Source organism: Mesoplodon mirus (assembly GCF_964341445.2).
Source record: "Mesoplodon mirus genome assembly, chromosome: 5".
Lineage (NCBI taxonomy): Eukaryota > Metazoa > Chordata > Mammalia > Artiodactyla > Ziphiidae > Mesoplodon > Mesoplodon mirus.
Window position 1 is genome coordinate 183,848,314 of NC_138980.1, and position 69,998 is coordinate 183,918,311.

General features: G+C 56.5%; 2 protein-coding genes across 4 annotated transcripts in view; both read left to right on the plus strand.

The window, feature by feature from the left end:
- Positions 1-8,548: 8,548 nt before the first annotated feature.
- Positions 8,549-42,796, plus strand: SLC6A3 (solute carrier family 6 member 3; the record flags this gene model as incomplete). Its single annotated transcript, XM_082622887.1, has 14 exons — positions 8,549-8,911; positions 10,161-10,292; positions 13,731-13,956; positions 18,210-18,348; positions 19,547-19,681; positions 23,545-23,648; positions 25,110-25,234; positions 29,280-29,392; positions 30,473-30,601; positions 31,242-31,341; positions 33,771-33,871; positions 35,029-35,196; positions 37,048-37,119; positions 42,773-42,796. The coding sequence occupies exons 1-14, from the start codon at positions 8,626-8,628 to the stop codon at positions 42,794-42,796; spliced, it is 1,854 nt and encodes a 617-aa protein (XP_082479013.1). The 5' UTR covers positions 8,549-8,625.
- A 24,759-nt stretch (positions 42,797-67,555) lies between these two features.
- Positions 67,556-69,998, plus strand: part of CLPTM1L (CLPTM1 like) — a 12,952-nt gene continuing 10,509 nt past the window's right edge. Inside the window, exons 1-3 of one of the 3 annotated variants that reach the window (XM_082620332.1) lie at positions 67,556-67,903; positions 68,291-68,391; positions 69,385-69,574. In XM_082620332.1, the coding sequence (XP_082476458.1) occupies positions 67,742-67,903; positions 68,291-68,391; positions 69,385-69,574 (453 nt within the window). In that variant the 5' untranslated portion in view covers positions 67,556-67,741. The remainder of the gene's footprint in view (positions 67,904-68,290; positions 68,392-69,384; positions 69,575-69,998) is intronic. The other 2 variants (XM_082620330.1, XM_082620331.1) reach the window with 2 other exon arrangements.

Below are 69,998 nucleotides of genomic sequence, written 5' to 3' on the forward strand. Positions count from 1 at the left end.
GACCGGCCATTCTAAGTGTTGACAAGGACGTGGAGCAACGGAAACTCTTGCACTGTTCACGGAAATGTCAAACAGTATCACCACTTTGCAAAACAACTTGACAGTTTTTAAAAACAGTTAAACACACATCAAGCAAATGACCCAGCCATTCCACAACTAAGCACTTAACTCAAGAGAGATGAAAGCCCATGTCCACACAGAGACTTGTGCACAAGTGTACACAGGGGTTTGTTTTATTTGTAAGAGTCAAACGTCCATCAACAGGTGAATGGATGAATAGATTATGCTCTATCTATATGATGGAACACTACTCAGCAATGAAAAGGAATTCACTGATTCGTGTAACAACACAGATTCAGCTCAAACATGCGGAGTGGGAGGAAGAGACCAAAAAACAGTCCTTACTGCAGGTTCCATTTATATAAAATCCTAGGAAGAAAAAAGGAATCTATAGCTGGGGGACGAGCAGTTGCCTGGGTGGGGTGGATAAAGATGGATACACAGGAGCGCGACGATTGTCTTGAGTGGGATGAACATTTTATTCTCATGGTGCTCGCGTCCTGTGGCCACATAAACGGCCTCCCAAATTGTGCACTTGAGACCCGTGCAGTTTATGGTATGTCGATTAAACCCCAATAAAGCTGTCTGTAGAGCGAGGACACAAATGGAAAAATAATCACAGAAAATACAGTTAAGTTTTGTGCAGATGGTGGGATTACAAAGTTTCCTTTGTCCTCCAATCTCGTTCTTTTTTGGCATTGTTTTGGCTACTCTGGGTCCATATGCATTTTAGAACCAACTGGTTGAGCTGTTCAAAAGAGCCAGTTAGAATTTTGGTTGGAACTGGGTCGAATCTATAGTCAGTTTGAGAAGAAATTAACATCTTAATGATACTGAGCCTTTAGATCATGGACATGGTCTTACCACTCCACTTCCTTCAGCCCTTTTAGTTCTTCAGCAGTGTTGTCTAGATGTCAACATTCATGTCTTGCACGCACGCATTTTATGCCTAAGCATTTTGTTTTGGATACTGTTGTAAATGAAATTATTTTAAATTTTATTTTATAGTTGTTTCCTGCTGGTATATAGAAATACAATTGATTTCTGTGTATCCTATGACCTTCTAAATTCACTTGTTAATTCTAGCTTTTGTTTTGTAGATTCTTTAAGATTGTCTCCATAGGTGATTATGTCATCTGCAGATAAAGGCCTTGTCATCAATTTCCCAATTTTCTTTGAATCTCTTATCACACAACCAAACACTAGCCAATGTGTAAGAATCACTGAGACCCGTACCTCTGACCGTCCTCTTCTTGGCTAAGGAACAACCCTGTCCACTGCTCAGGTACCTGCCCACCGGGAAGATTTCCCTGTGTCTTCCGAGCGTGGCTGCAATGCTGCAGCCTTCCACTCCCCGGTGGGATTGGTACACTGTGGGATCCATGTTTCTGCAGTCAGATGGTCATAAGAAACGCCCGTGAAGCCCAGGTACAGGTTAAGGGGGTGATACCAATGCAACAAGCGGGGCACCTGTTCCTGCAGCTTAGTTGTGTCTGCAGCACCCGCCCGAGCCTGAAAGCGTGTATATTGCCTCCACTTGATGATAGCAAATTGCTGTCTGTACCAAACTTTACGGGTTGGCTGGTTCATTTATGACGGGCAGCTCAGCTTATATGCGAACTGAACTTCCATGAGTTTCTACTATGGCTCAGCGGTATACTAATTCAAACGGAGCATAAGGATTTTCAGAAGACTGTTTGGTTATTCTCCAAAACTCCAAGTGTTTGCACTGAGTCCCTGCAGGGGCTGCCAGGGGCTCCACGCTGCATCTCTATCTTCCAGAACCTTCCACTCCCCATGGGTCCGGCCAGGTCAGTGTTTCTCAGAGTGTGGCCCCAGAGCCAGCAGCAGTGGCACCCCCCGAGAAGTGGTTAGGAATGCAGGTCCCCAGGCCCCCCCTCAGACCTGCTGACTCAGAGTCTCTGAGGGTGAGACCCAGAATCCTTGCTTTGGGTGCGGGCAAGGGTTTACGCGGGCGACTTGGGAACTGCGCTGGGTCGCAGCCCCCTCTTGCCAGTGCCGCTTGCTCTGGGCTCCCCTCGAAATGAACCCTATGAATAACCTGGGAAGCAGGCCCGCCCACTGGCCTCCTGCTCGGTCTCTGCAGCTGCCTCTGCGGGCGTGGCCGGGCTTCCCACCGCAGACTCTGAGCTGGCCTGACGGAGGCCCTTTGGGAAGCGCAGTCCTGGGCTCCAGGCTCGGCACGTGGGGAGCTTGGGGTGCAGGGTCCAAGCATCTATCCGCACAGATGGCCACAGCAGCATGGAGTGCCCGGGGGCGCTGCCAGGCTGCTGGCGGCTTTTCTTTCTGTCTGCTCACTGCCCTTTGTCCCTCGGTGAGGAGCAGCCAGGCCAGGGTGGCCAGGGCCTTCTGAGGGCAGGAGGCTGCTGAGCACAGAGCCCGGCACTGCCCTGAGGGTCACTGCCGGAAGCGATTGTTATTTCGGTCCCTTTCACACTGTGTGAGGGTGGTCAGCAAGCAGAGGGGAGAACGGAGGCTGGGACACCGCATGAACGTCGTGTGACCTGTGAAATTGGGGTGAGGCCTTGTCCGGCCACCTGGAGCCCTGGCATCCTGGTCTGGTGTCGATGCCTGCAGCAGCATAGGGTCAGAAAGGGCGAGGGAGCTGTAGCAGAGACGCTCCCATGGGCTCCAAGCCCAGCGCCCAGTGAGGGTCCAAGCACCACGGTTCTGCTTGTCCCCTTACGTCTAAAGCAAAGCCAGAGGGAGCGAGGCCTGAACTGAGCCCCAGGTGCCCTGCCAGTGCCCTGAGCAGGGCATCCTCTCCCACCCTCTGCTGGCACCGCCCCGAGAGTCCCTTCTTCCCTGAAAGCAGCAGGACGCCTGAAGCCAGCTCTCCTGCACCCCGCTCTTCCCACTCCAAGACTTTGCACGTCCAGATTAAACTAGCCTGAGCTGCTGGGACCACGGGTCGGGAGGCTCTGACATGTTCTAAGCTGCTCCCCTCGAGAACAGGCCTGTTAAGGTTCTTCTTTCTTGTGGGTTGAACTGCGCCCCCAAATTCAGATGTTGCAATTCTAAGCCCCAGGACCTCAGAATGTGGCCTTAACTGGAGCTGAGGTCTTTGCGGAGGTAATCAAGCTAAAATGGAGCATTAGGTCCGGCCCCGATCCAACATGACACAGACACAGACACAGACACACACACACACACACACACACACACACACACAGAGAACACCATGTGAGCGTGAAGGCAGAGATGGGGTGATGCTTCTACAAGCCAACGACGCCAAGGATGCCAGCACACCCCCAGAAGCTGGAGGGGGGCCTAGGACAGACTCCCCCTCAATCCTCGAAAGGAAGCAGCCCTGCCGACGCCTTGATCTCAGACTTCTGGCTCCAGAACAGAGAGAGGATGCTATCCTGTTGTTTAAGCCACCCCATCAGTTATGGCAATCACTCTTTTTTTTTTTTTTTTTTGTGATACACGGGCCTCTCACTGTTGTGGCCTCTCCGGTTGCGGAGCACAGGCTCTGGACGTGCAGGCTCAGCGGCCATGGCTCACGGGCCCAGCCGCTCCGCGGCATGTGGGATCCTCCCGGACCGGGGCATGAACCCACATCCCCTGCATCGGCAGGCGGACCCTCAACCACTGCGCCACCAGGGAAGCCCGGCAATCACTCTTAAAATCTAGCCGGGGACCGACCTCATCACCAGTGTGGTGACACCTGAGCTCTCCAGCTCTTCCTAACAGAGCTTTGGGGTGGCGTCCCTCCAGCCAGGCACCTCCTGGCAGATGTGGATCTGGGGATGAAAAAGCACCTCCCCTGCTGTTGAACTGCTGTGCTCACCGGGCACCACTACCCCGCCCTCACCTGCAGGTGGCTTTCTGAAGCTCGGATAGGATTCTGCATTTATCCACCATGGCTCCAGCCTCTCGGGAATGTCGAAGGCCTTGACATCAGCGCATGGCCTGTGTCCTCCCGTGGATGGGGCACCTGTCGGGGGAGCACCCACGCTGCCTTCCAAGTCAGGGTGAAGCAGGCTGCTCGAGACAGGACACAGGGCAACGTCCAGCAGCGACCTCCTCGGTTGGCGGCACCCAGATGGGGGTCACCAGCGGGGCAGAGCCGCTCGGGGGCAGCAGCCAGAGCCACAGGCTCTCCCCTGGGCCCGCCCACGGGGTCTGCGGCTGCAACGGGTGCACAGCAGACAGCGAGCGACTGCCCTGAGGGTCGGCAGGATGGTACTGAGATACTCCGTCCACCCAGGGCTCTGAGCAGCCACGCCGATAATAAGCTTCGGGCAAAGTTCCAAGCATGCGAAGGCCGGCTGTGTAATCAGCTCTAACCCCACAGGTTCCACCCGCACAGGTGCCGACAGGGAGGACCCTGCCGGGGACGATGGAGGTGCACAGGAGCCGGGCAGCTGCCTGCTCTGCCTTCTGCGGCCAGGCTGCGGGCCCAGCTCCCACGTCATTGTGCTCCGGAGCACCCGGGCTCTTCATCCTGAGTCACTGGTAGAAGAGAGGGTCGGGTGGGGCGGGGGGTGCGGTGCTCCTGGACGCACGCAGGACTCTCCTCCTCGGTGCAGGTGCGCTGTTGGGCGTGGGCCACAGCTGCTCCCACCTCCCCGGCCCCGGCAGGGTTTGCTCCGCTTCCCAGGGGTTTCCATCTAGTATGTGTGCTTTTAACATACACATCTGAGCTCACTGGCTCTGCTCTGTGTTCCTGTGACCCTGTCCATTAGGCCCAAACCTAGGAGCACTCCTCTTTCTTGAAACTCACACTGTGGAGCATCTGTGCGGAGAGCCGGCCTGCTGTGATGGCCGCTGGTCACAGATTCAAGGTGGCACATCGCCATCTTCTGAAATCCCTGCCCCCTCCCCAGGTGTACGGAATGAATTGCGTTCCCAAAATTCATGTTGAAACCCTAACCCCCGTGCGATGGTCCTAGGAGTTGGGCCTCTGGGAGGCGGTCAGGTCATAGGGGCTGAGCCCTCATGAGTGGCACCCGTGCTCTTATAAAGGTGGCTCCAGAGCACTTCTGGGTGCTTCTGCCGTGTGAGGACTTGACTTCCAGCCAATATTTCCATGTCCGTAAGCTGCCCCGCCTGTGGCGTTTCTGTTAGCATAGCCAGCGGAGGCCGGGACCCTGAGTCGTGGCTTCTTCCATGGATCCCAGTCCTGCCTGGAAGAGCAGCCCCTGCCGGTTCTTCCCCGGTACCAGGTACCAGCCCTGTCCTGGGCACCAGCCCCTGGTGGGGAGGCTGCCGGAGGGGCGTGAGGCGTGGTCCCCGGGATGAGCCAGGGTGCTCTGCGGGCCCCTGGTACAGGGACACTGCTTCTGTGGCCCTGCCGAGGAGGGACATACGGCCCAGACAGAGTGGAGAGCGGCTGGCGTGGGCGCCCCCCTGCAGCCACCGCAGGGCAGGAAAACCAAAGCTTACACGGAGGGGGGAGGGGAAAGTTACGGCCCAGGCTTGGGTCACCAGGGCCTCCACCATGTGCAGAGCCAGGGTGCCACCTACCTTGATGCTGTCCTGCACCTGTGGGTCCTGGGCCTGCTTGGTGGTCTGGGGACTCCATTCCTCCGCATCATGAATGTGCAGTCTTGCTGGAGGTCATCTCAGCAATGATTCCGAGTCAGTCCGTTCTGAGCCAGTATCGACAGCTGCGGCTTTCCGGGCTGTCCCTGGAAATCGTGTCCCGATGCGAGTGTGATTCGAGCCCCTTGGTTCCAGTCGATTCGCGCTCCATGTGGGCAAAGCGCGGCGACGCTTCGCTCCTTGCTTGACGCGCGCGGACACTGGGTCCTGCGAGGGGTCGGCTCTCGGGCCACAGAAGGACCCGCGTCTCCGCAGCCCGGATCCGGGCGAGGATCGGGTACCTCGCGGCCGGGGCGCAAGGCCGGATGAGAGAAGGCAGAGACCCCGGCAAGGTCTGAGCCTGCCCGTCAGGGCAGGAGCAAGGGTCTCCGCGGCCCGGCTAGGGACGCCCACAGGACCCCAAACGCCAGGCGCAGGATCCCTGCCCCCAGGCCGGCCCAACTCGAGTGGGACTGGCTGGTGGAGGAGATGCCCCCAGGGCGCCAGACCTCGGGGGAGGGGGGGCGGCCGCGGCAGGAGGAGCGGACAGAACCGACGTCTGGGGAGAGGGGTCGGTGCAGCATCAGGAAGGCGGCCCCTGCGGCAGCGGCGGGAAGAGGGAGAGTGGGCAGGAGAAGGGAGGGAGGCAAGACCCGGCTCGGCCCCGCGCGCCCGCCGCCCAGCTTCCTCCCCGGGCGGAGCGGCGGGTGGGCCAGGGGAGCCCCGCCCCAGGCAGATGCGCGGGGCAGCCCCGGGGCGCGCAAGCTCGAGTGGGAAGGAGACGGAAAACCGCCCGTCTCGGTCCTGCGAGGCCTGGGACCCCGAGGTGACCCTGTTGCCCCTCGCCCCAGGTTCCGGGCGCGCGAGGCCTTGGGCAGAGCGCGCTGCTGGCAGCTGACTGGCGCCGGCGGTCGGGTCCCGGGGGGCGGGGCTCGGGGGCGCGTCCGCGCTCGTCCTCCGCCCACCCGGGGCGGCACGGAGGCGGAGCCAGGGCGGGTGAGCGCCCCCGGTGGCCGGCGGGGCGGGTCCCGGCGACAAGATAAGAGCCCGGAGCGCAGCGGGACCCGAGCGGGAGCTTCCTTGGACGCTCGGTGTCAGGACCCCAGCAGAGACGAGGCTGGGGCGCGCAGGTGAGGCCGGGCCGCCCCGTGGCCCGCTCCCCGCACAGGTGCCCCTGCGCATCCTCCGGGCGCTCCGCTCCCGCCTCTGACCCCGAAGGCTGCGGCCGAGGGGCGCCCGGCCGGGGCGAGCACCGTCGGGGGGCGCCGTCTCCCGCAGGCTGCGGCGTCTCCAAAAGTCGCCAACAGTTGGGGTGCACAGCGCCGCGACAGTGCCATTGGCGATCTTAAGGTGAGGTGGCCGAGAGGTGCGAGCCCCGGAGCGGGCGCGGGGCTGATGTGCGCCCCCGTGGCCCCTGGCCCCATCCCGCCCCAGGCTCGGAGAGACGGGGTAGGGGCCGGCGGTCCCCGGCTTCCCTGAGGCGCTGAACCCTGGGCACCGCGGCTCTTTGTGGCTGACCCCTCCCTGCTGAACCAGACCTGCCCGGGGTTGGGGGCACCTGGGCAAGCGGCCCCCAGAGCTAATAGGGGTGATTTTCTCAGCCATCGCTTCTTCTCACAGGGCTTAGTCTTTGACTTTTAAGATGGGGCAGGGGTGCAGGGTTGTGGGGTGCTGAGCGTCCAGGCTGTAGGGTCGGACTGCAGCTCTGTTTCTGCTCTGGGTGCAGAATCACACTTTCTAAGCACCACATTCGCTTCCTGTACCCAAACCTGGCCTCTGAGGCCGGGGCTTCATGGGTGGTGTGAGCTCACCCCAAATGCAGAGCCGGGGTCTCCCTGGCAGGTGGTCCCCGATGCGCCTGCGAGGGCCGCTGTCAGAGCGAACCGGCTGGGATCTGGCGCCTGCACAAGCCCAGCCCTCTGCACTGGACCCCACTGCCGGCCGGTCCCTCCCGCCTCTCCCCGCCCCCAAGTCCCTCCTGTCCCTTGTCATTCATCTCAGGAATGTGCTGTTGTGTTTGTCTCAGAGACGTGGTGCACACAGTGACATGTTGTGGGATTCTGTTCAAACTTGGATGCAGAGGAAAATGACCCCCTTACCGCTGCCGTCCTGCTACCTTCTGCTTCAGAGTGTGTGTGTGCGCGCGTGTGTGTGTGTGTACACATGCAAGCGTCTGCAGTTGAAACATCCAAACGTCAGAAGAAGTCGTCTTTGAAGCTGCTCTCGGCCGTGTAATTTCTGTGTTACACACTGTGTGTAATTTCTTCTGTTCTCCTTGATTATATTACCCAGAGTTTCATGAAGGTAACCTGGAGATGATTTCCCTGGTAAAGCTGCTACGTGCAGGAGCTAGTCCTGTAAACCCCCAGGTAAATCCTGACTGGAAGGATTTACCTGCCCGGAAGCCCTTGTCCCTGCCCAGCCCTTCCAGGTGTGGCCACAGGTGGACGCAGAATGTGCAGCCATTCCTTGAAGGAAACTCTTAAAATCGTTACTTTGAAACTTTGAATTCCTGTGGCTGACTCTGGCTTTAGAATTTTGCTTTTGACTTTGGTCTCTGAGTATAAAGAATGTATGTGCACTGTTGTGAAGACTTACTATTGAAAACTATTTGAAGGTTGTCAAATTACTCCCTGGCAATGTGGGGAGTGCGGAGGTAGCATCTTGCATTATTACTAAGTTGGAGAGGACACAGCCTTGCACTCTGATGGGAATGGAGAGGTCTGTCCTGAGGTCTGTCCTGAGGTCCTCAGTCTGCCCTGAGGTCTCCACGGCCTGTCTCCCGGCCCCACGAGGAGGGTAGCTCATCTCCTACTGTCCTCAACCCTGGCTGTGTCCTCTTGGGTGCTTGGAGTGCATTTGTTCTGCCCCAAAGAAATGGCTGGAAATGCCTCAGATCTGTGCTCACGCCGCCGGGTGCATCGTGATCTGGCTACTAAATCAGTGCATTCCTGTGCGTTTCTCTTTCATGCTGGCTGTAGACCAAGAGGGAGGAAGCGCTGAGTCCAGGAGGCCATGAGTAAGAGCAGGTGCTCTGTGGCACTGATGTCTTCCGTGGTGGCCACAACTAAGGAGGCCAATGCCACGGGCCCGAAGGCGGTGGAACTCGTCCTGGTCAAGGAACAAAATGGGGTGCAGCTCACGAACTCCACCCTCCTCAACCCCCCGCAGAGCCCCGCACAGGCCCAGGACCGGGAGACCTGGAGCAAGAAGGCCGACTTCCTCCTCTCGGTGATCGGCTTCGCTGTGGACCTGGCCAACGTCTGGCGGTTCCCTTACCTGTGCTACAAAAATGGTGGCGGTGAGTGCGTCCCCCCCTCCCTGTGCCCTCCTGCCAGCCAGGGCCACAAGGCTGGCATCTGGAGGAATGTGGCCTAAGTGGGATGCAGTTTCCCCAGATGAACGTCCTGGAACTGTAGACGTAGAGCTCAGAGTGGTCTCCTTCCCTGACTGTTCTCTCCAGCCGAGGACACTGAGGCCAGGAAAGCAGGATCCCCGAGGGAGTGGTCAGAGGCACCATGGCTCTGCTTTCTGTTTCCAAAGGTGACATTCACTTTGGAAAAGAAAATTCTCCAAGGCCCAGAGAATGGTATCTTTGGCTGATTTAACCAGTGTTTACAAAACATGTAGAGGCCCTGGGCAGTTGCCGGCACCAAAGATGCCCTGGGAGTGTGCCCGTCTCCCTCCCCCTGCACAGCCAGTCCCAGAACTTCCATGTGTGGGCTTGAGGCAGAAAACTAAGAAATGGGCCAGGGTCACCCCAAAAATTCAAGCTGAGAAGCAGTTAGGTTGTGCCTGTTTCCTGTGAGTCCCCCGACTCTGCCAACCCCTGTCGGGGGTCACTCCATGCCACACACTTGGGTGGGGCTTCGGGAGACTTCCTTGGGGAGGGCCTTCCAGGGTGCCTGTGAGTGGGTCGGCATTTTGGCACCCCACTTGAGGTCTAACAGGTACAGAAGTTGCCCCAAGACAGGCATCGCTCTGGGGTCTCCCTGTCTCCCCCGCCCCTCCCCGGAAGAGAGCCGAGACAAAGCCCCCTTATCTGAGGTGCAGCGAGGGGGCTTCAGGAGGCTGAGCCTGCGGGGGCCTGAACTCTGTGCCCTGAGCGAGGCTGCGGCCCTGATGGAGGCAGGCTCCAAATGCCAGGGGCCAGGCAGGGTCACATCCCGAGGATTCACAGCTCAAGGCGGCAGACATCTCCACAGCGTGGGGGAGGGGGGCACGGGGCAGGCCCCGCCGCGCAGGCGGGGAAGCCACAGCACCCAGGAGCAAAGCCACGACGCGGGCTGACCCACAACTGCGGGGGGGAGCTGACCGGAGTCCTGCAGGGATGCGCTGGGGCACGGATGACAGCGGGGGCCAGGCATGGAGGCGGGACGCTCACCACCCCTGCCTGCAGGGAGCTTCAGGGAGAAACAGGGACAGGAGACGGATGACAACAGTCGTGCCCAAGACACATGTGGTCGGCTGGGGCGGCTGAGCCCTCGCTCCAATGACAACAGGCCAGCCCATCCTCGGCCCCAGGCTGAACATGCTGTCGTGTCCCCCAGGTGCCTTCCTGGTCCCCTACCTGTTCTTCATGGTCATTGCCGGGATGCCGCTTTTCTACATGGAGCTGGCCCTCGGGCAGTTCAACAGGGAGGGGGCTGCCGGCGTCTGGAAGATCTGCCCTATCCTGAAAGGTAACGGCGGGGATGCCCCCTTGCACCTGGCGTGGTGTGGACCAGGGCAAGGCTGGAGCAATTTTGAAGCAAGTCAACCCCAGCTGTGTGCATTCAGTCCTGCTTTGCTAGGTGTCTAGGCACGTGGACACATCCTTTTAATTTTGGTCCTACTTTAAAGATCTGTAATGACTAAGGATTTGAGTGTGTCTCCTTGTTCCCAGGTGAGGCCAGCCTGCAATTGATGAGTAGTGTTTTGTCAAAGTGCTAAAATAGTAGAAGAGATAAAAAATACTCCTATCTCTGGATCTGTCATCTGTCATCTATAATCTGTCATTCATCTATCTATCCCCCTCCCTCCCTCCCTCTCCTTCCTCTGTCTCCTCTCCCCCTCCCTCTCCCTCTCATTCCCTCCCTGCCCCTCCCCTCCCCCTGCCCCCTCTCTCTCATACACACACACACACACACACACACGTGCACATACATACGCACACACACACCAAGTAGATACGAAAGGCACTCAGACCGCCAACAGCAGAGGAATTCTCTCCTGTTTTCTTCAAAGACCTGCCAATGAGTCTTGCAAGAAATGGGAGGCTGCTCCATCAAGGCGTGTCCTCCAGCTGGGGTCCTGGAATTACTATTTGTCCCCGACACCCTCTTCCTGCTGAAGCCAGCTCTGGGGAACGCTCTGGAGTGACCTGGCTTTAGTGGTGGAGAAGGGGGCTGTTGTCCCTCTTGAGGCCCGAGGATGCTCCGTTTCAGGTTGTCTGGTTAATTGCCTAAGATAACCCCCACTGTGTGTACGGCATGGAAAACACCTATTTTATCGACTATAAAATAATTTATTATATTTTGTGGTCAGTAATATTTTAGTGTGGTTTACCAAACTCTGCCTCTTTCTAAAAAGGAACTTTAAGTGGCTTAAAATTAAAAATGCATGCAGAGTTAATATTAAAAATACTGAACAAACTGAAATTTAAGAAACTTGACCTTAAGAGCTGTGAGTGAAGTTCACACTTGGTCTTGAGCTTCCTGGTAGCCGGACAAAAGAGGGACACGTCGAGTTTTCGTTCATATTTTCACTGGAAGTGTTAGAGGGGACCGAGCCTGCCACCGCCTTGGGAGGGACGTTTCCCGTGGCACAGAATAATAGAAGAAACGTATCAGGTGGAGCTGTAGAGTATATGATGATGTATGAACACTGATCATTCACTGAACAAGAGCATTCTCAGAGCAAACAGGGCAGTGGATTTCGTGTGGCTGGGTCTTAAGTGACACAAAGGAAGAACCTGACGGCAGGGTCGGTGAGGGGCTGCCCTCGGGCGGCCCAGGGCCAGGGCTTCCTGGGGCTCTGTGGTCCTGGAGGACAGAGCTCAGAGGGACCGAAAGAATGGCTGGTGCTCACAGCCACATTCCTAGGAAATCGTTCCTTCATGCAGGCCTCTGCGGCAGCTGGACAGCAGCGCCCTTGGATGGGGGACCCTCCGGGGCTGGTGTGCTGTGGCTGATGGGGCAAAGCTCACGTGCCCTGGGAGCCACATCAGCCCGGGGCACCCTTGTCCCTCTGCTGGGACAGCGAGAAACCTGGCCTGCCCAGCGGAGGGCTATCCACACGGCGGTGGGTTCAGAAGGCAGAAGCCGCTCTCTCTCTGACCCTGGATTGGATCTGCTTTAGTGTTTGATCAAAGGCTCCGTTGAGTTCCCCGAACTTCAAGTGGAGGATTTGGTGTGCAGCGTTGTCACCTTCCAAAGATTTCCGGGCAGGCACCCACAGCCAGCTCACCACCACGGAACACCTTCCGTGACACACGGGAAGCAGCGTGGCTTCCCGCCGACGTGGCTGCCGGGGCGAGTTCACGGGGAGCCAGCCTCTCCTATGGAGCTCAGGAAGCAGAAGTGCAGTAAAGTTATTCCACGTTGATGAGTCCACGTCGGAGAAGGCCTTCTGAAGGCACAGTCTGGGTTTTGTCATCGCTGCTACTGAGCATGTTTTCCAAGAGGGACCACGTACCAGGGACTGTTTGCTTTTAAATAAATCACTCCTGATACTGGATCTGTTTAATATCTACACGTAAATAAATTGTAGTCCCTCTCTTTTGGCTTTCAAAAGAGGAAAGAGAATTTTAATGAAGTGTCCTGAGCAGGAAAATAGCTTCTCCTAAGGGCTAGACCCATAAAAAACAAGCCAAGCCACTCCCCGAAAAAGTCGGCTTGAAGGCAAGCCCCTCCCCGGCCACAGGCAGGCAAGACGGGACAGGGCGCCCACCAGGTTCTAAGGCAGTGAAGTTATAGTTATAGCCCAAACTAGTCCTGGCAACAAAGCCGGGAAAGAATGCGGAAACGAGAACTCTGCATGAAGCCTGATACAGTCACCCGCAGTGATGGGACCCGACAGTGCTTGTCCAGCACTGAATAGGGAGGAGGTCTCACTGCCAGACCATCCGTCCACCTCAGCCAGGATGTCGCGTCTCCAAAGACTGCTCACCACTCTGTTCTGCTCCAGGAGCCAGGAGCCCCTCAGGGACTGTCACAAATCCCAGGGCTTGTGATCCTGGAAAGGGACTCTGACAAGCCCTGGGGGCCCCTGTGTGGTCATAGGTGACCCTTGGAGACCCTGAATGGTCATGCGTGGTCCTGGGTGATGTTGGGTAGACCCAGCTGACTCTGTTTGCCCTGAGTGGCCTAGAGGGGCATGGTTAGCTATGGGTGGCCATGAATGGCCCTGGACAGCTCTAGGTAGCCCAGGTAGGCATGGATTGTCTTGGAGGCCCTGGATGGTCCTGGATGAGCCTGGGTGGCTGTGGAAGAGCGTGAAACACCCTAGTAATCCTTTAGTGACTATTGGTGGCCCTGCGTGGCTCTGGGAGTCACTGGGCATCCCTGGGTGACCCTGGATGGCCTTCATGGCCCTATTGGCATGGGTGGCCCTGGGTGGCCTTAGGTGACCCTGAGTGGTTTGGAGTGGCCTTTGTCGACTTGGTGTTTTGTATCCTTGGGTCTTCCTAGATGGCCCTGGGTGGTCCTGGGTGCCTGCGGATGATTCTGATGGTTTTGTTTGGCCGGTGGCCCTGGATAACCCTGGGTTGAGTTGCCCTGGGTGACCCAGAGTGGCCCTAGATGACCTTAAGTGAGCCTGGATGACCCGGACTGGCTGTGAGTGATGGTGGACAGCCATGGATGGCCCTTAGTTACCCTGTATGTCTGAGGGTGACTTGGCTGTACCAGGGCGTCCCTGGATAGCCCTGCATGTCTGGATAGACGTCAAGGGCCATGGATGGTTTTGGAAGTGGGCAGCCCCTTCTCTGACTGTGACGCGAAGTCTGGGACCCACCCTTTCCTTCATCTTCTGGCGTGTCTGAAGGCGCTGCCTGGTTTTGGGACAGCCCAGGTGGAGCTGCGACCCGTGAGGGGAGGGGCAAGGGTGAGCTGCTGATGGGGCCATGCTCTCCCCACCAGGCGTGGGCTACACGGTCATCCTCATCTCACTCTACATCGGCTTCTTCTACAACGTCATCATCGCCTGGGCGCTGCACTACCTCTTCTCCTCCTTCACCACGGAGCTGCCCTGGACCCACTGCAACCACACCTGGAACAGCCCCCGCTGCTCCGATGCCCGCGCCCCCAGCTCCAGCCCTGACCCCAATGACACCTTCAGGACCACCCCTGCCGCCGAGTACTTTGAGTAAGTGGGGGCCTCGGGGTCTGAGGACACCCCCGGGGGTGGGGGGGGAAGCCGGGCCAGCCACCCGCCCCTGCCGCCTCCCGAGGATGTGGGGAGGACCCCTCGCTGGCCTGTGCCGCGTCCCGTCCCTCTGGGCTCTTGTGGGCGTATTTCTGACCCCACCTCCAGCAGCTCAGCACGGCTCCTGCAGGGAGACCTCGCAGGGAAGGGAAACTGGATGGGCTGCCCCACCTGCTCCCTGCGGCCCTTTAGGGTCTGTTGGGGGGGATGGCCTGTGACCCTGCAGATGCCGCAGGGAGGAGGTGTGTGGGGCTGGGCTCCGGGGGCTGCAGCACTGCCTCCAGAGGGGGCCGGGCTCCCCTTTCCCGGTCACCGCCCCATTCTCCCTCTGCTCATGGCCCGGCCTCCAGCCGGAGGCGGGATCATCAGACAGTTGCCCGAGGTCTTCCCTGAGGGAAAGCACTGTCCCACTCCTGGGGCCTGTGGAGCTGGGTGAGACACCAGGTGTGCAGGAGAGAAACTGAGCCTTCGGGCACTGGGAGAATCTGTCGTGTGGGGGTAGAAGTGACACCGCCAGAAGGGCAAGGGGTGTTCATGGAACCTGCGGACATTCAGCATCTGAAGTTGCGTGTTTCAGATACTCAGGGTCTAAGTCCTTTGCTCTAGAATCCCCGCCACACGTGGGGAACGTATCTCCAGGATTGGCTGCTTCAGAAAGTGGCAGCGATGGGCAGGAATGGAGTGAGGTGGGGGTTTGGGGGGCCTGGGGGGACCACCAGGGGGATGGGGTGCCTTTCTCAGGCATTATTAGGAAGAGCATGGTTAGGGTGGGGACGAGGGTTGTGTGTGATGGGACTTGTTTAATTTTTTGGAAGATACTCTTTTTGGCGGTTTGGGATTAGAGAGTGAAGGAGTCTGGGGAGGGCAGGGAGGGAGGTTCCGCGAAGGGGGGACGAGAGGGGCCGCTGAGAATCCACCTGCCCGGAGGAGGGAGAGTCCAAAGCTGGGGGGGGTGAGGGCCTGGGTCTCCAGGAGCTCTCAGGAGGGGGCGAGCAGGTTTCAGAGGACAGGCTGGAAACGAGAGTCCACCTGGGATGGGTCCCATTAGATCTGCCTGAAAGACACCAATGAGGACGTACCTGCGAGAAATGGAAACCCAGGCCCTGTCACCTGAGTGTGTGGGCAGGACTCAGAGTGACAAGCAAGCAAGAAATGATAGATTCGTCCAAGTCAAAGCAGAGCATTCATCCAAGTTGCTTGTGCATCTGAGGAGCTTGCTGCCGGCCGGTTCCTTACTGCACTTCCCAAACTTAAGAGCATCTCATGGACAGGTCAAAGCCCGGGCTGCAAGTACTCTCACCAGCGGCCCAGCTCTCAGGTTTAGTGTGTGATGGGAGACGGGGGACCAGAAAAGAGAGAGGGAGGGGTGGGGACCCCTGCATCAGAAAGCAGAAAGGGGAGACACAGACATGGCTGTGGACGAGCGCCTGGGAGCATCCCACCCGTCTCACCACTGACAGACATGCAGAGACAGCTCTTGCTACAGTTGGGTTTAAGTTATCATTTCACCAACAAAACGATGGCTATGTTTTCAAGCTAGTGTGTCTTTTACAATTTTAAGATGGATTTTGGTGCAATTTAGAATGTTTAGAAAGCTTTAAGAGATATCAAATGTGTCAGATGAAGCCATTTGGGGATACTTACCTTTTGTTTGGGAGGTGTGGAAAAAGTTGATTTATCTAAGTGATTTTTCAGATGAGAAAAATAGAGGGAAAAAACTGATTAGTCAATGATTTATTATTAAGAATGCTAGAAGGAAACATATGTGATAGGTGAATTAAAAAAAAAAAAAGAGCTCACTAGTGAAGTCTGTTTGGAAATTCCAAGTCTGGAAGAGAAAGATTGAGCTAGAAAGCTGCCTGAACCCTCCATGTAAAGGGCTGTTAGCAGGAGCAGATGTCCAACCGTAGTTGGAGGTGACCCTGGGACAAAGGCGGGGCCTTTGAAGGTTTACAACGAAGTCATAGATCATGAACGACACGATGGGTTATTAAACTGAACTGATGACACGCCAGGTGATTTCACTAACGGTGGTGACTGGGTTTTCCTGAGACAGGCCCCACTGACTGTCAGGTCTGCAAGGGTTTTCTGGAATGTAAAGCCACTTTATACCGTGGATCTTTGTGGAAAGCACTGCATCTTCTTGAAGGCACATGTACTTAGGGAGCTCACATCCCACCACGAAATTCCAGGATAACTATAGTCATTGAAGTACGAAAGCTGTAAGTGCTACAAAGTGCACGTGGGCTTTGGAAACCCCAAAATTGGCCCCTGTAACTCCAACTAGTGTTCAATTTCCCTCAACTCCATAAACACTTATCAAAACCACCTTCACCTACTTTCTAATATAAATTAGAAAGCTATACATTTAAAGCTACGAACTTGCCTCTAAGAGACTGCTTTAGCTGCCTCCTGCACATTTAATATGTTGTGTATTAAAGTATTCCCTGATCTGCCTTGTGATTTCTTCTTTGATTCACAGGAGATTTTTAGAAATTTGTTGTTTGACTTTAAAATATTTGGAGGTTTTCTAGATATATTTCTGTTATTGATTTCTAATTTAATGCAGATTTGGTGAGATAATATATTTTAAAACCTCATTATTCCTAAATATACTGAGATTTGTCATATTGCCCAATATATGGTTTATCCTGGTAAGTATTCCACGTGCACTTAAAAAGAATGTGTATCCTGCTGTTGTTGGGTAGACGTGTTGGCTAGGTCCTGTTAGCTCCTAGTGCTGTTTAAGTTTTCTACACCCTTACTGTTTATTTGTTCTATCAGTTACTGTGAAAGGTGTGTTGAAATCTCAATCATAATTGTGGATTTACCTATTTCCCTTCACAGTTCTATCAGTTTTTGCTTCATTCATGTATCTTAGAGCTCTGTTCTAAAGTGCACACATGTTTATGAATATCAAATCTTTTAATTGAGTCCTTTTCCGTTATGAACTGTCCCTCTTGGTACTATTCCTCATTCTTTTTTTTTCCCCTTTATTTTGGCTACGTTGGGTCTTTGTTGCTGCGCGCGGGCTTTCTCTAGTTGCGGTGAGTGGGGGCTACTCTTTGTTGCGAGGCATGGGCTTCTCATTGCGGTGGCTTCTCTTGTTGCGGAGCACAGGATCTAGGTGCGCGGGCTTCAGTAGTTGTGGCACGCGGGCTCAGTAGTTTTGGCTCATGGGGTCTAGAGCGCAGGCTCAGCAGATGTGGAGCACGGGCTTAGTTGCTCCGCGGCATGTGGGATCTTCCTAGAGCAGGTCTCGAACCCGTGTCCCCTGCATTGGCAGGCGGATTCTTAACCACTATTCCACCAGGGAAGTCCCTATTCCTCATCCTGATTTGTCTGATATTAATATGCCCACATCATATGATCACTCCAGATTTCCTATGAATAGGGTTTACATGGGATATCTTCTCCATCCTTATGTTTTAAACCTATATGTATCATATTTGAAGTGGGTTTCATGTAGACAGCACAGAGTTGGTTCTTGCTTTTTTATTCACTATGACAATCTCTGTCTTTTAATTAGAGTGTTTCCAATCAATAATTATCAGTATGGTTAGGGTTTAGTCTTCCATCTTGCTTGTCCCACCGGTTCATTGTTTCTTGTTTCCTCTGTTTATTTTCTTTGGAATTAATTAATTATTTTGGCTTCCACCTTATCTACTCCATTTGCTAATAAGTTCTAGCTCTTCTTTTCTTGTTTTGTTTTGTTTTCTTGGCCACACCACACAGCATGTGGGATCTTAGCTCCCCGGCCAGGGATCAAACCTGTGGCCCCTGCATTGGAAGCGTGGAGTCTTAACCACTGGACCACCAGGGAAGTCCATCTAGCTCTTTGTCTTAATTTTTAGTGGCTATTACAGGGTTTGCAATCTACGTCTTTAAGTTATCACAGTCTACCTTCTCCTGTCAGTGTGGCCCTGGGCCAGGGCTGGGCTTCTGTGGGCTCCCAGCGTGCGGTGGCCCACCTGCTCTTCTCACCTGGAGGATGGGCCCTGCATCTCCACTAAGGCTGGAGTCCTGGCCTTTCTGGGGTGGGGGGCGAGGGGTGGGGGTCTCCAGGCCCATCAGGCCAGGTCCCTGCTGCCATGCCGAGTGGGGGAGGCAGGTCTCTGCACAAGCACAGCCCCCTGTTCCAGTTCTGGGCATGGAGGCAGCCCCCCCAGGACACCCATCTCCTTCCTCTCCAGGCGCGGTGTGCTGCACCTCCACGAGAGCCAGGGCATCGACGACCTGGGCCCTCCTCGCTGGCAGCTCACATCTTGCCTGGTGCTGGTCATTGTCCTGCTCTACTTCAGCCTGTGGAAGGGAGTGAAGACTTCCGGGAAGGTGAGGCAGCAAGGCTCTCCAGCTGGGGAGTGGACAGGTGGCCGTGGTGGGTTGGGGAGTGGACAGGTGTGCCATAGTGGGTTGGGGAGTGGACAGGTGTGCCATGGTGGGTTGGGGAGCGGACAGGTGGGCCATGGTGGGTTGGGGAGTGGACAGGTGGCCGTGGTGGGTTGGGGAGTGGACAGGTGGGCCGTGGTGGGTTGGGGAGTGGACAGGTGGGCTGTGGTGGGTTGGAGAGTGGACAGGTGACCTGTGGTGGGTTGGGGAGTGGACAGGTGGCCATAGTGGGTTGGGGAGTGGACAGGTGGGCCGTAGTGTGTTGGGGAGTGGACAGGTGGGCCGTGGTGGGTTGGAGAGTGGACAGGTGGCCATGGTGGGTTGGGGAGTGGACAGGTGGCCATGGTGGGTTGGGGAGTGGACAGATGGCCATGGTGGGTTGGGGAGTGGCCGTGGTGGGTTGGGGAGTGGACAGATGGCCGTGGTGGGTTGGGGAGTGGACAGGCGGGCCGTAGTGTGTTGGGGAGTGGACAGGTGGGCCGTGGTGGGTTGGGGAGCGGACAGGTGGCCGTGGTGGGTTGGGGAGTGGACAGGTGGCCGTGGTGGGTTGGGACAGGCGGCTGTGGTTGAAGAATGATGTCAGGAGAGTGCTTTCAGCGTGAAGACAAGCACAACAAAATATTTTTGCTGATGAAAATATCTTGGTCATTATCTGGGCGCCCGAAGCCACGATGGCCAGAATGCCCCCGTCACTCGGGCTAACGCTTGCAGTGACTTTCCAGCACCTGAGTCTGCTGACGGCCACAGGCACTCTCCCCCACCCCCCACGGCCCGGAGTCCATCTGTCACGAGTGCTCCAGGTGCCCATTTGCACAGTCAGCGCACATCCCTCACATCTCCCTCGTCAGGGATTCAGCCACTGCTGCCTACTGCCATGGCCCGAATGCGGAGACGACGCGCTCCTTCCTTGCCAAATTGTTTGTCCTGTTTTAATCCCCGGGAAAGACAACATGCAGGATAGAAGGCACTGGACAGTCTTGCTCCAGGAGGCATTTGTTGAGCTGGTGTCCTGTGACTGATTGGGACGCCGGGCTTCCCAATCTGAGGCCCCCCTCTCTGAGCACAAACCATGAGGGTGACCCTGTGCCCAGCCATGCCAGCCGGTGGCCAGTGCGCCCTGGTGACACTGTGCCCTCCCCAGGTCGTGTGGATCACAGCCACCATGCCGTACGTGGTCCTCTTTGCGCTGCTTCTGCGAGGCATCACCCTCCCTGGGGCCGTGGACGGCATCAGAGCGTACCTGAGCGTGGACTTCCATCGGCTCTGCGAGGCCTCGGTGAGTACGCCCTCCACTCGCGGCCCCAGTCCACGTGGGCTGTCAGATGCGTCATGGGGCTCTACATCCCAGGCAGGAGACCCCAAAGGCTGCAGCTGGGCAGCAATTCTCACTCACCCCGCCGTGTGCTGGGCCCACCCAGCAGAGTTCCCCGTCCAGGTGAGAAGGGGCCATGTGGGCACAGCGAGCAGCTGAATGGACCGGAACAAGGACATTAGGGGACCAGGTCACCTAGGCTTCTGCAGGGAGAGAGCGGGCGTCGGCTGCCCCGCGACCTCTTTGCTGTGGGCTGTGCTGTCCCTGGAGGAACGCTCCCGGCTCCTCGGATAAGCACCTGGGGGCCGCCCGGTCTGTCCCCGAGGGTGTTGCTGCTCGACTGGACCGCAGCCACGAACTCTGGTCCCGGATGCATCCTCGGAGCTGGGCTGAGGCTGCGTGAGCTAGGGCCCCCCGTCGGGGAGCCAGACCTTGATGGTCAAACACCCCGGCGCCCCCGGCATAAAGGCGTGACGTGACCGCATCGTGGCCAGAACTTAGTCCACAGTCAGGCTGCGGGTTTCTTCGGCAAAGGAAGAAGCAATTCTGGGTTGAAATATGAGAAGACAACCTCGTGAAGAGAAGAGGCTCGGCGGGGCAATGGCGGGGCGGCGGGGGCTGGAGAGAGAGACAGGCAGCAGCATCGCAGGGAGACGGGCCCAGAACAGGGAGGCTGGGTGGGCGGCAGAGTCACTGGAAGATCAGGTGGACTGCACTGGGGCGGGGGGGGCCTGTGGCCACCCAGGGAGGCTGAGCTACCGGAGCAGCACGAGGGCGAGGGCGGTCTGGGCTGGGGTGTGGGGCCGGGGCCTGACGCTGCCAGGTTGTGCAAGGGTCGGCTGTGGGGCTCATCGGGCCGGAGGAGGCACCCCCTGGGGCAGCAGTGGGGAGGAAGGGCGAGAAGGGGAGGCAGACGTGGCTCCGACCCCAGGAGCCCTGGGAATGGGGGGCACCGGCAGGGGGGAGGTCGGGCGCCGAGGGGCAGTGAGAGGAAAGCACCACGGTCTCGGTGCCACAAGCGCACAGGCGAGGGCAGCCGTGAGCAGTGCCGGGCACAGGCCGGGCAGCCCACCCGAGGACCGAGGCTGTGAGGGCAGCACACGGGTCTCCACGGGAGGCTAAAGGGAGAGTCCGTCCAGCAGCGGGTCCAGGGCCCCACAGCTGCAGAGCCAAGCCCGGGGAGCTGAGAGGTCAGCAGGGCATCCGTCCTCGGGAAAGCCCACGGCAGCTGGGGGGTGCTGGCAGGAGGAGGTGGCCTCGGGCGTCCAAGGCCAGCTGGGCGTGATCTGGCAGTCAGGGAGAAGTGGGGCATCAGGCAGGAAGGTCAGGCAGCACAAGAGTGCGCGAGACAGATGCCAGGGGTGCAGAGAAAGCAGAGGAGAGTAGGAACCGGTGGTTGTCACGAGTGAGGTAGATTGGCGGATGGATGAGACAGATGATAGAGTCCAGGTGGACGGACGGACGATAGATCACAGACAGGCAGCAGGTGACGGACGATAGATCACAGACAGGCGGGCAGCAGATGACGGGTGGATGACGGAAGGACAGGCGTAGGTGGTGGGCGACGGAGACACACAGGACTGGACCTGACCTGAGTGTCCCCGCCTCTAACAGTCCCATCAGCTAGGGAGGGCAGGAGCAGAGACCAGGACAGAGCAGGCCCACAAGCACTGGGCTCCTGGGAGACTGCGGTCCCCAAAGGACAGGTCTATGCAGTCCCCAGCTCGGAGGGTGGGGCCGTTCCTGGTCCCTCCGTGGGGTTCTGGCTGACTTTGCACCACGTCCTCCAGGACAGGGCAGGGCCTGGGCCTCACCAGCTTGGCAGCCGTCCTGAGCTGTCCTCCCAGGGCTGCTCCGGGCCCAGGGGCTGCCTGTACGCCCTCTCCCAGGCTCAGGGCAGCCTCCGTCAGAGACCGAGCAGCCCCGGCACCCGGCAGTGGGGGGCCAAGTCCCACAGGCCCCGAGGGGATGTGGTTGGGGACTGGCCCAGATCGGGGTGCAGGGCCCCAGCACCATCCCAGGCTCGTCCCTGACCACCCCCTGGGGGTTCAGCCATGGTGGCTCAGTCCAGATGGGCTGCAGGGAGGGGCCTGGCCAGGTCCTCACTGGTCCAGGCCGGGTGGGAGCGGAGGTTCCACTGAGGGGCCTGCCCAGCAAGCGAATGGGTTGGAAGTAACTGTCGGCTCCACCCTTCTTGTGCCCCTGGCACCAGGGACCCTGTGCTGCTCTGACGTGGAGGCTGCCCTGCATCCTGGGGGCAATTTCTAGATCCCCATGGGGATGAAGGGGACTGCCTTCGGGGTCAGCGTCACTGTCCTCAGTGGCATCCAAAGGCCCAGCCCTTTCAGGCCATCCAGACTCAGTTGTTCATCTGCAGCTCTCGTGGAGCTGCTCCATCGGACAGGCGGGGTCTAGGCTGGGACAGACAGAGTGCTGTCCAGGAGGGCCCCATTCCAGCAGCAGAGAGGAGGACGGGAAGTAAAGGAAGGGCAAGTCCAGGTCAGTTCTGAGAGGCTGCCCAGGCGGGTCCCAGGGTGGACCGTGGCCTGGGTCTGGAGCTGGGTCCTAGGAGCGGCAGTGAGCAAAGGCCTGGACAGATGGCTGGGAGGCGTATCCTGATGGGTGAGCTGCACGTGCAAAGGCTCTGGGGTGGCCACTGCCCACAGTGAGGACCTGGGGTTGAGAGGAGATAGGAGTCCCCTGGCGACACCGGCTCCTGTCTGCAGCTACCTGCCCAGACGAGCTGGCTGATGACCAGCACAAGGGGGCCCCTTGGCCCCCTGCCCACCCAGCCACTCTAGGCCTTGAGGTGGGAAACATGCTGTCCCCAGTGCTGGGGTGACCCCAAGACTGGGCGTGCTGCCCAAAGGACCGAGCACCACTGGTCCTGGCGTGTGGGCTCCATGTCCAGCCCCCTCACTCAGTCACACTCAAGCCAGCTGCCCTGTGTCCCCAGCTGGGGAGCTCTGGAGTCACTGCCTGAGGACCTCGGCCCACAGGCCTGCACCACGGGCTGTGGGGACAGCCCCCAGGACCTTCCGGGACAGCAGGTCTGGCCAGTCCCCCAGGGTGGGTTTCCACTCTCCTCATCCCTGCCCCAGGCTGTGCAGGGCCAAGGGGGGCCTACATCACCATCACCAGCTGGTCTCCACATCACCCTGACCCAAGAGGGTCGTGTCTGACTTTTAAACTACCTCCTTGGTCCAGTATCGACTGCAGGCCTTCACTTGTCATGTGTGTCAGCACCCGGATGTCACCTGTGCCACCCCCAGCAAGCGCACAGAGGCAGAGCCACGGTCGGCTCCACAGGGCTTTCTTCACGTCCCGCCGTGTGCTCACCCTGTGCTCACCGTGCACTCACCCTGCACTCACCGTGTACTCACCATGCACTCACCGTGCACTCATCCTGCACTCACAATGTGCTTCCATGGGAAGGACAGAAAGTGGGTGTTGGTGGGCACGTGTCTGATTGAGGTACGCATGTCACACAGCATTTTCATAAATTACTGCTGTTACCAGGGTCACGGGCCAGACCAACCCTCACCAGTTAGAGTAATGGGAAACCGCAGGTCCTGCAACAAGACGCAGCCCCCCGTGTATCAGGCTCTCTCGGGCCAGCAACGCGGGAAAGGTTTATTCCCTGAGATGGCATTTGCTTGTTGACAATGATGTCGAGTTTAAGTTCGACCCTGTTCCTTGGAGCCCCTGGCATCGAAGATGCGGCCGTCTGTGGGACCACCCCATGACCGCCCCCTGTCCTTGGGCTGGCTGAGCCCCCCCGCAGGGACCTCTCACCGCCGCTCTGTCTGTCTCCGTGCCCCGCGCAGGTCTGGATAGATGCCGCCGTCCAGATATGCTTCTCGCTGGGAGTGGGGCTTGGAGTACTCATTGCCTTCTCCAGTTACAATAAGTTCACCAACAACTGCTACAGGTGAGTCCTGGGCTCCCGCGAGAGGGTCTGCAGAATCAAGTGGGGACACAGCTGATCTGCGGGGGCATCGCTGACTTTAGGAAATAATGTGTCCCTGGATGAAGGGAGGGGGAAATGAGCTGTGCTTGCAACTCTAAGCCAAATGGCTTTTAAAGTGGAAATTGAACAGGGAAGCTCGAGGCACAGTGTTGATTGTGGCTTTAAGGGAGCGTAGAAGCAGTGAAGATGCTGATCACCTCGCTGGGAGGAGGCGTCCCGGACCCCCCCCCACCCCCCGCCCAGGCCCCTTCCTCTGCCCCTCCTCCATCCCCTGCCCCACCCAGCCGGCCTCATCCTCCCAGCACTCAGGGTCAGTCTCCTCCCCCACGTGCCCCACGAGGAAGGGCCTGCATGTGTGCCCACCTGGCCTGCACCTAGGGATCCTGGGCCCCAGGGGCATCCCAGACTCTGTGCAGAGGCCGCCGGGGACCCGGCACCAGGACAAGCAGGAAAGTGGCTGCACTGTGCACCCAGAGCTCTGGCAGCATCTCAGCTGGGGCCGCCCAGCCCGGATGACCTGAGTGACCCGCAGCCACTTGCTGGCCCTGAAATCCTTCTGAAAACAGAGAAAGAATTTCATCCAGGACTGCTTTCTTTGACCTTCGTGAGCCTGTATTTATTCTCTTTCATATCATGAGGATAAAAATGCGGTAAAAATACAAAGGCGGTGTGCACAACAAAATGGCCAGACTGACTACTACCCAGAGGGCCACACAAAGGTGGAGTCTGGATGGCAGGGCCAGACAGCCCCTGCCTGAGCCCACCCTGTGCCCACCTGGGTCTGTGCACCCTGCCAACATCCTTCCACTCGGGCACCAGGAGGGCTGACCCCACACTCCCCCCAACCCGCTCTCTGAATTCTCAGCCGTCAGAGTGAGGCCCACAGGCCAGCAGCATGGGACCCCCAGGAGCGAATGGGAAACACAGCATCTGGGGCCCACCAGACCCACCCCGTCAGAACCTTCATCTTAACAAGCCCGGAGACATCTCAAAGCCCCGCCTGGCAGCCCCTGTCGAGCAGGGGTAGGGACCCCTGTGGTCGTCTGTGCTGCCCACCTGGAGCCCCAGCTTTGCTGGTGGGACTGTCTCGCCTTCAGCACTGAGTCGGGAGTCCCAAGAGTCCCTTGGTCCCCAGGCAAACATGGACGGGCCGTAGGGCCTGGCCTAACCAACGTCTGGCCAGAGCCCAAAGCCGCTCAGTGGGGGGTCCAGGTGGGAGGTCCTGTCACCATCACCCGGTGCCAGCCTCCCTCCCGCAGGGCAGCCCTGGACAGCCTCTGGGGCTGCAGGAGGGGCTGGCCTGCTCGACTGGGGAAGCGCCCCCCGGAGCTGCCTGCCCCAGACGCAGTAAATTATGAATAATGACTGGAAATTGCAGTGGCTCCAGGCCGGGTGCTGAGACGGCACGTCTTGTTCCTGCAGAGACGCGATCATCACCACCTCCGTCAACTCGCTGACGAGCTTCTCCTCCGGCTTCGTGGTCTTCTCCTTCCTGGGGTACATGGCCCAGAAGCACAGTGTACCCATCGGGGACGTGGCCAAGGACGGTGAGTGCCCCGGGGCAGGCAGGTCCCCCCTACCCCGCCCGCTCCCGAGGTTCAGGCTGCCCAGTTCTCGACCAGTGTTTTCCCTGCAAACCTAGAGGGAAATGCACAGGCCTCCAGAGCCCTTCCCAAGAGCTGCTGATGCGACTGAGAACAGGATCCTGGGTGCAGCGCACCCACCGCCTCCCCGCGCCCCCCGCCCCTGCCCCCTCGGACCACCGTGCTGCATGCAGAGGCTGGGGCATCTTTGCCCCTTGTCCCAGTGCGCCTTGCAGAGGCCACTCGGCTGCAGGACGAGGGTCTGGCTCCCCTCACTGGGCGACCCCCGCCGTTGTTTACACCTGGCCAGGGACGTGAAGCTCAAGGCTCCAAGTCGTTCCAAGCGGCACGGACCTCGGTGTGGTCAGCCAGGAAGAAGCTGGGCTGGTTTGGACATAGCAGTTAATCTGTTCCAAAGCTTTTCCTCCAAATACCCAGTGGCCATGGCACGTGTAGATGGGATTTGGATAATAGCTGAGAATCCCCTGAAGTCTCTGGACGCGGTGACAACAGAGACCCATGTTCCCAACCTGCTCACCATGCCGACACGGACACGGATTGTCTGCAAACTAGGAAGTTAGCTGAGGGAGAGTGGGCGGGGGAGGGCATGGGCCCAGGTGACACAGGGACCAAGCTGGGCCCCGCAGGAGAGAGCCCCCAGGGTGCTGGGCAGAAAGTCACGGCTTAGGCAGCCTGAAGCTAGGTCAGTCCAGGACCCCAAGGCCTCCCGCGACGGCTGCCACCCTCACCGGCCAGCAGGATCGTTCTGTGCATGAGCCAGGAGGGGCCTCCCCCGAGACTGTCCCCGTCAGGGGTGGGCCCCTCCCTTCCCCTGGGAAGCCCCTCTTCTTCCGGGGGGCTGGGGGACTGATCTCCTCCTGGTCTTCTCACTCTTGAGCAGGAGGGTGGCCTTCAGGGCGGGGCTGAGGGGGACAGACGGCCACCCCCACCCGCGCCCTGAGCTCTCAGCAGGTCGGCCCCGTCAGCCCATCCAGTTCTTGAGAATTTGAGTGCTGGGAGCCGCACTTTTTTTGTTTTCAATTTTTGAATTTTATTTTATTTTTTTATACAGCAGGTTCTTATTAGTCATCAATTTTATGCACATCAGTGTATACATGTCAATCCCAATTTCCCAATTCATCCCACCACCACCCCCGCCGCTTTCCCCCCATGGTGTCCATACATTTGTTCTCTACATCTGTGTCTCAATTTCTGCCCTGCAAACCGGTTCATCTGTACCATTTTTCTAGGTTCCACATATATGCGTTAATATACGATATTTGTTTTTCTCTTTCTTACTCACTTCACTCTGTATGACAGTCTCTAGATCCATCCACGTCTCAACAAATGACCCAATTTTGTTCCTTTTAATGGCTGAGTAATATGCCATTGTATATATGTACCACATCTTCTTTATCCACTCGTCTGTCGATGGGCATTTAGGTTGCTTCCATGATCTGGCTATTGTAAATGGTCCTGCAATGAACATTGGGGTTCATGTATCTTTTTTTTTTTTACAACTTTATTGGAGTATAATTGCTTCACAATTGTGTGTTAGTTTCTGCTTTATAACAAAATGATATACATATACATCTGTTCCCATATCCCTTCCCTCTTGCGTCTCCCTCCCTCCCACCCTCCCCATCCCACCCCTCTAGGTGGTCACAAAGCACCAAGCTGATCTCCCTGTGCTCTGCGGCTGCTTCCCACTAGCTATCTACCTTACGTTTGGTAGTGTATATATGTCCATGCCTCTCTCTCGCTTTGTCACAGCTTACCCTTCCTCCTCCCCATATCCTCAAGTCCATTCTCTAGTAGGTCTGTGTCTTTATTCCTGTTTTACCCCTAGGTTCTTCATGACATTTTTTTTCTCTTAAATTCCATATATATGTGTTAGCATATGGTATTTGTCTTTCTCTTTCTGACTTATTTCACTCTGTATGACAGACTCTGGGTATATGCCCAGTAGTGGGATTGCTGGGTCATATGGTAGTTCTATTTTTAGTTTTTTAAGGAACCTCCATACTGTTCTCCATAGTGGCTGTATCAATTTACATTCCCACCAACAGTGCATGAGGGTTCCCTTTTCTCCACACCCTCTCCAGCATTTACTGTTTCTAGATTTTTTGATGATGGCCATTCTGACTGGTGTGAGGTGATACCTCATTGTAGTTTGGATTTGCACTTCTCTAATGATTAGTGATGTTGAGCATTCTTTCATGTGTTTGTTGGCAATCTGTATGTCTTCTTTGGAGAAATGTCTATTTAGGTCTTCTGCCCATTTTTGGATTGGGTTGCTTGTTTTTTTAATATTGAGCTGCATGAGCTGTTTATACATTTTGGAGATAAATCCTTTGTCCGTTGATTCATTTGCAAATATTTTCTCCCATTCTGAGGGTTGTCTTTTCATCTTGTTTATGGTTTCCTTTGCTGTGCAAAAGCTTTGAAGTTTCATTAGGTCACATTTGGAGCTGCACTTTGAAAGCAGGAAACAGAGGTTTGGAGACGGGGCAGACAGACCCCTCTAAGACTGCAGTGGGAAAGCTGGGGGCTGGGGTGAAATCTCAGCAAGTGTTTCCAAATCCATACTCCTTCCTGTAGGAAAAAAAATCCAATATAGGCAGGAGAAAGGGAACATAATGCAAATAAATACAGAGCAGTGAAATTTACTCACTGTTGCATTTATGCATTTTCACCGCTCTTTTGCCCTTTATTATGATAAATAGCAATAGTTTGCAAGAACCTCCATTAACCCCTGAAGTAAGCTGAATGTATTCTATGCATTTCCATGACAAGCAAAGTAAATGTCATTTATAGCTCTAATTCTCCAGAAAACAGGGTGAAATGTTAACCCAAGAGCAGAAATGAAAGGTGAGGATATTGGCCTTGCGTTCAGCCGAGCGTATGGTTATCGTCCTCGGTTTGTGGCATTTAGACTGTAGAGCTTTTCAAATGAGACACCCCTTCGTTCCACAGCGGAAACCCTGCTCCCTCTGTGGGGTTGGGACTCGCAGAGCACAGGCCTGACACCAGGGCTCCTAAGAGACCTTGGGAGGTGGACCCTGGCTCTGGCCTTTGTTTGATTCTCTAGAAGGATCAGTAAGTGCCCTGTTCCTAACAGCTGGCACCCAACACAGGCCCCGCTGAGGACGAGGGAACCGAAAAAGTTATGTCACACCTCCGTGATCAAGTGCTCGGGAGACCATGCCAGTGAGCTACATGGCACATCTTTTTAAAGTTACCCATGAAAATGTTCAACTAGCAGTTTCCTGTGGGCATCTTTTTTACTTTGGGATCATTTGCAGCCAAAGTGCCTGAGTCTTGGCTGAGTCCTGAGCCCCTCCATCCCCACCTCCACCCAGATCCCACCTGCTGGGGGGAAGGGAGCAGGTGCGTTTCCCGCGTGTGCCCATCCTGACCCGGCAGTCGCACTCCCAGGAGAGTACCAAAGGGACAGTCAGAGGAGGCTCGTACATGAGCAGAAACACACCGCTTTGCCAGGAGCATCTGGAGAAGCCCTCGCTAAACTGTGGTATCTGTGCAACACTGCGTGGTTTCTAAAGTTATACTCTGAGTTATACGTTGGCACAGAAAAATATCTACAGTGTGGGCTGCATGACCCACAGCGTGCCCGTGTGTGTAGGCAGTGCACATGTGTCCACCGCAGGCACCAAAAACAAACCAGAGGCGCCCCGAGTGCTTGGAGGGAGGAAGGGTAGGACCCCTGGAAGCCCCTCCTGCCCTCCTCCCGCTGGCTGTGCCCCCTCCTCTCCCAGGGCCCGCACAGCCCCGGGAGACGGTCTGGGGCTGGAGGGGAGAGAACAGAGGCCCTCCCTCCCATGGATCCGGCTTCCATTCTCCAGAGTCCTGGGCCCTGAACTCCAGGAGGGAGGGCTTTCCAAGGAGAGCGGAAAGAAGGCAGTAGGCAGGGCGTTGTGCCCCCTTGTGGTCTCCGGGTGGGGGGGGCGGGGCTGGGGGTGACGGAAGGAACGGCGGGGTCTGCTTTCAGGGCCGGGGCTGATCTTCATCATCTACCCCGAGGCGCTTGCCACGCTCCCGCTCTCCTCCGTCTGGGCCGTGGTTTTCTTTGTCATGCTGCTCACCCTGGGAATCGACAGCGCCGTGAGTGACCTCGGTGCTCCGCGTGCCGTGGGCCCACCAGTGACAGCCAGCCCTCACGGGGCCAGGCCGGCCCCGGGTGCCCTTGCGGGTCTCCCAAAGCCCCGTGCCTGCACAGCGCCCCTGCGTGGGAGGCAGGGTCCCACAGTAACTGCAGGGAGGCTTCGGACCAGCTCGCCCCTCTTCTCCCCCCCGGGGGAGGGCACAGCAAGCCCCCTGCGAGTCCTAGACACAGGCACAGGGCCGGGGCAGCCCGACTCACGCCTTCCCTGTCCCCCAGCCGCCAGGAGGAAGGGTGCCCGCGCGGGGTGGGAAGCGGAGGCTGCAGCCGGGCCCTCTGAGCATCCTGTGGCGGCCCTGCGTGCGCACGGGCGCTGGCTCGGCAGGCGGACTTCCCCGGGCTACTCCTCCACGTGGCCTGCTGGGACCGACAGCCGAGACCTCAGGCCCCACGTTCATCCGAGCTTCCTGGAAAGTGCGGAGGACCGCGGATCCCCACTGTGACAGCCGGTCACGCACTGTAGCCCTCCACCTCCGTCTCCCCGTCAGCCTTGTCACCTGCCCACTTGGTGGGCACAGCCCTTGGCGGGGACTCCCATAATCAGCACGTCCTGGAGGGGGTGGTCCCAACAGAGCAGGGCAGAGAGGCCCCCCAGCTGGCCGGGCCTCGCGGGTGACACCCCATCACGACAGCACTGAGAGTCAGGAGGCTTAATCAGTGAGGACATGGCCAGGTCCTCCCCGGGAGCAAAACTAAGCTGTGCTTGTGGGACAGACACTTGCTTAGAAAAGCCCAGCAGAGCTGAGCCTTTGTGGCGACGCAGGGGACGGTATTACGAGGGCCACGTAGCACTCCACCCCCTCTGGCAAATCCTCACCAGAGGACAGGGCATCCACCCCAGGTCCTCCCTCTCCAGTGGCCGTGTGTCCGGAGCAGCCCTTGCCGAGGGTGCATTCTGCACCCCGGACACCGTGCAGCTCCTGACTCTGTGCGCGTCCGTCGAGTTACCCGTATGGGGGCCTAGGCGGGGCGCAGAGCGCCGGCCCCGCCCCCAGCGCTCCTCTGCCCTGTGTCGGCTGCAGATGGGCGGGATGGAGTCGGTGATCACCGGGCTCATCGATGAGTTCCAGCTGCTGCACAGGCACCGGGAGCTCTTCACCCTCCTCATCGTCCTGGCAACCTTCCTTCTCTCCCTCTTCTGCGTCACCAATGTACGTACCTGCGCACCTGCGCTCGCCCGACCGACGATGTCTCCTTAGCGTTTGGTGTTTGGCAGCAGTGGTTAGCGCTGTCAGACCAGACAGAACCACGGCATTTCCAAGGGCTGCACCCCTCCAGACAACCCGCGACCTGTAATACGCGGGTGGCTGTGGTCACTCTCGGGGTGGCCTTGAGCACATTCAGGGAGCCACAGTCACTCAGCGTCACCATGGTCTCACGCGGTCCCTGGGTGCCTGAGCACTTGGTCTGGAGTGTTTCGGAACCTGGACAGCTCCCTGGGAAGAGCCCGTGGATTTGTGGGGCAGGAGGGTCAGGGGAGGCCTGTCGGGGGGATGCAGGACCCAGGTCCTCCCCCTCACAGAGGCCCTGCCAACTTTGGCATTTGCTTTGCTTTCATCCCTAATTGCTGGGGAGGAGAGAAGTTTTTCTTTTCCGGAATAGATGGGTCCCTAAGTAGCTGCTTGTGGACTGAATTTTAGTGATTCAAATAACACTCTCTAGGGAGTAAAATAGACGTTGTCTGTCAACTGACACTGCGGGCCAGGTTTCTGCTTTGGCAAGCGCACTTTGGTGGGCGAGGTGTGCCACGCCGGGCACCCCGGGTTCAGCAGGCACTCCCCCCTCTCCTAGGGTGGCATCTATGTCTTCACGCTGCTGGACCACTTTGCGGCCGGCACGTCCATCCTCTTCGGGGTGCTCATGGAGGTCATCGGGGTGGCCTGGTTCTACGGTAAGGACGGAGCTTTCCTCGGGGGGCTGGTGTGCTCCAACCACAAAGACCCAGCCCCTGTGCCGTCACTGCGACCGGCTGGGCCGGCGTCCTTGGGCTTTGTCGCCGTGCTGCTTCCTTTTTGGCAAAGCTGCCCTCCACTGTGGTCACCACACATCACAGAGGAGGCTTGGCAGCCAGCTGTTCAATGGATCAGTGTAGACAGCCTGGACGGCAGCCCGAAATCCTTACTGCGGTCAGAGCACTCGGTGTGGCCACATAATCACGCTGCTGGTTCTTGAGAAGGAAGGATTTGCAAGGACGCTGGGACACTGGCTGGTGCTGGAGGCGAGGTCTCCGCATTTGCTGAGCACAGTCGACCAGCGCCGAGGTGGCAGGGGAGCAGGCTGAGTGGGCTTCTCTCTGGGGACGTGCCACTAAGGCCCTCAGCAGACGGGAGGGGTGACGGTAGTGTCCAGAGAGCCGCTGTCCAGCGTCGGGCCAGAACTCCTGACCCTGCGCGGACAGCACCACCTGGACTCCAGACTACCCCCCGCCCTGGTTCAGCGCTCATTCGTGGATTAGGACTGGGAGCCCCTCGAGGTCAGGGGCCTGCTGGTCAGCAGGCAGCCCCTGGAAGAGGCACGGCCCAGCCTGCAGCTGTGCTGCCCGGCCCCCCCTGGGGTGCCCGCCACATTTCCTGGGATGCCCTGCTGTAGGTTTGACAGCTGCAGAAGCTGTGCCCTTTCCAGCCTACTGCCCGGGCCCACCTTGCTCTCTCTCCGTTTCTTTCCTGTGACCTGGGGTCATGGTGCCACTCAGCTCTCCTGGCCAGGTATCTATGGGGGAGTTTGCAGTGAAAGCTCGAGATAACGGGCACACTCCCCTGCATGTGTATGTGCTTCAGCCCAAAGCCAAAGGCCTGTGCTGTTCGAGAACCACAGACTCGCAGCAGCCCTGGTGTCACATGAGGGGGTCATGGTCTCTGCCTCGGCCCTGGAATTATAACCTGAAAAGCACTCTAGCTTTGAGAGGCTTAACCTGGCAAATCGTTCATATCCCAAGAATACTCTTCCAATTATATTTACTTTTCTACAGAAAAGGGAAATATCAAGCTCTCTGTGCTTTCATTGGCACCTGGAATCAATACTTGTCTATAGCTTTAAATTATAATCTCCCCACCTCAAAATAAAACCTCAGAGAAGGAGAGAAAGTGCTTCAAATGTATCCCACAGCCATGAACGTGGGGCTGGCGGAGACGGGAGGCAGACTGGCCCTGCAGGGAACAGGTGCTTCCCAAAGCCTCCAAAGACAGAGGTCACGCCGTTTCTCCAGACAGCCATTCGCACCCAGAACGCGCCCACCTCTCAGTGCCCCCAGGTCCCTGTGGTCTCAGAGAGGATGACCCGGCGCAGGAGGGGCTGGCCTGCCCTGGACCTGCTTGAGGGCCCGAGGGGCCTGGTGGACACGCCCATCTTTGCTGGCCTTTGGGTTCAGCCTCCTCCACCCCACTTCTCCAGGGTCTGAGTCCGGGATCTGCTGATGGGGTTGGAGTGTGAAGAGGGGATTCTGCACGGAGGTGTAGCCCTGCTGTGTCCCCGCATGTGACACAGGACTCGGCCAACCAGCTTCTGTCACATGACCAGAGGCCAGGCCAGGCTCAGGGCAAGAGAAATCACTGTAAGGTCTGGAGAAAGCTGCGGCACATGGAGCTTCTAGAAGTAGCTTTCCTTACAAAAGCATGACTGTTCACACAAACGGAATGTCGTTCAGCCTTAAGAAGGGCATTCTGATGCATATGCTGCTACAACATGGACGGACCTTGAGGGCATTCTGCTCAGTGACATAAGCCAGCCACAGAAGGACAGATCCTGTAGGAGTCCCATGAGGTCCCTGGAAGAGTCAGGTTCACACAGACGGAAAGTAGGATGGGGGCGTGGCATGGGCTGGGTGAGGGGATGGGGAGTGAGCACTTAATGGGGACCGAATCTCAGTTGGGGAGGATGAGAAAGTTCTGGAGATGATGGCGGTGGTACTCACACAACAGTGTGAATGTACGTAATGCCACTGAGCTGTGCACTAAAAATGGTTAAAATGGTAAGTCTTATGTTACACATATTTTACCATGATTTTTGTAAATGAACAAAAAGTGATTACAGAGGGGAAGCAGGGATGACCGTGAGCCACGGGGAGGAGGAGCTGAGATGGGAGGAGGGCGGAGGCCCCACAGGCCCCCTTGGGGTCATCAGTGATCCCAGTGTCACCACGGGGACATGCGTTGGGCCCGGGTCAGCAAGACCCCTGGGTGGCTGGGTGGGGCGGCCTGGGCACCAGCGTGCAGCCCGGGCTCCAGGTCTGCTGGGGGTGGCCCCGGGGTTGGTGGGGGCCCGGCGGGGCCCGCGTCTCGGGCAGATGCCGTGCTGACCGCCTGCTTGGCCACCTTCCCGCAGGCGTGTGGCAGTTCAGCGACGACATCAAGCAGATGACCGGGCAGCGGCCCAGCCTCTACTGGCGGCTCTGCTGGAAGTTCATCAGCCCCTGCTTCCTCCTGGTGAGGCCCCTCCTTCCCCGCTCCCCCGCCACCCAGTCCAGCAGGGGCCACACATGCCTGATGATGGGGGAGGGGCTCGGTGCTGCCCGGGGACCAGGGTCTCCACGGGCGGGAGTCGGCGGGTCACCAAACTCAGGCAGGAGGGCAGGCTGGCCCCCCACATCCTCTGGTCTCCTGAAGATCCCCCCCGACTGGAGCCACTGAGAAACCACTCACGGGAGGCAGGGGTCCCACCCGATTAAGGCCCGTGTGCGTCCTGCTCGGCCCCTGTGCTTGGAGGGCGTCAGCGGACCTCTGCCTGGAGGCCCGAGAGAAGGGTGAGAACCTGGGAAGACAGGTGCTCAGATGCGAAGCCGGACGGGAGCCGCTCGGGTTCTGTGACAGCGCGGCCCCCAGGGCTCCCCAGTAGCTGCTGTCGTCCAGGCCAGGGGTCTGCAAGCTCGGGCCTGCGGCCAGGTCTACCCACCGCCTGTTGCGTTGGAACACTGCCGTTCTGGTTCATCCACGCGTCCACACCACAACCTCAGAGCCAGGTGGCTGTGGCCGAGCCCCAATGGCTCACAAAGCTGGAACTGCCTGCCCTGTCTGGTGGCCCCAGGCAGCCGTTCAGCGGCCGTCCAGCTCTGAGTGCAGAGCCCAGGACAGCAAGCACCTCGTGACCTTGGCCCTCCTCCTGCCCAGCCAGCCCAGCGGCCCCCAGGGTGTCCACGGATGGGGCAGGGGCCTCGGGCAGCACCCCCTCCACCCCGAGGGCCAGTGAGAGAGGAGGCGGAGTGGGGGTGAGGTTCCCAGTTCGAGCCCCAAGCTCCCTGAGCCGCTCCAAACCTGCAGGGGCTGCTGGTCACCCCCAGCTACCCAGCAGCCTGGGGCCTGTGACCTCCAGACCAGCCAGGTGTCCTGCTTCTCCCCGTGTGGCAACCTGTGAGGTTTACAAGGGACAGTGAGAGAATCCCCGCCCATCAGACTTCAGAATTGGAGGGGTGTGCGCCCCCCAAGCACCCCTGCCCCGTCCTGCAGCAGCCCCAGTCTGCAGAGTGCACACAGACGCCCGCTGCCTGGGTTCTCGGCCTAGTCCCGTTGCGCGGGGGACCCTCCACCGGAGCCACCCGCTGGTACCCCTGCCCCAGCCGCCCCTGACCCCTGCCCCTCGGTTTCAGTTTGTGGTCGTGGTCAGTGTCGCAACCTTCCGGCCCCCGCACTATGGAGCCTACATCTTCCCCGAGTGGGCCAATGCGCTGGGCTGGGCCATCGCCGCCTCCTCCATGTCCGTGGTGCCCATCTACGCCGCCTACAAGTTCTGCAGCCTGCCCGGCTCCTCGAGGGAGGTGTGTATCTGGACAGGTCTCCTTCACCTGCCCTTCCCCCCCGCCCCCGATCGTGAGGCCACCAACAAGGTCAGGCAGGTGTCCCTGTCCCAGGCCTGCCCCCGCCTGCTCATCTGTGCCCAGCAGGAGGGGCTGGAGGGGCCAGAGATCATGCCAGAGACACGTGGGCTGGTGTGAGGGTGGGCTGTGCCTGTGCGTGCGTGCGTTCGTGTGTGTGTGTGCCGGTCTTTGTGTGTGCATGTGTGTGTGTGCACGCCTGTGTGTGCCTGTCTTGGGGTGTGTGTGTGTGCGCTCGCCTGTGTGTGCCTGTCTTGGTGTGTGTGTGTCCTCACGTGGGCACATACACGTGCGTACTTGCCTGTGTGTCTCTGGGTGTGTGTGTGCACGCCTGTGTGTGCCTGTCTTGGGGTGTGTGTGTGTGTGTGCGCGGGCCTGTGTGTGCCTGTCTTGGGGTGTGTGTGTGTGCGCGCTCGCCTGTGTGTGCCTGTCTTGGGGTGTGTGTGTGTGTGCGCTCGCCTGTGTGTGCCTGTCTTGGTGTGTGTGTGTCCTCACGTGGGCACGTACACGTGCGTACTTGCCTGTGTGTCTCTGTGTGTGTGTGTGCACGCCTGTGTGTGCCTGTCTTGGTGTGTGTGTGTCCTCACGTGGGCACATACACGTGCATACTTGCCTGTGTCTCTCTGGGTGTGTGTGCACGCCTGTGTGTGCCTGTCTTGGGGGGGGGTGTGTGCACGCCTGTGTGTGCCTGTCTTGGGGTGTGTGTGTCCTCATGTGGACACATACACGTGCGTACTTGCCTGTGTGTCTCTGGGTGTGTGTGCACGCCTGTGTGTGCCTGTCTTGGGGTGTGTGTGTCCTCACGTGGGCACATACACGTGCGTACTTGCCTGTGTGTCTCTGGGTGTGTGTGTGCACGCCTGTGTGTGCCTGTCTTGGGGTGTGTGTGTCCTCACGTGGGCACATACACGTGCGTACTTGCCTGTGTCTCTCTGGGTGTGTGTGCACGCCTGTGTGTGCCTGTCTTGGGGTGTGTGTGTCCTCACGTGGGCACATACACGTGCGTACTTGCCTGTGTGTCTCTGGGTGTGTGTGTGCGCTCGCCTGTGTGTGCCTGCCTTGGGGGGTGTGTGTCCTCACGTGGGCACATACACGTGCGTACTTGCCTGTGTGTCTCTGGGTGTGTGTGCGCTCGCCTGTGTGTGCCTGTCTTGGGGTGTGTGTGTCCTCACGTGGGCACATACACGTGCGTACTTGCCTGTGTGTCTCTGGGTGTATGTGTGCACGCCTGTGTGTGCCTGTCTTGGGGTGTGTGTGTCCTCACGTGGGCCCATACACGTGCGTACTTGCCTGTGTGTCTCTGGGTGTGTGTGCACACATGCTCTACAGTGTGCAGTGCAGGTGGAAGGGCAGTGGTCTGAGGGTGGGGGTGGAAGCAGGGGACCCGCCTTCTCCTGGGGCCGAGTCCACGTGGGGCCGAGCAGGGCCAGCGGGATCCCCAGGCAGGCACCCTCGTGTGGGCTGGGGGTGGCTCTGGGCCTCGCAGTCGATCGGGCGTGCTCCTGCGTCACCTATGAAGGAGGGGGTGGGTGGGCTGGGCACGGGGGTCCCTCCACCTCACATCTTGGTGCCGGGATTCCTGGAAGAGACGGAGGACACCTTTGCTCAGGGCCCACCGTGAGCTTGACGTGGAGACGAACCTCCTCCAGTAGTGGCTACTTCCAGTTGGGCTGGACTTTGCTCCAGGGTCTAAGGAGACCCAAGCCATCAGCTCCCACATCGACAGTAGTTGACCAGGGCCCATTCACCCCGCTGAGGCTGGGCCGGCGCCCACAGTTGCTCCTTCTCTTCTAGAAACTGGCCTACGCCATCACGCCCGAGAAGGAACACGAGCAGGTGGACAGAGGGGAGGTGCGCCAGTTCACAGTGAGTGCCACTCTCCCCACTGCTGGCTGGGGGCGGAGGCGCCCTGGGTGGGTGCTCCCTCCTCCAACCCCAGAGCGAGGTGCTTGGTCAGGACGCCAGCATCAGCTGTGAATGCTGCACAGCCAAGTCCTTCCAGGACGTGGACACTCTGACTCGAAAGCTGTGTAAGGGGCATGATTTTAGGCAGGGGTGGGGGTGGGGGCCTATTGGGACAGAGAACTGCCCCTTATGCAGCTTGAAGGGTCGTGACCTGGTGCAGGATGCTCTGTTTGTGCTTTGCTTTCTGTCTCATTCATTTCAGCTCTGTCATTATTTCTCCCTCCTACTTTCATTGGTCTACTCTGTCATACATTTACTAACTTCTTAATTTAGACCGTGGATCATTAATTTTCAACCTTTCTTCTTTTCTAACATAAGCATTCAAGGCTAAGAATTTCCCTCAAAATACCCTGTTGGCTGTGTTCCACAACTTTTTTTTCTTATAATTAGAAATTTTTGTTAACATCTTTATTGGAGTATAATTGCTTTACAGTGTTGTGTTAGTTTCTGCTGTATAACAAAGTGAATCAGCTATATGTCACAACTTTTAACATAGCATTTTGTGTATCATTTAGTTCTAAGCATATTTTAATTTTCATTGTGACTTCTTCCACCCATGAATGCTTAGAAGTCTGCCTTTAAATTCCCAAATATATGGGGATGTTTCATTTATCTTTTGGTTATTGATTTCTAAATTAATTGCATTGGGTTCAGACACCTTTTTACTCATTCTTTGGAGTGTATTGATACTCCTTTATGGCCAAGTACCTAATCAAATTTTATAAATGCTACGTGTATCTTCAGATGAGATGTGTTCTCCAATTGTTGATATGCAATTCTCCTTCTGTCCATTAGATTGGGCTTGTAACTGCGTTGTTCAAATCTTTTACAATTTTGCACATTTTAGCTCTGTTTAACCATCAGTAATCCGTAGATATTTATGGGATATCTGACCTTGAAAGCATATTTGTCCAAGTTTCCCTTGTAGTTCTACTGGGTTTTGCTTTATCTATTCTGAGCCTGTTTTCTGGGACAGCTATGGGTTCAGAATTATCACATCTACTTGGCCGATCCTTGCTCCCTTGCTGTGTTTTTGCTCTTAAAGTCCTTCTTGTCTGAGGTGACTACAGCTGCACTAGGTTTCTTTTGAGTTTACCTGAAATGTCTTTTGTGATCTTTTAACTTCCAACTTTGCAATCATCTTAACATTTAGGTGTCTTTAGCAAACCTCGAACACACTGGAATGCTTTAGTCTGGCAACTGGGCAGATTAATCCATTTATATTTGTTGTGATTACTGGTACAGTTGGGCTTGATTCTGCTATTTTTTAACCTGTTCCATTTTTTAATGTTTACTTTTCCACCTTATTGTTGCCTTTTATGATTGATTTTTTTGGTCTTTTTTTTTCTTGTTCTACTCTTTCCTCTCTGTTTGGAATTTATATACTTTATTCTATTCATTTTATAGTTGTTTGTGAAATTGTACCATGCATATTTCACTTTAAGTATAAAGTTAAACATTATCTGAACACCCATCCTGAATATCACAAGGACTTAAATTTTCCTCCTACAGATGAATAAGCTATTATTGTCCAATATTCCATTTATGTCATTTTTAACCCACAAATTACTCACTATTATTATTGTTGTTATTTTGTCCAGAAACTTCCCTGGACAAGCGTGCATGTCCAGTGTTTATTTGTTCACTCTACTTTTTGGCATATACGTCTTTCGTTTGAGGACCATTTTCTTGCCTTTCTAAGAAGCATCCTTCAGACATTCCTTTAAGGGGGTGTCTTAATAAACTTCCTCACTGTTGTGTGTCTGTGAATGTCTTTACTGGGCCCTTACTTATGACAGAGTTTCCACAGGCATGTGGCTCTCGATCAAGTTATGGTCTTTCGGCATTCTGAAGATGGTGGTTCTCCACCCGCAGCCCTGCAGCCCTGCTGAGACATGTGGCCCCATGGGGCGGGGTACTTATGACGGAGTTTCCACAGGCATGTGGCTCTCGATCAAGTTATGGTCTTTCGGCATTCTGAAGATGGTGGTTCTCCACCCGCAGCCCTGCAGCCCTGCTGAGACATGTGGCCCCATGGGGCGGGGTCCCCGGACCCATTCCAGCTTCCTTTGCATTTGGTGCTGCAGTTTCCCTGTGACGTGTCTGGGCATAGATTTCTTTTATTTATATTATTGCAAAGTTATTATAAGTAGTTTTATTTACGTATTCCTCCTGGCATCTCTTGTGTGCCCAGGGTCTGTAAATTCATGGTTTTTGTGAGTTCTGGGAACTTTGCAGCCCTGCTTAAATCTTGCCCCTTGCTTCTCTGCTTCCGTCCTGGGCTCTGCCATATGGGGCTTCCCTGGCTCCTCCGGGTCTCATACTCTTTCAGGTGTCTTTTTAGGTTTTGTGTCCGGGTGCAGCATTGTACATTAGCCCACCCGTGGCTGTTTTTCATTTATTTAACCACATAACAAAATAAACCCTTGTGAATAACCATACAAAACTCCACCTTGATAGTAACTCACGTCTACCTCCGTGTCTGCCACCCTCCTGCCCCTGAAGTCAACACCATCTCAATCTAGCTGAATATTTCCCATGCATTTTCTGCTGCACAGTTTTGTTGCATCTGTAGTTACTGCTGTATTCCTGAAAAGTAGACTCTTTGGTTTCAGTTGTTTTTAAATTTATTGAAAGGGCATCACGCTGCCTGAGTCTTTGGGTTCATTTCTCCACCGTGCACAGTTACAGTACCGTACTTCATGCTTCTCATACCCACAGTCCGCTGAGCCTTTTAGAACTGTGGGTTTATAATTTTCAGTGTATTTGGAAATTTTGGGCTATTATTTCTTCCATTTTTTTCTGTCCCACCCCCTAAGGTCACGGGCTCCAGTTACCCATATCTTAGGCCACATTAATTCTCTTCCCTTTGTGTGTTTTATTTTGTGTGCTTTCTGTTGCTTTTGTTTGGTCCACTAATTTTTTTCCTCTGCAAAGTCTAATCTGCTAATAATCCCATCTAGCACACCTATCATTTCACACGTTGTCGTTTTCATCTCTAGAAGTTCACGCTGGGTCTTTTTATGTCCTTCATCACGCCTCTACTTACCTTTTGGACATATGGACTGCAGTTATAATCACTGTGTAATTCCCTCATCTGCCAGTGTCAACATCTGTGTCTGTGCCGGGTCAGTGTCAGTTGACTTTTCTCATAAGGGGTTGAATTCTTCTGCTGCTTCACACATCTGGTCATTTTTAATTGGATTCTGAATATTGTGAGTTTTACCTTGTTAGAGGCTGGATATGTTTGTGTTTCTTTACGTATTCTTGAGCTCTGTTCTGGGTCGTCATTAAGTTACTCGGAGACAGTTTGATCTCTGGGGGACTTGGTTTTTAAGACTAGTTAGGTGGGACCAGAGCGGCATTTAGTGGGGGGCGGTTTCCAGTGCTGGTGCAAGACCTGGGTGAACACTCTACCTGGCGCCCTGAAATCCAGGAGATGCTCCAGCCTGGCTGCAGGGCGGGCACAGCTCCTGTCCTGTGAGTTTCAGAGACATTTCCCGAATCCTGCCGGGAGGGTGTCTCCAGCCTCGAGTGCCCTGAATGCTCAGCTGAACCCTCGGGTCCCTGTGCACGTGCCCAGGGCCCTCAGTGCCGCACTCGCCCCTCTGCAGCTCCATCCTGTGAACTCCAGCCGCCTTGGGCTCCCCAGCGCTCACCCCACCTCATCAGGCCAGGGGGTCGCTGCCCCACCTGGTCGTCCCCTCCCCCGCTGAAGCCTAGAAAGCCCCTCGAGGCCGCAGTGGGGCAGTTGGACAGATCCCCTTGCTTGTCTCCCTCGGGGAATCTGTCCTCTGTCGTCTGGCCTCCTGTGTCTGAAAACCCATTATTATGTATATTTTGTTCATTTTAAGCCGTGTCAGATGGTAGAATGTATTCAGTCCCCATTACTCCATCTGGACCAGAAATATCCTTCTTTTCTTTTTGGCTGAGCTGCGCACCTTGCGGGTTCTTAGTTCCCCGACCAGGCAGTGAAAGCGCCGAGTCCTAACCACTGGACCGCCAGGGAATTCCCTGGACCAGAAATGTCGTTGTCTGTGGCTGTGGCCGTTCACCTTGACGCTGCACACGGAAGTGTCACGTGTGCAGTGATGGAGACGCGTCCCCGTCACGTGCCCCCTTCCTGTGTCCCCCGTCGCTGACGGTTACACTGTTCACTTCTCTGGAAGCAGCAGTGGGCCCTGTGAACTGTGCAGCACGTAAGTGGCATCTATCACTTTTTAAACCATTTCTTACACAGCTGCCCAGTAATCCGAGGATCACAGCCTCTCTGGTCCGTGGGGATCTGAACTGGAGTTTCTGGTTCTTGCCGACCCGCTCGGGGTGGCTGCTGCCCGTGTTTCTGCTCTCCTGGTTGCAGCTTCATGGCTTGATCTCCACCTGTGGGGACTCTGAGCGGCCCCGTAAGCACGCCTTCCTCTGAGAAGGTCGCCTTCGGCTCATCTGTGGCCAGGACAGAGGGCCACTTCACCCCCGGGGTCGGGTCTCAGCTGGGGTCCCAGGTGTGGCCCCCCGGCCTCAGCACTGGTCTGAAGTCACCAGGGAGCCACTGCTCCGGCCCACGGGCCGTCCCTGTTCAAGCCCTGCCCTCTGGCTGCCCTCTGGCTGCTGTGTGGGTGTGTCCTAAGCAGGTTCTCCTGATGGTGATGGGGGGCCCTGCGGTGGGACCAGAGGCAGCACCTCCTACCCCAGGTGTGGCTGTGTCAGAGACAAGCCCTGCCCGTCTTTGTCTGGGAATGTTTACACAACACGGTTCTTTTTTTTTTTTTTTTTTTCAATTTAGAAGATATCATTTAAATTTTTTTTCTTTTCTTTTTTTACATCTTTATTGGAGTCTAATTGCTTTACAGTGGTGTGTTAGTTTCTGCTTTATAACAAAGGGAATCAGTTATACATATACATCTGTTCCCATATCCCTTCCCTCTTGCGTCTCCCTCCCTCCCACCCTCCCTATCCCACACCTCTAGGTTAGTGCGATCGAATGGCTTGTGCTCAAAAATAGGCTGAACTAACAGCTGGGTAATAACAGGCGATGACATTTGTGGACAACTAAATAGGGCCCCTGTCCATCTCACCCTTTCCCGAGCGGTGAACGAGGCCTCATCCCCCACCCACAGGGTCACAGAAAGCAGACAGCACCACGGGGTGCAGGGTTCCACTGGGTCGGGATCAGAGGCCCCAGGGGGCCAGGGGCATCGCAAGTCACATGCGAGCCAGTAGGCGAGTGCTGTGGACCAGCCCAGGCATGCTGGCATCCAGTGTCTGTCCAGCATCTGATGTCACACTGGCCAGGGATGGCAGAGGCTGCTGGTCCATGCTCTGGCCCCTTGAGGCCACTGTGCCCGCCGACAACATCTCTTTGTGAAGTGATGACTTGTCTCCATAAAGTTAAAAAGGACGTCAGGTCTGTGGTACCCCAGGAGCAGTGCTGGTCCCCCAGCCGCCCGCTGGGCTCAGGGATCTCCCAGCTACAAACCGGGCCGCCAGCCCAGGAGCTGCTTTTATCCAAGGAGCTCCTCCCTTCACGCCTGAATAAGCCCTGTTTTCGTTCCAGCTCCGCCACTGGCTCGTGGTGTAGAGGGGAGCGGAGGAAGGAGACCCACAGGGCACCATCCACAGCAGGACAGAGGCAACGAAGAAGGAAAATCTGAGCTTTGAGAGAAAGGAGGGCTGCGCCCACGCCATACCTGCTGCTTCGCTGGACACACTCAAGCCCTTCCCCTGACTGGTCACACCCTCTGTGCCACAGGGAGCCGACCCTCTGTCCGCCGTGTCACTGTGTAACTTACCTAGTCTGTGCCCGTCCCGCAGGTAGAAACGTCTGAGTCGTGTTCTGTGCGTTAGAGCTGCTCGCTTCTCCCGTGCCCACCCCAGGGCCCCCTGGAGCCCACAGCTTGCTGTCATCCATGTGTGCAGGAGAAATACGAAAATTATAGATTACGGATTCTCTGCTGAGAATCCCAGTGCTCACAATAGCTTCTTGGATCCTTTGTTTTGCTCGTATTAAAAAAGCCGAGTGTCATATTTTGCCTAATTGTGCAGAGGTGAAATGGCGGAAGCCATACAAAAGGTGACGAAGTGGGACCACGTGTCCCCACGTCACACAGGTCTGCTCAGAGCCCACGGAGGGCTAGGGTCCGGGTGTGAGATGGGGGTGCTATTTATTTCCTTGTAGCTACAAGAAAACTCCATAAAATGCATGTGGGCTGCCACCACCCCTGCCCGACGTGGACCCCCAGCCACGGAGAAAGTGAGCTCGGCACGAGCAGGAGTGTGTCCCCCGTGGGGGTCTCCAACCACGCAGAGCCCCCGAGGTGGCAGCCTGGAGCCCCGCAGTCTTGGGAGGGAGACCCCGCCAGAATTTTCTCTGAGGCACGTGTCACGTCAGGAACAGCACTTGTTTCCTTAGGGAACGGCTTTTGGAATCGTATTGACATGGGAATCAAAGCCAGTTCTCAGAATGCAGGGCTGGTTTCTGAAATCTGTTTGCTGACGTTCCTGTGGTCCTTGGCGAGGATGTTGGACCCTCAGCTGAGAAACGCTCCCAGCACTGCCATCCTGGAGGGAGCACGGCCGAAGTCCAAGGACGTGCTGCTGGGCCGCAGGAGAGGCACTGCCAGACAGGCCCACGGAGGCTTCTTGGCCTTCCCTGAGAATGGACCTCGGCCCAGGCCTGTGGAGCCAGCCGCTCAGGGGAAACCAGCTTGCGGACCGGAGTGCGAGAGGAGTCGGGCCCACCCTGTCCTTCCAGGAGTGTTGAGCACTCGTGTAGAAAACCCACGTTGTCCACGTCCATCTGTCTCACAGTGGCCTCTTGTGTGGTCGTCACCGACAATAAAAGAAACCCATGGGAAAACGGCCGTGGCTGAGTAGCCAGCTTCCTGCTCGATGTCGTTTTGTGCTGGAGGCTGCCTCGGGCCCCCCACCCCTTGAAAACCTTCCTTCACTCACCTCTCCCTGGCCAAGAGCAAGCACAGCCCCTGGGCCTCCCAGGTCCAGTGGGCTTAACCCAGACCCACCCCAGGGCCCCCGCTGGCTGTGCGCCATCCCCTCCTGCCCCCTATCTGTCCCACCTCTCTCTCAAGCCCCCACCTGCCTGGTCAGCTCCCCTGCAGTCTCCCCAGGTGTCCAGACTCCAGCCATGTGGTCTGACCACTGCTACTGCCCAGCCCAAGAGCCTCTTCTGAGTCCTGAGTAGCTCCCTGCCTTTGGTCCCTAAGGATCTCTTGTCCACGCTGGCCAAAGAGGTCCTGCTAGACACCAGTCAGCTCTGGCCACAGCCCAGAGGAGAGCTCTGTGGTATATCATTATGCTTGGATGCCACCTCTGGAAGTCGTCTCTGACCCCCGCTTCTGGGTTCTGCCCCTGCTCAGTGCTCCTTGAATGCCCACTCTCCCCAGGCCTCCCCAGAAGGTGTCCCATGGAATGGAGAGTGCTCACTGCCTCCCCAGTTTGAGCAGGAGCTCCCCTGGGAGCAGGGGCTGAGCTGGTCTCATTCGCTTCTGCCATTGTCTTAAATAGACTTGGTACACAGTAGACAGTGGCACTCAATTTATATTTACAGATGAATGAGTTAATGGATGGGTATTTAGGTGGATGGGTAGGTGGATGGATAGATGGGTCGTTGGTGGACAGGTGGATTGATGGATGGATAGAAGGAGGAAATGGAGAAAGCGAGGGAAGAGGGATAGAAAATGGATGGATGGGTGTGTAGACAATGAATGGACAGATGACGGAGGGATAGATGAATGGATGGATGGAGGGCTCGTGAGCAAGTGGTTAGATAGATAGACGGATGATGAATGTGTAAGTGGAGGAATGGTGGATGGATGGATGGGTGAGTGGACGGTGAGTGGATGGATGGATGGATGGACGGGTGGATGGATGGATGGATGGACGGGTAGATGGATGGGTGGATGGATGGGTGGATGGATGGATGGATGGAGGGAGGGCTCATGAGCAAGTGGTTAGATTGATAGACGGATGATGAATGTGTAAGTGGAGGAATGGTGGATGGATGGATGGGTGAGTGGACGGATGAGTGGATGGATGGATGGATGGACGGGTAGATGGATGGGTGGATGGATGGGTAGATGGATGGATGGATGGATGGAGGGCTCATGAGCAAGTGGTTAGATTGATAGACGGATGATGAATGTGTAAGTGGAGGAATGGTTGATGGATGGATGGGTGAGTGGACGGATGAGTGGATGGATGGGTGGATGGATGGGTGGATTGATGGATGGGTGGATGGATGGGTGGATGGATAATAGGTGGATGGATGGGTGGATGGATGGATGGAGGGCTCATGAGCAAGTGGTTAGATTGATAGATGGATGATGAATGTATAAGTGGAGGAATGGTGGATGGATGGATGGGTGAGTGGACGGATGAGTGGATGGATGGGTAGATGGATGGGTGGATGGATGGATGGGTGGGTGGGTGGGTTGATGGGTGAATGGATGAATGGATGGATGGATGGTTGAATGGATGGATGGGTGGGTGGATGGATAATAGGTGGATGGATGGATGGATTAGATGGATGGTTGGATGGATGGATGGATGGATGGATGGATGGATGGGTGTGTGGGCGGGTGGATGGGTAGATGGATGGGTGGATGGATGGGTGGATGGGTGGATGGATGGGTGGGTGGATGGATAATAGGTGGATGGATGGATTAGATGGATGGATGGATGGATGGATGGATGGATGGGTGTGTGGGCGGGTGGATGGGTGGGTGGATGGAGGGCTCATGAGCAAGTGGTTAGATTGATAGATGGATGATGAATGTGTAAGTGGAGGAATGGTGGATGGATGGATGGGTGAGTGGACGGATGAGTGGATGGATGGGTGGATGGATGGGTGGATTGATGGATGGGTGGATGGATGGGTGGATGGATAATAGGTGGATGGATGGGTGGATGGATGGATGGAGGGCTCATGAGCAAGTGGTTAGATTGATAGATGGATGATGAATGTATAAGTGGAGGAATGGTGGATGGATGGATGGGTGAGTGGACGGATGAGTGGATGGATGGGTGGGTGGGTGGGTGGATGGATGGGTGGGTGGCTGGGTGGGTGGATGGATGGGTGGATGGATGGATGGGTGGGTGGGTGGGTTGATGGGTGAATGGATGAATGGATGGATGGATGGTTGGATGGATGGATGGGTGGATGGATAATAGGTGGATGGATGGATGTATTAGATGGATGGTTGGATGGATGGATGGATGGATGGATGGGTGTGTGGGCGGGTGGATGGGTGGATGGATGGATAGATGGATTAGATGGATGGTTGGATGGATGAATGGATGGATAGATGGATGGATGGGTAGATGGTGTGTACTTGGGTGGATGGACAGGTGGGTAGATGGGTGGAAACACAGATGGTGGAAAGTCCTGTATTACATCTAAAAGTCTATCATTCTGGTCCAGTCTCACACACCCCAGTGGTGCTAGCCATCTGAATGCTGTGTTTGGCGTCTGTTCTCCAAGGGGAGGTCAGGTTCTTTAATACAAGCGAAACATGTCAATTTTGAAACACCTGAAGAAGTGTTTTCTTTCCACACTAACCTGGTGCAGAAACCAGCTCCCTGGGCAGGAAGAGGCTGCCTGTGCCCTAATTCTGTTGATGGGAGGCCTCGGTCCCTCTGTCTACATTGCACTTTGCCATCAGATCGACACTCTTCACCCAATGACCTTTAGACACAAAATCTGGGTGTTAAAGCCCAGAAAAGCCATGTGATTTTTCCTTTGAGAGGAGCATTTTAATAAAAGTTTGGCAACAGTGAAATAGGTGATTTGAAGGGTAACTGGATTCCTCCGTAGTTGGCTTTCTTTGGTTTTGCTCCACAACTTCTCCCTTAATCTCTATAGATGCACCTGACCAGCACCTTTACCTGTCTCCTGGTCACTGACAACAGGAAAAGGTCACTTTTTTTGAGACACTTAATTAGCAAGTCCTGTGTTCCGTGGTCCCCTGTGGAAGATGCTGCCAGGCCCTGACCTCGGGGGAACTTCCTGCTCCCCTCATCCCCCCAAGGACCCCCAGGGCCCCAACACCACTGACAGAGCCTCCTAGCAGATCGGGGGCCTGCAAACCAACCTCCCACTGAGCACAGGAGGCCCACTCAGAGCTAGGAAAACAAAACCAAAGACTATAGTCCACCTCCCCAGCCCCTGGCCTTAGGTAATGGTGCCCCAGGTGATCCCGGCAGCCCCTGCACTGGGCCACAGCAGACAATTTTTGGTGCCATTACGCAGAATGGGAAACGTTGGACTATGCCAACTTAGTGAGTCTGGCTTGAGTATTTTTCAATTTAACAAAATAGAAAATATCAGAGTCAGTGCATCTAAGAAGGGCAAGGTCTGTTTTGTGAAACGTGTTTCAGGTATGCATCTTACCTGCGTGAGGGAGCGACAGAGAGACAGACAGAGTCAGAAAGTCAGAGACAGAGACAACAGGGTGGGGGGAGACAGGCCCTTGCAGGTCAGGGTCAAAGGCCTGGGGGCCCCACCCTGGGTAGGGCAGCGACCACCCCAGTCTGCCCGGTACCTCCAGAATGGCCTAGTCCCCAGCCCCCTGGGGCCCCACTGCGTCCCCCTGCACAGGCTGGCTTCCATTTACTTAACAAAACTTAAAACTCAAGTCAGTATTGACTCTGTGCTGAAGATATTTACCTAGAATTTGAATAATTCTACTTATTCCAGAAACTAAGTTCTTCTTTGCTTCAAGTTATTTGTTGTGTAGACGAAGGATTCTGTGGGATAGGACGTTTCTCTGGGTTAAAACCCGCCTGGTGTCTGTATTTACGCAGCAGCGCAGTCGGCCAGCTCCTTCCCACTGGGATCAGAGGTTAATATTTGGAGCAGCTTTTTCAATAAATGTATTCAAAGATGGTGTTACGACCCATCAGCTATTAAATGCTCTGATATCTTTAAAGCCTTGTTCACACAGAGAAACTAAATGTAATTTCTAAAATGTTCTATTACACCAGAAATGATCACCTTGAAAGCTTAGAGGTCCAGCCCCGAAGACGGTGAATGAGAAGCCGCCCGGAGGGTGACCCTGGCCTCCACCTCTGGTGATGATGCCGGGCTAGGCTCACCCTTTATCACCCAGGTGGGGACTTCAGCTGTCTGAGTGAGGACGAAGTGGGAGAAGGAGGCAAGGGCAGGGCCGGCCCGACTGTCCAGGTGAATAACGGGCCCTACCGCTGCCTGGGTGCTCACTGTCCACCTGTTTGCCCACCCGTTATAGGTGCCTCCCCCTGCCCACCTGGGTGGCTATTGAAAGGATTAAAGTGTTAAAGTGTGGAAAGTGCTGAGAGGTCCTGGATGAATGTGGCTGGTGGTGTTTCCGTCTGCTCTTAGCGGTATCTCAGACAGAGAGCTGACAGTTTCTAATATGCTTGCTGGTTATGGCTGGCATGTAGAAAAGTTGTTTATAATCCAGTTAATAGTTGTTTTTATGGCTCTATCTGACTTTGGAAATGCAAATTTATTTGAACCCCTAAGTCGTCCGTTCCTTCGCTCTCTGACCACAGCACCATTACCTGTGGGCGCGTTGGGACGCCCGTCACTCTGGCGCGCCCCCTGCTGGCGTGGCCCGGGTACGCCTCCCTGCAGGCATCCACGGTGCCGACGTGGATACAGGGCCAGGGCTTTGGGGATGTGGGCGCAGCCTTGGCCGGGAGATGCTCTGCCCGTGCAGTGAAGTGTCCATAGCAGCCGACGAGGACCGGGAAGGAAGTGCCTCTTGGGCAGGAAGGAGGGAGTGGATAACGCCAGTGAGGGTGGGCACTCACGGGTCTGAGGCACACCCCCCCGGCTCCCGTGGGCCCCGCTCTGAGAACCTTGTAGATGCAGGGCCCGTTACACTCAGCAGACCGAGGGCAGCGCTCACAGCCCCTCCTCCAAGTCACCATCCCCTTGCACCGCGTCTGACTGACGGGTGTGACTTTGGGTGAGTTGGGAGGGCCTGGCCGTGGCCTCCAGCCCTGCGCTGCCCTGCGAGGCCTCTGGGTCCAGGTCTAGAAGTCAGGCTTTAAATATCTGCTCTCTGTGCTGAGGCTCTTCAGCTGGGAAAAAGTCTTAGACCTCCTCTTCTCTGATGGAAAAACACATCCCTGCGTTTGGGCTCATATCAGGAAACTCTTCCTTGTTTTAGCAAAACAACAGACTTTCACCAAAAACAAAAAAAAATGCTTTGAAATTAAAACGGCACAAAATGAGATTCAAGCTGACAGGCAGGACTGGGAGATTCCAGGGAGCACGAGGGCAGATTAGAGCCTCAGACGAGTCCCGAGGCCCCTCCCACAGGCCTGTCGCCCCCGAACAGGAACAAACAGGGCAGGGGGGAGGGAACACTGGGAACGCCCCTCCCTCCGCCCCCGCCCCCGCCCGCAAATGCCCTGCTCGTCTCTGAGTGTCCTCCGGTCCCTTGGGTCCCTGAGCGGCTTCTCCGTCCTATTCACGTTGACCAGACGCTGATGCACGTGTGCACTGGCCTCGCTGGGGCATCTTCTCTGCTATCCCCGCCCCGGGAGGGTGTGGCCCATGCACCCAGGCTGCCCCACCAAAGCCTCCACCTCCACCCCAGGCCCCTCCAGCGACCCTGTCTCCAAGTGCCATTGGAGGAAACGAGCCCAAATGGGGACGTGTGACCCTTGCCCTGTGGCCTCTCCCCTGCCCCATGCCGCAGGCCTCCTCTGCTCTGAGGGGTCTGGCTGCCCCGCCTCCCAGAGCTCACGCCCTCGGGAGTAGCCTCCGGCCAGCAGCCAGCAAAACCAAGTCCGGGCCGTGGCCACAAGAGCAACCTGGGGGCTTACACACAGTCCTTCCCCGTCGGGCCTCAGACAGGCCGTGGCCCGAGACCCTCTCCTGCCCGGCCCCCAGCCTCCTGTCGCGGCAGCAATGGACAGACTGGCAGACCGGTGGCTGAGCAGGCCAGGGCATGAGGCCCCCATAGCTCAGGGGAGGCCAGGAGGGCTCCGAGTCCCCTGGGCTGGGACAGGAGGGCAAAGCATTCGAGGGGCCCCTCGATGGCCCACTGCCTTTCCTGCATTCGGGTTTGGGCGCCAGTTGGGTCCTGCGTGCATGTGAGCCCCTGGCCAGGAGGACTCAACACTCAGTGTGGACGCGTTGAGTTGGGGCTGAAGAAAGACAGAGGCCCTGAAGGAGAGCTGGGGCCCGCAGCCTGGACGCCAGCCCCCGGGGTTTCCAGGACTCCACCCCCACTTCTTGTCCAGTTAGGGCTGCCCTTGTGCCCCCAAATTCGTGTTGAAGTCCTAACCCCCAGTACCTGGGAGTGTGACCTTGTTAGAAATGGGGTCTTTGTGAATAGATGTGGTTAAGATGAGGGCACACTGCAGGAGGCCAGGCCCTGATCCAGTAGGACTGGTGTCCTTGTAGAAACAGGACATTCGGAGACAGACACATTCAGGGAGACGCCATGTGAAGACGGGGCAGAGATGGGGCGATGCTTCTACAGGACACCAGCAGAGCAGAGACGCTGGAGGGGCCTGGACCAGATCCTCCCTCGGCCTTAGAAGAAACCAGCCCCACTGACACACTGACCTCAGACTTCCGGCCGCTGAACAGGGGTCACGGCAGCCCCGGGACACTCACGCCTCCCCTCCCTCATTTTTCTGTCCAGTGAACACAGGCACCTGGGAGGTGCTGCCGAGACAACGGGGCCCCAGACAGGCCTGGCCATGTGCTGGGGTCCACAGCTCACCGGGGAGACTCTCAGCCTAGCAAACACGGCAAATGCACTGACGCTGACGCACAAAGAGGCCCCAGAGCCCCAGGGTCCCAGCACAGCAGGCGGGATGCAGAAGAGATGCTTCAGCGGCAGCTGCAATGATCTGATGAGCTCATGGGGACGCGGGAGAGGAGAGGGCCGAGGCCCCGAGCGGGGCTGACGTGGGGCGGGTCTGGCCGCACAGCCCCTCCCTGCCGCTCCGTGAGTCCCACCAGAAACACACAGACGGGTGGGAGAGGCAAGGGCCGTGCTTCCCGGCCTGCAGGTCATAACCATCAGTGGATGGAGGATCCAACACAAGGGTGGCAACTCTTTCTTTTAATAAATTAGAAAGCACCACGTGTCCTGTACGTTACAAGGGTAAGAATTGTTTCCGGAGAATTTTGTTCAGTTCCTTATACACAGGTTACGCGTGCCCTGGGCTGAGTAGACTGCTTCCTGTCTGATGCCGCGAGTGCCCACCAGGAACCAGATGCACACGATTGATCCACACCTCGATGTCCGGCCCAGGATGGAGGAGGCACCTGGGTGCCAAGACGGCCCCAATGCCTTCCACAGCGGGCAGAGCCAGGGGTCTGGAGCCAGACCGCCAGCCTCTTCCTGAGCGACGGCCGCAGGACAGAGCCTGGGAGCCGGATCCCAAAACCTCACGTGCCAACAGATGCCAGCTGTGCATGCCCTATGCTGGCAGTCCCCATCTAACGCTGCACAGGACCCCAGCTCCCACCCGCTGCCCATCCTGGAAAGTGCATGATGGCCCAGGGAAAAGAGGATTCCCACCAACGTGACTGGTGTCGTGGTCGAGAAAGCACGTCACACGGTCAAGGGAGTGATGTAGGTGCGCTCGTGCCAGCGCACGCGTGAGTGTGCACGTGTGTGTAGATGTGTGCTCGTGTGAGCATGTGCACGCGTGTGGGGTATGTGTGTGCACTCACCCACACACACCATCGTGGTGTCGGGCTAGCAGTGGAAGGTGCCTGGATCTCTTCCCCAAGTGACTCAGGGAACAGAAGCCAGAGAGGAGCCCAGGGATGCACAACAGTCACTGGACGGTGAGATCCAGGGGAAAGCAGGGGTCGATGAAGGCGAGGGAGGCGTGGCCAGCCCTCCAGGTATCACAGCAATCTGGGCCCAGGCCGGGGGGCAGCCGAGGAGCGGGTGCTGGGAGCACCAGAGGCGCTGCCCTCTGCACCCAGTCCAGCCGGTGCCCACCTGAGGCCGCATCGGGACTCTGCTCTGCATCTCCCTCTCTGCCACCCTGCGAGGGGCTCCCCACTGCTCCCTGTGCCCCGCTGGAAGCTGGAGGACCAGTTGCATGTCCACGTGCTCCACAAGGTAGGTGTGTCCCGAAACGCGAGTCTGCACAGGACTTGCTAACGAGAAATGGGCACCACGAAGCTTCTGCAGGTCCCACCCACAGCGCCAAGCCACAGCGGACCGAGGCTGCCTCTGCAGAGCTGCCCACCAGGGCTGGCCATCCACACGGCCACTTCTGACCGCTGGCCAGGCTGCTGACCGCTCGTCCCACACAGGAGGAGCTGCATCTGCCCCTGGGCACCACCCCCGTCATCCTCCCCCTGGTTCTCACGGGAGTGATGCTAAGCCGTTGCCTCACTCGTGGGGTGAGTTTAATTAAAACTGAATGAGCTGGGTGACCAGGTGCAGATAAAGCACAAACATGCCAGGCCCAGCCACCGGCCTGGTGCCCAGCTCGTACTCCTGTCCAGCCAGGCGGGGGCCAGCCCTTCCCTGGCCCAGGCCTGAGTGTCCCCAGGCCCCTCCCTCTCCAGCCCTGCATGCCACTCCTCCCTCAGCCCCCCTCACTGGGCTCACCAGCCGTCCACTGGACCTAGGGTGTGTCAGTCCAGCCTGTGTGGGTGGACAGATGGACACCTGACCTCAGCCCAGCCCGGGTCACTGGAAGACGGTGTTTTGACTGAGAACTGTAAGACATAGAACTGTGCCCTAGTTAGGGCGTTTGTTTTGCCCAGAGATGATTGAGCCATCCTGAAATTGCTCTGTATTTATTCTAGAATTGGGCAAGCAGGCAAACGCGTAGGTAATCAGAACGGCTGCACAATTTGCACGTTCTGTTCAAAATGAGAACGCAGGGCCCTTGTTCAAAACTCGTTCAGAATTTCAGGACGGCAACAGCAGAGCCGTGAACCAAGCCCCTCCAAGTGCGAGGCCCTGGACAATGCGAGTGTGGGCTGGAGAAAGGAGCCGCAGGTCAGCAGGGGAAGTGGGGAGTGGGGCTGCCGCCCCACGTGGGAGTCCGCACGCGCTCAGGACTGTAACACAGACATGGGTGTGGACACGCACGGCCAGGCAGGCGGGCGGAGACCTGGGCACAGGTGTGTGTGGAAGCACATTCTGAGCTCTGGTCTCAGACACCACAGCACCCAGGTGGGCACGGAGCCCCCTCTGAGCCCAGACCACCGTTCCGAAGATCCCTCTCCCGCCAGAGGCATCAGGGCGCCCTGGAGAAACCTCTGATTCCAGAGCTCAGGCCCGGAAAGCACCAGCGAGCCTGGAGTGTCCTTTGGGGCCACAGAGGGAGGACACAAAGGGGGGCCCATGGGAAGGACAGAGCCACCCTGTAGGGCTCCCGAAGGCCAAACTCGGGACAAGCTGACCAAAGAAAAACAATGATGAGACTCCTGCCTCAGCCCAGGCTGCCCCGACAAACACCACAGATGGGTGTTTAAACAACAGGCAGATTTCTCACGGCCCCGGAGGCCCCAGGCCACGGGGCTGCAGGGTCCTCACGCAGTGGACACGGACACCAGTCCCACCACAGGCCCCACTGCACGGGCGCGTCTGAACCCAATGGCCTCCAAGGCCCACCTCCCCGTACCTCCCACGGCGGGGTCGGGGCTTCAACACACGGACTTGGGACACACAGATGTGCAGCCCGTCACACCAGCTAGGAAAACAAATGCCCAGACAAGGAGGAGAAGCTGAATTATGGTTCATAAACGCAGAAGGGCCAATGGACTCAGAACGGCCACTCAGCAAACACCACAGTGATCACTGTTTTAGGCCAGAAGCATCGAGGGCTGTAAAAATTGGTTGGAAAATTATGATAAGAAGTGAGATAGTCTCCCCACGAGACAGTGAATGGAGACGCAGCAGGTTCACGATGGAGCAGACCACGTGCCGTGCACACGCGGACAAGAGGCCCCGGGAAGGACCAGTGCCGCCCCTGTGGGTTCCCGCTCAGGGGCGCCTCCTCAGCGTGGCCACAAGGCAGCAGCAGACGAGCCCCAGCTGACAGGCCTAGCCGGGGCCAGTGTCCCCCAGACGTCCAAGAATGAGGCGCTGCGCCCTTGGAGGAGACCCAGGAGACATGGCGACTAAACGCCGTGCGTGTCCTGCAGTGGGTCCTGCTCAGGAAAAGACATTCAGATGAGGCCACGTTGCACCGGCGTCAACAGTGCTCACGGAGCTGGGTCAGCGTTCCCTTCCCAGCCGTGAGCAGGGCACGGCGGCGATGGAGTCGTTGGCTCCGGGGGTGCAGCTGCAGGACACGCCGGAACGCCCTGTGTGGTTTTGGTCCCTTTTTTATGAGTCCAAAGTCATTTCCAAGCCAACAGTTAGAACGTGACCCTAAAGTAAACGACGTTCCTTTGTCCTTGGCATATACCTCACTGACATACAGTGTGAGCGCTGTGCTCGAAGGCGGTTTGGAAAAATCCTTCGATTTGCGTGGTTACGTAACCGCCGCTTTGACCCACGGCTGTGCCCGCGTGGAATGGCACCTCCCCAAGTTCATGTCCACCCAGACCCAGAACAGGCCCTTATTTGACGTAGGGTCTCCGCAGAAGTGGGTGGCCAGGACGAGGCTGTACCGGGTGGCACGGGCCCAGTCCAGCGCAGGAGTCCCGTAAGAAGAGGGTGGGCACGCAGAGGGGAGCCGTGGGAACAGGAGGGTGGCCCCCGCTCAGGGACCCGGCCCCGAGCTGCCAGAGCGGGGCAGGTTCTCCCCGGGCCTCAGCAGGAACCACCGTCTGGCACCTGCTCCCAGACAAGAGACAATAAACCTCTGTCGTTTTAGACCCTGCAGTTTGCGAGCTCGCTGGGCAGCCCCAGGCGCTTGTTCCCGTCGCCTCTTTCTTTTCTCGCGCATGTGGGATCTTAGTTCCCTGGCCAGGGATCAAACCGGTGTCCCCTGCAGTCCTGCAGTGGAAGCATGCAGTCCTAACCACTGGACAGCCAGGGAATTCCCAGCGGTTGCCCGTTTCTTTGTTTCTAACATCATGATATTATTCCATGTGTGGGAACTCCATGCCCTCAAGTGAGAAGACGAAGCCGATTCACCCGAGGTTGGCCGTCCTCAACCCCGACGGCTAGATCAGTGCTTCCATCATTATAGTGTCGTACAGAGCATCCACCGCCCTAGAAGTCCTCTGTGCTCTGTCTGTTCATCCCTCCCCACAACCCCTGGCGACCACTGATTCTTTTACTGCATCTATAGTTTTATCTTTTCCAGAATATCATACATTTGGAATCACACAGTCTGTAGCCTTTTCAGATTGGCTTCCCTCACTTGATAATATGTATTTAAGGTCCCCAGTGTCTCTTCACAGCTTGATAGCTCACTTCTTTTCAGTGTCTGATGTATCACAGTTTATTTATCCCGTAACCTACTAAAGGACACTTTGGTGGTTTCCAAGTTTTGGCAGTTATGAATAAAGCTGCTACAAACATCCATATGCACGTTTTTGTGTGGACATAAGTTTTCACCTCCTTTGGGTAAATAGCACAAAGTGTGATTGCTGGGTCGTATGGTAAGAGTAGGCTTAAATTTGTAAAAAGCTGCCCAGCTGTCTTCCGAAGTGTCTGTACCATGTTGCGCTCCTGCCAGCAGTGAATGAGCGTTCCTGCTGCTCCACATCCTCGTCAGCACTTGGTCCTGCCAGTGTTCTGGATGTCTGCCATCCTCACAGGTATGTGATGGTGTCTCACTGGTGCTTTAACTTGCACATAGGATGTGAAGCAGCTTTTCATATGTGAATCTGCCATCTGTGTATCCTCTTTGGCAAGGTGTATACTCAGATCTTTTCCAATTTTTTAAATGGGGTTGCTGGTTTCGTCATTACGGAGTGTACGGAGTTCTCTGTATCTGTTGGATAATTAGTCCTTCATCAGGTGTGTGTTTGCAAATATTTCCTCCCCATCTGCGACTCTTTTCATTTTCTTAGCTTTCACAGACACTTCATTAGTTTCAATGAATTCCAACTTGTCAATTCTTTCTTTCATAGATCATACTTCTGGTGTTGTGTCTAAAAACTCATCTCCAAACCTGAGGTCATGTAGGTTTCTCCCGTCTTATCCTCTGGGAGTTTCATAGTTTTGCAGTTTCATTTTAGGTCCCTGATCCATTTTGAGTTGATTTTTGTGATGGGTGTGAGGTCTCGATTCATCTTCTGTGTGGACGTCAGTTGTTCCAGTACCCTTTTTTGAAGAGACTGTCTCTGCTCCGTTGCGTTGTCTTTGCTCCTTTGTCAAAGATCAGTGACCACATTTATAGGGTCTGTTTCTGCGCTCTGTTCTGTCCGTTGATCTATATGTCTATTCTGTCCCCGACACCACACTGTCTCAGTTTCTGTAGCTTCACAGTAAGTCCTGGAGTCGGGTGACGTCCGTCCTCCAACTCAGTTCTTCTCCTTCAATGTTGCCTTGGCTGTTCTGGGTCTTTTACCTCCTCTCCATGTTAATTTGAGAATCATTTTCTTGATATTCACTTACAATAACTTGCTGGGATTTTGATTGGGTACATCTCATTTTAAATGGTTAAACTTACTGATCTTTTATTTGTTCTTCTGAATTGTAAACTGTAACTAGAAAGGCTTTTCTCCCCTGTGTTTTCCTCTAGAACTTAACATTTCATTTTTTTGTCTTTATATCTCTGGTCCTTCGGGGGTTATTCTGGTGTAGAGTATGAGCTAAGCATTCAGCTTTATCCTTGTCTAATGGCTACCCAGTTGTCCCAAGAATTTTTTTTTTTTTTTTTTTTTTTTTGTGGTACACGGGCCTCTCACTGTTGTGGCCTCTCCCGTTGCGGAGCACAGGCTCCGGACGCGCAGGCTCAGCGGCCATGGCTCACGGGCCCAGCCGCTCCGCGGCATGTGGGATCCTCCCGGACCAGGGCACGAACCCATGTCCCCTGCATCGGCAGGCGGACTCTCAACCACTGCACCACCAGGGAAGCCCTGTCCCAAGAATATTGTTTTCAAAAGTCCATCTTCTCCCACCTTTACCATAGGCCAAATGTCTATGTGCATCTGATTCTGTATCTCCTATTCTACTGGTCTGCTGTCCAAAAACTGAAATTTCATATTCAGGCCAATAGAAGAATTTTCAAGAAGGCATGACGAAAACCCTCATCTCCATCCACCTGGGCACAAGAAGGCGCTGAGAGTTGCCTCCAGGGCATCCTCGGCTGCTGTTGCCCCTCGGGTGGCACACGTTCCGTGGTCACAATTCCCTCGGCTGTCGTAGAGGATGTTCACTGGCTGTCCGTGAGTCCCAGTCTTGCTGACCTTGGTGCCTGCCTTTTATAACAAACAGTTTCCCGTCCCCTCTTGCTCTGCCGAAATGAAAGTCAGGATCAGTGTTACCTACTTGTACGTATCATTTCAGAAAAATTAATGTAACGGCCTGTCATAAAGGTGCAGGGGGTGACTAAGTTTGCACGTGCAAACAGGTACTTTGGTACCTAGTTGCACAGATGCCTCTCCTGGAAGGCAAGGTATTAGAAGCAGTGTCCCCATCGTGGTGCTGTGGGGCTGCAGCCGCGGGGAGGGCAGGTGACACGAGTGCCCTGTTGTCCAGAGTGACGGCCACTACCTGTTTGTTCTCCACAGAGCCGAGCGCCATCCTCCCCGACCACCTTATTGCAAATTCCTAGAAAGATCAGACTTGTTAAAATCACGCAAAAATTATGTGTTTATATGTAAATAATCAGAATCTGGGCTCAAGCTTTCCACCGGGTGTCCAGCAAGACCTTGCAAACCTCTCACACAGGGCCAGGGCCTCCTAACGACCAGGCACAAGGCGACCAGCCAAAGGCCCACAGTGTCCAGAGAAGCCCTTGGGCCTGGTCCCTCCCGGCTGTGGGCACCGGGTCACACGTGAAGACAGAGGGAGGACAATGACAATGGCAGTGGGGGAATCTACGTAACTGGCTGCCTGGACCCATGGCCACGCGGCACCACCGTCCAGCAGCTGCCTGTGCGCGAGGCCCAGCTGCCTCCTTCAGCCCTCGGCCCCCGTCAGAGGCCGCGGTCGTCACCAACTTGCCCATCCAACACCAGCTTTGACGCTGGACAGAGGCGGAGAGAGCTGGCTGGACGTGTTAATTCCTGCCCGGGGTCTGTCTTCCTCAGGCCTCTCCTCACCGAGATGACGACCCGGATGGCTGAGCAAGGCGGGCTTCCACCCTGAAGGGCGATGAACGGACCCTGCCTTCCCCTGGGTAGATAATCCCAGCCCCCACCCTGCCAGCCTCCGACCCTCCCTCCCTCACTCCCCCCCAGTCCCCTGCGGGGTGACGGGGGGTCCTGGCCGTGTTGCACCCCAGGGCAGCGGTCTCCTCGCGGCGCCGAGCGGCTGGCCTTCTCTGCCCACTCCCCGTGTCCTCCTCTTCCCTCTGCTCTCCTCCCTCTGCCTCAGGACCTTCCACATCCAGACGCTTGGTCTCGTCCTCCTGTCCCCGGAGCCGTCACCTTCCACCCACCTCGCCCCACGTGGCCTCCTCTCTCTGGCTGTCCCTCCAGTCCTCTGGAGTCATTCATCCCATCACTGCCACCCCAGCCATCGGTCGGGCTGGTGTCACGCCCCCTTCCCCCGATGCAGACCCCGCGTTTTGGGCCTGAGCCCCTCCTTCCATGCAGCCGGCCCTCCCTCACCTGACAGCCCAGCCACACTGCACTCAAGGCTCCAAACGCGCCCAAACCCAGCAGCAACTGTGCCCCCAACGTCACCCACCTCTCGAACCCGTGAGGAGCTCCCATCCGCCCGCTCCTATTGCCACCTCAGACCGTGGGCCCCCGAGCCCCCGTGCCTGGTGAGAACGGGGTCCTGGAGGGCGCCCTGCCCTCTCCACCTGCTGCGGATACGCGGTCCCTCCTCCGCGGAGGCCTCGGCGCCCTGTGCTCTGCAGCCCTGCTCGGCGGATCCCCAGAGCTTTGGCCTCTGCATCTCCCTCCAAGGCGGCACCCCGCCACCCCGAAGTGGCACCTGCAGTTGCCCCGCGGACCGCCCGCCCCTCCTTGTCCGCTCCCCCATTCCCAGGACTCGCCACTGCAGGTGTCCTCCTCCTTCGGGTTTGCATGTCGGGGACTGCGCGGCAGCCTCGGGTGACAACACACCCACCGTCGTCAGGGGCCCGGGAGGATGCAGCCATGGCCAGGGCTGTGCCCCCCTCCGAGGGACTGTGAGGGTCTCCCCAGGGACCCCTGAGGCCATCCCCCCGTCCTTCTCAGCACCTCTCTCTGCAGGTGAACCCTGAGCTGCGGGTTGGCCCCCAGGTCATGTGACCTCATCCCTGTGCGGGGGAGGGGAGGGAGGGAAGGAGGCAGGCGGCACCGTCTTGCTGCACGTCCCCCCCGCCGGCCCCCCAGGTCTGCTCTGTGTCCGGGCGCCGGTGGTGCCGGGCGATGTTCTGCAGCTGCTGGCTGCGCAGTGCGAGGGTCCCAAGACCACCCCGAGGCTCACTGACTCACTAGGACCCAGCTCAGCAAAACTGACTTATGACGTATGACAGCCAAGCGTCCAGATTACAGCCAGCCGGCGGGGGAGGGGTGTGCAGGAGGGAGACACAAAGGCAGGGACCGGGGGAGCCCGGGCACCCTCCCTCCGAGGGGTCCCGGACGGTGGCAACACACCCAGGATGCCGACGGCCAGGAAGCCTGGCCTGAGCCCTTGAGTCCAGGGTTTTATTTGGTGTGACCACATGGCACGGCTGACCTGAGTCATGTGGCCAGGGAAGCAAGGATGCTCTCATCAGGCCAGACATTCCAGGGCCTTGGAGTCGGGGGGCAAAGGGCCAGACCCTGGGCAGGGCAAACCCTCCGCTGCACAGGCCGGGCCACGGACGTCGGCTGACAGCCTCAGTGTCCGCATCATGCTGGTCCTGGAGAAGCCGCACCGTGGAAATGGTGGTGTGTACGGTCCCGGTCAGATTTTTAGTTAATTCAAGTGGGGACAAGGGACTGGCCAATGGAGCTTCTGCTCTTCTGGAGAAAAGACAGCAAATTCTGAGACACTTAGCTTCACACGAGAAGGAGGGGCCTTGAGTCAGCTTAAAGGGAAGCAAAACTCGAGATCAAATTAACAGAGACGTGAAAACTGGAGGCCACCAGTGAAGAACTGGAAAACCTCAGATCTTAACTCAGGCTGGAAAGAGAGACGTTGAGCAAAGATGTGAAGGAAAAGAAAGCTAACCGTTTAGAACAAGACGACCTGGTGGCCAGAGGAGCATGACCTGGAGCTCCCTGGGGACGTGTCCAGCTGGGAGCAGCTGAAGAGAGTGGCCTCGGAAGCCCATCAGGAGATGTACGGCTGCAGACAGCAAGGACGGCTCCCTGAGTCGCGGTATCCCTCCTCACCCCCGCACCCCAGACAGAACGGGCGATTCTGGAGGCCCAGGGCCCACCTGAAGTCACACGGCTGTGCACCAGCTCCGGTGGATGTGTGACAGGGGTGACTCTCCCGGGGACAGCACCACACAGACACACTCTGTTCAGACAGAAATGTAGTTATTTCACGAGCAGATTGTCTCCTGTCCTCCAAATCTGGACGCCGTACGGAGGGCTCGCACTTAACGTTTCTGCCCAACCCCCCACCACGGTGAACCGCACGGGGTTTGCCTGAGCAGCTGACGTCATCGGAGGCATTTGGGACCCAAAGTCCATGGAGCGAGGGCTGTGCTCACTCTGTGATGAGCTGTGAATGCTGAGCTGACCAGCCCAGCCTGGAAGAAAGCCCTGCTCACAGCTCTAACGAGCTCAGCGTACACAAGGCCTGGCCCGAGACGGGCCAGCGGGAGAGGCCGGGCGGGGACACCGTGCGGGACGCCACCCGCCCCCAGGAGACCGGCCCCGGCCGTCCAGGTCTGAGCACGGGGCCCGGCCTCCCTGTGCCCACCCCGCTCCCGCCTGGCCCTCGCCTGCGCTGGGGCAGCCTCGCTGGACTCAGCCCCGGCTCTCCGTGCGCACCCGGTGGTGGGTGTCAGCTGCACCTGCGGCAGGTGTGCAGAGCCTCTGTGCCCTCTCCTGGGAGGGATCCGCACCCTCGCAGCGGAGTCTCCACGTGGAAGATCCAGGGCTGTCGATTTTTCTCTCAGTCCGGGGGGGGCGGGGGTAGTTACAGCAACAGTCAGGGCCCAGGGCTGGAGCTCAGACAGAGACATCAGAGCACAAGGGAAGCAGGACAGAGCTCCAGACGTGGCCATGTCAGATTGGCCTCTTCCTGCCATGAAGAGCTACTTCCTGAAGGTTTGTGGCCTTCAGGAGCTGTTTGGCTCCCCGCATGCTCCAGAGAAGAGCATCTATTGTTTATTCAAAACCACGTTTCCAGTACTGACACGGAGTCATATTAGAAGCTCTGCAGAAAGGCTAGCCCAGCTTTTTGTGAGACAATAACAGGGCTGAGTGCTCTAAGGCTGAAACCTGTCATCACATTGATTTTCCTCCTGGAAAGTTGGTCCGTCGATGAGGGTACGGCCGGGGTGGACCACCAGCACCTCACTGCGGGCAGAGGGATCTACGGATCTACCTCCCAAGCCCCTCAGAACGTGACCCACACCAGCCGCCAGCTCGGGCAAGGACGGCGCATGCTGCCCCTGGGGTGGGGACTGTCCCCTGGGTCCAGGGCCAATCCAGCTGTCAGAGGATCAGAGGGCGTCCAATTCCTGTGAGGCTGAGAGCCGCTTCACCCGCTTGTCTGCACCCCTCCCTTCCTGCGCCCCCACACTCCTCCTCGCCGTCTCCTCTAAGCCTCAAAAAAGCAGATTTGGGTGACTTCCAGGAGGGTTCACCATGGAGTTGGAGGACGGGCTGTACGGGATGAACTGTCCCCTCCAAACTTACATGCTGACGCCCGAACCCCCAGGACCCCAGAATGTCACTGAATTCAGACATAAGGTCTTTAAAGAGGTAATCAAGCTGAAAGGGGTCACCAGGGAGGGCGCTAATCCAATCCGAGCGCTGTCATTGTAAGAAAAAGAGATTAGGACACAGACAGGGACAGATATGAGGGCACAGTGAGGAGATGGCCCTCAAAGAGACCTTGATCTTGGGCCCCCTGCCTCCAGACCTCAGACAAGGGATGTCAGATGCTGAAGCCGCCACGGCAAACCCACACGGGCCCAGAGCCAGACCCTTCTGACCCTCCCTCCAGGCCGGCCAATGCCTCACAGGGCAGCCGTCCAACAAACGAAGGTCCGGCGGCCAGGACAACCTAGTAGGACCTGGCTGCTTCTTCGTGCTGGGCTCTGGGCTGCGGGTTTCCAACATCCGCTCTCCTCAACTCTCCGCCAATAGGCGGATTATCCCAATTTCACCAAAGGTAACTCTAGGAGGAGGTATACGTCTCACCTGAAAGCTGAGTCCAGTGTCCAGGACTGACTGGTCAGGGCCAGCTTCACTCCGCTAGCTGTGACCACACCTAGGAATACAAGCCAACCCACCCCAGGGGAGAAGGGGCCCAGAGGCCGGCACCCACCCCATTCGGCGCCTCCGAACTGTTCCCGCTGTTTCCACATAGCAGCACCTCACAGTTTCTCTTCACAGGGTTTTATTTTTACTGATAAATAAAGCCTGCAGAGTCACCTCCGACGTGCCAGGATGAATGGGCTCAGGAAACACCCCAAGTTCAGCACAGAATGAGGCTCAGAAGAGCCACAGCTCTGCCCCAACACGGCCAGGTGTTGCTCGTCTTCACAGGGACACCCACGCAAACTCCCACCATGTCCCAGCACCTCACCTGTCAGACTCTTTGACACTGGACCCCGCAGGCAGAGCGCCAGGAAAGCAGGCACGCTCACACCGGTGGTGAGGATCTGAGCAGTGTGCCGCCGGGGAGGAAACGTGGCTGCACCTGGTGAGGACCCCTGCACCCACCATCTGAATCCACGCCTCCACCTCTCAGAACCTATCTCAGACACACCGTCAAAAGCTATGAGAAATTGTGTATTCAAGGGTATGCATTACAGCCCTAGTCTTCATAACTGAAGGCTGGAAACAACCCAGTTGTCTATCAATATGGAGACCATAAAATAAACTGTGGTACATCCACAAAATAGAGACATGTGTGGCTGTAAAGAGATACAAGGAATACCGTTATTTACTATAGGGCGTTTTCTCCAGATGCAGGAAAAAAAAAGAATAAAAGACTCAATGGAGGGGCTTCCCTGGTGGCGCAGTGGTTGAGAGTCTGCCTGCCAATGCAGGGGACGTGGGTTCGATCCCTGGTCCAGGAAGATCCCACATGCTGCGGAGCAACTAAGCCCGTGCACCACAGCTACTGAGCCTGTGCTCCAGAGCTCGCGAGCCACAACTACTGAAGCCCGTGTGTCACAACGACTGAAGCCCACACTCCTAGAGCCCGTGCTCCACAGCAAGAGAAGCCCACACACTGCAACTAGAGAAAACCCACGCACAGCAACAAAGACCCAACACAGCCAAAAATAAATAAATAAAACAAATAATTTTTTTAAACTCAGTGGAACTTCTAGAGATGAAAAATATAACATCTAAAATGAAAAATTCACAGGATAAGCTTAATAGCAGTTTGGAAACTGTAAAAATATACCAGGGAGCTTGAATACATAGCTTTAGAAAGTACTCAAATCTAAGCAAGGAGAGGAGATAAAAGCTGAAAAAGTAAACAGCCTCACTGACATTGGGAGAGCAAGCTGTCTAATATACATGTCAACATACATACCCCAAAGAAGAGGCAGACAAAAAGTATTTGAAGAAATCCTGGCTGCAACATTTTAAAGTTTGATGAAGTTCACAAATTGAATAAGTTCAACAGGCCTCACACAGCACAAACAAGGGAAACCGCTACAGCAAACTGCCGAAAACCAGTGACTTTTTATAAAAATTCTAAAAGCAGCCAGAGAAAATAGACAGCCTACATAAAGTGAAACAAAGATAATATAGCTATAACCGCTAACTTCTCATCAGAAACAATGCAAACTGGAAGATAATAAAGCAATATTCTTTAACATGTTGGAAGAAAAAATGCCCATCAACCTAGAATTATACACTTAGTGAAAATCTTTCAAAAAAGTGAAGGCAAATTAAAAAGAGTCTCATACAAGCAATAGTTGAGAGAATTTACCACCAGCAGATTGGCAGAACAAGAAATGCTAACGGAAGTTACTGAGGCTAAAGGAATAAACACCAGCTAGAAGCCAGGGTACGTACACAAGAGCCAAGAGCACAGGTGTATGTACAGAAACAAAATGTATCTTTGCTCATTTTAAATTTACTTAAAATATAGTTGACTGTTTAAAGCAAAAATAACAATGGACTTGATGGCGTACCTGGAAGTGAGGGGGTACGGAGGAGGTTTCTCCCCCCCGATGGCAGCCCCCTCCCTTATCCTGGGAACCTGGGTCTGTGGCCTCCATCCAGGGCTGTCCATAGTTATTCATCCACAGGGGCATGGTGAGTAGTTCTTGGACCCAAAAAATAAGATAAAAACTTGGGATCATACCAGGAGTCTGCTCGATTTGGGAATTATCATGAATGAAGTAAAGAAAGGCCTTGGGCGGTGGGGGCGCTCCCTGCGGCCCTGGGCGCAGCAGCAGCTTCCCCTTTCTCCAGGTGACCCCACCCCGTGAGGAAACAGCGCAGGACACCCGGCTGTGACGGCCTGTGTGGTGTGTGTGTGAGCACTGGAGTTCTGATCTCACACAGCGCCCGGGGGATGACATTTGAGGGGCCCTGAGAACAAGCCTCACTCTGGAGGAAAGTGATTAGCATTCGAGGGACCCCAACCAAATGCCCACCCTCAACAGTAAGTTCTCCAGATATCACCTACAAACCAGCACCAGGAGGGCCGCTCAGAAACAGGAGCGCTGTTATGAGTAACTTTCCAACACTGAGTATCTTTTGTGGGTGGAAAAGAGAACCCCGTGGGAGCCACATCCTCACCGAGAGGGCTGGGCATCGGACACAGGGCGTGACCTGGAGTCTGGAAGCTGTGTGGGCCCCAAGCTCCCACACACCAAGGCCTTTTCATAGCTCCTGGACGCACAAACAGCGGGACACCCAGCTCTGCGGGACAGCACTCCTCCCTGCAGGACAGTAACTAGCTGCACCTGGAGCAGAGTTCAAACTGGATCAAAACTCAGTCTGCGAGACTGGGAGAGGGATCTGAAGCTGCACCCCAGAGCCCCCCCTGAAGCCCGGCTGTGTCCTGGCCTCTGGATGCCATGAGGTGCCCTGCCCTGGGTACCCCACCCATCCCCTCGTAGGCTCACAAAACCGGAGCTGGCCTTTGTTCCCTGCAGACTAAGAGGCCTAGAGCAGGCCTTCCTCCGCTGCACAGAATAGAACACCGAGGACAAAGCCGCGGAGCGTGGAGCAGCCCAGCCCTGTGGGTGCTCCCCAAGTGTGGCAGGAGCACAGTGCATGACAGCTGAGGGCACAGGGCTGGTAAGCCTGCTAAGGAGGATGGATTTTATACTCAGGGCAACAGGAGTCAGCAAAGGGTTTCCAACAGGAGGGCAGGTGTGCCGAACAGGGAGCAGGCTGGAGGGGAAGGTGGAGGTGGGGGTCCAGCTACATGCTACTCCAATGGCTGAAGCCAACATGGCCACAAGATGCTACAGGGGAGGGCGAGTACATGAGGGTGCAAGAAGCAGGGAAAAGTCTCCGATGCCCCTAAGTCTCTGACCCATATACCAGGGGGGTGACCCAGAGCCACCGCTGCACTCTGCCCCGATGCCTTGCTCCTGGGAGGCCTCCATCCCTCCACCGTCTCTGCAGCAGCAAATTGCTCTCCCATCTACTCAGCGAGCCCCCACCCCCTTCTCTGACGCCCCGAGCAATTTATTGGGTCTTTAACAGCATCTACTGTTTCTATAAATGCTTAGCAATGTTTTTGATTGTGAGACAGAAGGAAAAGAGGAGAGAAGTGGATGTGAACGCGAATGAGGATGGCGCATTCTCCATCACAGAGGGCCGGCCACTGGGCATGGGAGGCTCCAATGAATCAAAGGTCCTGATTCCACGGACTCTTTAATGCAAACAGGAAGAGCACGTGCCCTTCCAGGGGCCAACTGGGCAGCTTTCAACAGGAAAACATGAGCACCATCAAGCCTGGACAGGGGAAATGAGTTCCCTCACTCCCTGGAGCCCCAGCTGAGCTCTCCCTCTAGCGGGCGGGCGGCTGGCCCTAAGGGGAGCTACTGAGGATCCGGTCCAGTCCTCAGCAGCCTCGGCTCCTGAGAGGCACTGGAGGGTGATTTAAAAAAAAAAAAAAAAAAAAAACTTCACATATTGAGATATAGGGAAGTCGTTCTGGCTTATATATGAATTAACTTGAATTTGATGCTAACTAAAATAGCCTGTTTGTGGCCTATCAAACATACATTGTACATCTGCTTTAATTATTAGAAAAAAAAGGACACATTGACCAGAAGTAAAGAATGTCCGTGTTAAAAAGAAAAGATTAAATGGCGCTCTTCCTGGGACGCCAGTGCTGGTCCTCCTTTGATGATAAGAAGCCCTTCCTAGGCGCCCAGGCCATACTGATTCGCTGTGTACGTGCTGACCTGTTCTTTTTATTAAAACCTTGAAGAAATGTTATTTCTGATTTAATGTTCTTTGTTCTGACGAAATATAAAACTGTGCTGAAAATCATGCTTATCCGGAGAGTTTCTCAGGGAAACCTGGTAAGCGGGCTTCTGGGCTAGTCCTCAGCTTGGCTCAAATAAAACTTTTCTATTATTATTATAGATTGTTTATCAATTACTTTCGTTGACAAGGGCCTCGGCCTTTCATTTAGAAATGCTGTTTTTTTTTTCAAAGGCGCCCCTCTGGGGGTTCATATTTAAAGACGACGGAAATCAACACGAAAGGGTCGCTGACTTCAGTGAGTCTATTTTTTTTCTCTTCCATTTTTCACGTTGACATAACGCCAGACTCAGAAAGGCTGAGAACAGCGCACACCCCGGCCGCGTCTCCAGCCCGGCTCCTCCGCGTTCACACGCCGCCCCGCCGTTTGGCCCAGGGGCGAGGGTCCCTCCCGCTTCTCCGGTGGGGGCGGCGCTGGGGAGCCCTGCGCCCCGGTCCTCCCGACGCCCCCGCCCCATAGGTGCCCCCGGACCCGCCGAGTTCCCACCGCCCGGATCCCGCGGGGTACGCTGGGAGGACGGCGCAGGCGGGTAACGTCAGCGCCGCGCCACTCACGCAGGCGTGCGCGCGTGCGCGGCGGCGGCGGGACTACGCTTCCCAGGGGGCCGCGCGGCGCACCCACTTCCGGCGGGCGGCGCGGGCCCGGAAGCGGCGCACCGGCGAATCCCGCAGCGACAGGTCGGCGGCGGCGGGCGCGGGAGCATGCGGGGCGGCTGGCGGCCCGCGGCGCACAGCGCGTTCTTTCCCCGGAGGTGGCGGCGGCGCGCGGCGGCTCTCCTGTGAGCGGCGGCGGCCGGAGTGTCCGGCAGGGCGCCGGACGGGCGGGCGGCGGGGCCCGCGGCTGCGAGGCGGACCGGGCCGGGCGGCGGCGGTGGCGCCATGTGGAGCGGCCGCAGCTCCTTCACCAGCCTGGTCGTGGGCGTGTTCGTGGTGTACGTGGTGCACACCTGCTGGGTCATGTATGGCATCGTCTACACCCGCCCGTGCGCCGGCGACGGCAACTGCATCCAGCCCTACCTGGCGCGGAGACCCAAGCTGCAGGTGAGCGCGGGCCTTCGCACCTGACCTCTGATCTCGGGCTGGGCGCGGCCGGGCCCTTCGCACCTGAACCTGACCGGGTCTGAGCTGAGTCCTCTCCTCCCCGCCCCCGAATCCTAAAGCTCCTGACCCCGCACGCTGGCCCCCGTGCCCCTCTTCACCCCATCACAAGGCGCCCAGAGTCCCTGTACCCCTGCCCCGTTCATCAACCAGCCACACACTTTAACAGGTTGTTCCTTTGCAGCAGGCGTGTCCCGGAACCTCCTGTCACCGGGCGGAGTTGTGTCCCTTGGGGAGTTAAGATGCACCTTTCCCTGTGTGGCTGGTCAGGTCTCTGTGTGCTTTCTGCCAGGGGCCTTGCCCAGCTGACTTTCTTGACGTCTTTTCCAGCTCAGCGTGTACACCGCCACACGGTCCAACCTGGGTGCCGAGAACAACGTGGACCTGGTCTTGAACGTGGAGGATTTTGATGTGGAGTCCAAATTTGAAAGGTATGGTTGTGGACAGGGTGACAGGCAGGCATCATTGACGTTGAGATTGTTGACAGGTCAGCGTTCTGCACGTGAGGGGGTACCACAGAAGCAGCATCACCAGCCGTCTCGGGCGCGGTAGAGCGTTTTCATTGCGGGCGTGTGTGATACGCACACAAGCAAACTTTGTTTCACTTGAAAGTAGCAGACGCCGAGTTTGTCCTTTAGGAAGTAGCTTACCCAGCATCTGACAGCTGTGGGATACTGTGCGGCCCTGGGGAGCTTCCAGAGGAGTGGGGATTACGGTGGGGACTATAATCCGTTCAGAGTTTACACACGCAGTTTCCCACAGAAAACAACTTGCGTTTTCCTGGCAGAAGTGGTTCAGTTATGTCGTCTAGAAGGGAAAAGGGAAGGGGACGGAGGGAAGAATTTAGCAGAAAATCATAATTAAGTGAAATGTAACTTTACAACAGAGTAAGCAGTATAAACGTTGACATCTGTAGAGTGACTGTGTGAAGCTGTATTTAAGCTATGGTTCTAGTTTCTTAAATTCCAGTAAGTTTAACTTTAAAGATGATGTGTTTGTCACAAGTTCTCTTCTTCCCTCTTGGTTGTCTGGGAGGCGTCAGAGTGAGCACCGGGGTGCGTGGTGTCTTGCAGGATAGACATTCTCTAGCCGCCCGCCCATCGCCCCTCGGAGAGCTGCTACGGGGGCGGGGCACACATTTGGTGTTGGCCCCCTTAGCCTGTGACCTCAGCGCCCGGAATGCAGTCCTTTCAGCTTTTGGGCAGCTGCCGTGCTTTCAGGGTGGGTGTGTTCCATAAATGTGCGCACTCAGGACTTCAGTAACATCCAGGTAGCTGGGTTTCGTTTTTAGTATTTCTCAGCTAAAATTAGTTGGTTTTGGTTTGAAACAACATTTTTTATAGAAATATTTGCATAGTCTCCACTCTGTGTGCACACACAACATAATGTGTACATGGTTGAAATCATCACTTGTTTTGTTGCAGGACAGTCAATGTTTCTGTTCCAAAGAAAACCAGGAACAACGGGACGCTGTATGCCTACGTCTTTGTCCATCACGCCGGCATCCTGCCCTGGCACGACGGGAAGCAGGTGCACCTGGTGAGCCCGCTGACCACCTACATGGTCCCCAAACCGGAAGAGGTCAACCTGCTCACTGGGGAATCTGCCGCACAGGTGAGTGGTGCCGGCTGAAGGAAACCTGCTGACCCCCTTGTAGTTCACACACACGTGTCTGCACGTACAGTTTGCATCTGGCGCTAGACTGCTGGGAAGTGAAGTGATCAGGTGTTACTGTCACATACATTTTCAGCTCAGTAACTTCTCATGGGTTTGCAGATAAATTTATGTCAAATTAGTGACGTGCAGTTTAAGTAGTTCAGTGATTTTTGTTTTTTATTTTTTCTGGCTGTTCCGCGTGGCATGTGGGATCTTAGTTCCCCAACCAGGGGTCGAACCCGTGCCCCTTGTAGTGGAAGCGTGGAGTCTTAACCACTGGATCGCCAGGGAAGCCGTTCAATGACTTTCTTTACCCAGATTCCTTCTCAGGCCACAGGACCTCTCAGCCCCCAGGGAGTGTGTGTGCACCCCAGTGGGTCCA